Source organism: Pinus tabuliformis, chromosome 5_1 (assembly GCF_031772625.1).
Source record: "Pinus tabuliformis cultivar Carrire ecotype Pingquan chromosome 5_1, CPIR1, whole genome shotgun sequence".
In the NCBI taxonomy this organism is placed as follows: Eukaryota; Viridiplantae; Streptophyta; class Pinopsida; order Pinales; family Pinaceae; genus Pinus; species Pinus tabuliformis.
This window is the reverse complement of record NC_142305.1, coordinates 742963085-743035173: the sequence shown is the minus strand read 5'-3', so window position 1 is coordinate 743035173 and position 72089 is coordinate 742963085.

The following is a 72089-nucleotide window of genomic DNA, read 5'->3' as shown; positions in this document are numbered from 1 at the left end:
GGGCTTATTTATTAGTTCCCCAAGCCTTGGTTGGACAAACACTTTGGAAGCCTTGTAACGACTTGGGTTGAGTTATTAGTCCTCGAGCCTTGGTTGGAAAAACACTCTTAAAGCCCTGTAACAACTTGGGTTGAGTTACTAGTCCTCGAAGCCTTGGTTGGAAAAACACTTAGGAGCCCCTGATGGGTTGAGTTACTAGTCTTGGAGCCTTAGTTGGACAAACGCTCTGGAGCCCGACAATAGTTGTGGGTTGAGTTACTAGTCCTGGAGCCTTGGTTGGACAAACACTCTGGAGCACAACAACATTCGTGGTTTGAGTTACTAGTCCTGGAATCCGGGTTGGAACAAACACTCTCGAGCCCTGGATGGCTGGGATGGAGACCAATCTGATGATGGTTTTGTGATGTCCAACCGTGAGGTGGAATAACTGTTTGATGGGTTGAGGTGGATGGCCTCTGGAAGCCTTGGATGGTTTTGGATTGATCTGTTCTATGAGATCCCACATTCATGCTCAAAATATGGCACGGGGGTGAATGATTGAAGAGAGATTTGGCTCAGCCATTCTATGGTCGGGTGGAACGTGGAAGTCCCATCCAGGGTTTGGATTTTGCATCATCAATATGAGGTTATTTCTCCTTGTATTTCTATGAGTATTATACTGGATTATATGTGGTTTATATGGCCATAATTTCATTGATATTTTTGTCCCTATTATGATGGTTATGTATATGTTTTATGACAACAACTATGTATGGCTCTCATCATGTTTCTACATGTAAATGAATGAAAAATGTATCTATGACCTAATGGAAGGAGAGGTAGTTAATGTATTGCGGCATCAATGCTTCATGGAGAATCTCAAATAAGTATGAGACCCCTATGCTCAAATCTGTTATTTACACTTGTAGATTACATATTCATGATATGTTTGAAAAAATTGTCTGTCATGGCTAGTAGGGGTCCAATAAAGTTCTTATTTAAGTGATTGCATTAGTACTACTATTTCCATGTTATCTTATTGTTCTGAAGGTGTCATTCAGTTCTGGACAGTGACTTGGGATTTTGATCCAGGTGGATATTGGTAGCCCCCTTCCTATTCCACTTAGACCCCCAACATTGTCTCTTTCAATTTTTCAGTTTCCTTAATTGTAGCACAATTTACAATTTTTGGTAGTTTTTGGGTCCTAAACTTCCAGAGCCGTTTTGAGGCCCTAAAATACATTTTTAGGGAAAACAGAGACACTAAAATTTTCCCAGAATAAATCATTGATTTTTTTTATCTTGCTCTTCGAGATCTTCAAAATGAGGTATTATGATAGCCAAATGGAGATCGTATGCCAATGTTACGACCACGGGAAATTGATGTACCAATTTACCCAACCAGGGCCCACAGTTTTGGCGCTTCATCTCCTAGGGTTAGGTTTCTTGATGTTTAGGGTTTTCCACTATTTCTCAATAATAAATAGGCCTTGGAGCCTCATTGTAACACAGTTCAGAGGCATGTAGCCGCCACATCTCTTCTTAGAGATAAGCTACCATCGCTCGAGCTAGTCTTATTTCCATTCTATTTGTAAGCATATTCCAGTATTTGATATTAATGAAATGAAGTTTTATTTCTGCTGCATTTTTGTATTTATGGTTATATCTGTAATTTGTTGCATTCCTGCTTAAATTCATATCAGTGTTATGAGAGCAGTCTTCTCTTTCTCTGTTTTTCTTTGCATGTCCCCAACAAGGTCGGGATATAAGGAGTTAGGGCTTGAACTGGTCAGACCTTTACAAGACTAGCCTCACAAATCTTGACGGCCTCCCATGGGGGAAGAAAAGAAAGACGAGGGGGTAGGATATCCTTTCAAAATTTTTCTTGAAGAAGCCCTTGAGCGACAGAGAAACGCGATGATGGACAACTTTTCCCAGATCCTTCATCGGCTACCCAAGGGCGACGCATCTACTTCTAGCAACTATGCTGGAAGAGCCACACCCTTTAAGGTACAAGTTAACTTTGACATTCCCATATTTGAGGGCCAGATAGATGTGAACGCCATAGATAAATGTTTAAATCTTCTAGAAGGACATTTTTCTGTTCATGATTTTTCCAGCCGAGAAAAGATTACTTTTTCTCTTCTCAAAGCTGCCCCCCACGTCAAGGACTAGTGGGAAACCTACTGTGAGAAGAAGGATGAAAGTACGCCTCACTATTTTCGGCCGCATCCACTTGGGATTCGTTCCAGGACACCATCAAGGAGCAGTACTACCCTGTCGGGAGCTATGAGGATAAATACATAAAGTCAACCACACTATGACAGGGAAGAGACAAACATGTGTTGAAGTTTACCAATGTTTTTCATACCCTTTGCACAAAGTTGGGTATCAAGGATTTTGAAAAACATTTGGTACTCAAGTACCATGGCTTCCTACACAGGTACATCCAGGATGAGATGGATTTCGTGGACATATCCTCGCTCAGCTCAACGTACTGATACGCTGTCAAGATTGAGTAGAATCTTATACAGAAAAAGAGAGACTTTGGATCTACGAATCTAAGGCAAGGGAAAGGAGGCCCCAAACCGCAGAGTAAAGGGAAAGACTAAGGTGAGGCGATCCAAGAGAACCCGTCGAAGCCGCAAGCAAAGAAAAACACCACGAAGATAAAGAAGGACACGAGAAAGTGGTGTGACTTCCATAAGAGATCCACTCACAACATAAGTGAGTGTTTGGCTAAGTAGTAATTGGTGGCCGAGCTAAAGGCTTTTGAGTCTGACACATGTTTTGACTCTGTGTTAGAACCCGACAAGGGGAATGGAAAAGGGAAGAAGATCATTGACCCAGAGTCCAGTGCCATTGTGGCCACCAGCAAGATCCAAAATATTGAGCTTGAATATCTAGAAGAGGGGGAGCGCCTATTCCACTCACAGATGTGGATGAAGGGTTCTCCACTACAGTTCATTATCGACAACGGGAGCCAACATAACCTCATTTCAGTAGAGGTCGTGAAGTATTTGGGCATAATGACTACAACACATCTGCAATCGTATACCATCGGGTGGCTTCACCAAGGACGAGATCTCTGTGTTAGCCAACATTGTCGCCTTCCCTACAACATCATGCTCTTCACGGGTGAGGTACTATGTGATGTTGCTCCTCTTGAAGTTTGTGATGTATTATTAGGACAACCATACCTATGGAAGCGACATGTTGTATATGAGTCTATACCTCGCTCTGTTATTATTTCATTGGGTACTAATTTATATAGGATACCAGAGGTAGCTCCACCTATCTCCATCTCTTTGTTTCTACTATGCAATGCAGTAAGGTCATATCCTAGGTTGGGATTTTTTTTTTCTTTTTGATTCACTCTCAAATTAAGGGGAAGGTCGTAGCCACATCCATGGCCCCTGGGAAAGGTTCCTCCAAGTAGCAGAAGCAAGTGGATACAGTTGTGGAAGAATACATGTACATCTTCTCCTCACCCACAGGGGTACCCTTGCATTGTCAGGTTAAGCATTCAATCGATCTGACTCCCAGAGCACCTCTACCCAACGGGCCAATATATCGCCACTCCATTCTAGAAAATGAAGAGATCAAGCGGAAAATCCAAGAGTTGCTACAGAAAGGGAACATCCAACCAAGTTCCCCACCTTGTGGGAGCCCAATTGTACTTGTACAAAAGAAGGATGGGACTTGCAGGCTCTGCATTGATTATCGAGCATTAAAAAAAATCGTTGTCAGGAACATGTATCCAATACCATAAATTGATGACCTGTTGGACCAACTCAAGGGGGGCAATTATTTCAGCAAGATCGATATGAAGTCTGGTTATCACCAGGTCCAATAGAGCCCACAAGTGTATGGAAGACTGCCTTTAAATCCAAGGAATGCCTTTTTGAATGGTTGGTTATGCCCTTCGGGTTGAAAAATTCCCCTACTACTTTTATGAGGCTAATGGATGACATATTGTGGCCCTTCACCAACTCGTTCGTGGTGGTTTATGTAGAAGACATCTGCATCTTCAACAAGAGTTGGGAAGAGCATTTACAACACATTCGACACGTCCTTCAAACCATTCGGCAACACAAAATGTGTGCCAACTTGGAGAAATGCATATTTGGCATAATCCAAGTCCAATACTTGGGTTACATCATAGATGAGTGTGGAATGCATGTGGACCTAACCAAGATCCAAGTCATTTGGGATTGGCCAGCCCCGACCACTCTAACGGAGCTTCATAGCTTTTTGGGCCTTGCAAATTTCTATCGGAGGTTCGTGTTGGGATTTTCCATATCACTTGGCCTTTGAGTCAGATTACTAAGGATGGGTGAAAGAAAAGTTTTCATGGTCCAAGTCCTAACATAAGGCATTCATTGAGTTGAAGCACCACCTCTGCTCTACACCGATACTCACACTGCCAGACCTGCAACATCCATTTGAAATCAAGACAAACGCCTCAGACTATGTTATTGGTGTAGTCCTCACCCAACATGGGCATCTAGTGGCCTATCATAGTGAGACACTTTCTAATACAATTCGGAAGTACCCCACCTATGATAAAGAGATGTATTACATCGTGCAAGCTTGCTGACAATGAAAGCACCACATTCTAGGGAAGGAGACCGTCATCCACACCAATCAACAACCTCTTCAATTTATACAGACACAGGGAAATTTGCAGAACGATCTCCATCAGAAGTGGTCTACATATCTACAACAAATCCAATTTAACATTAAATACAAAAGGGTAGCATTAATCATGTTGTAGACTACCTCAGTCGGCCCCCAGTTGTAGCACTTGCTACTATTCTCAACTCCTATGGTCACCAGACCTCTGGATGGCCACAACTATACAAAAATGATCCAAAGTTCACCTTGACATACCCGATGCTAGTAGTTGGAAAGCAAGTTATTGATTTCCACCTCCAAGACACATTATTATGCTACCTAGGCCACCTTTGTGTTCCTTCAAGTGAGCGTGCCAAGCTAATTTGGGAGGCACACTACAGTTGGGTCGCAAGACACTTTGGTGTGGAGAAAACTGTGGTTGTACTACAAAAGTACTTTTATTGGCCCAAACTCCGACTAGATGTTGGGAAATATATCAGATCCTGCACTGTCTGTGCCATCACCAAGCTAACCATCAAGAAGCAAGGCCTATACACTCCTCTACCTACTCCCAGCCAGCCGTGGGAATCCATCTCCATGGACTATATGTTTGGCCTCCCTTCTACCAAGCATGGTAATGACTGTGTATTTGTGGTCATGGACAGATTTTCTAAGATGGATATATTGGCAGCCTACAAGAAGAGTATCACAGAAGAGGACACTGCCAAACTCTTCTTTGAACGAGTATGGGTACATTTTGGGATCCCACAAGCCATTATATTATATCAGGATAGTAGTTTCCTGAGCAAATTTTGGTTAAGCCTCTGGACACTATTAGACACCAAGCTCACCAAATCGATTGCCTTCCATCCCCAGATTGATGGCCAAACGAAGGTTGTCAATAGGATGACAGTGCACATACTCTGCATGTACAACTCTAAGCATCCTCGAACCTGGGTTGAGAGTCTTCCATATGTGAAACATAATTATAATAGAGCTCTCAATAGCTTGACTGGTCGCAATCCCTTTCAAATGGGTCTAGGATTTCAATCATTGCGTCTGATCAATGTTGCCATGCCTCATGCATCTACGTAGACAAAATTCACACATGTACTGTCCGAGGTTGATAAAGCGACCAGAATTATTGAACACATCCAACACATCTTTCAACAGGTTCACGACATCTTAGAGAAGTCAAATGCCAAGTACAAGTAGTGACATGATCAACATCGGGTGCCACACAAGTTTTAGGTGGGCGACAAAGTTTGGTTGCATTTGCAGAAAGAATGCCTTACCAGAGCTGACCGAAAGCTCATACCACTCCGATATGGTCCTTACATCATTACCAAGGCTATGGGGGATAATGCTTTTGAGTTCAACATTCCCCCATTCCTTGACCTGCACCCAGTGTTTAATGTGGATCGCCTTCGACAATACTTCCCACCATTGTTGGACACATCAAACATTGCAGAACAACTCACACCAACATAGTTAAACCTAGTCTGCATGGAACATGCCACAACTGATCGGATTATGGACACACAGGTCAATAACACTCGCCAACAAAAGATCCAATTATATTGGGTTGTCAAAGCTGACCAACTCCTGCACCAAGGCAAGTGGCTCACTAGGGACCAAGTTCAGCAGATGTTTCCCCATCTTATGGAGGCACTCAACGCAATGGAGACCATTGCTTCCTAAGGGGGGAGGACTGATCCAAGTGGATATAGGTGGCCATCCTCCTATTCCACTTATACTTCCAAGATCGCCTCTTTCAATTTTTCAGTTTCCTTAATTGTAGCACAATTTACTATTTTTGGCAGTTTTTCGGGTCCTAAACTTCGAGAGCCATTTTGAGGTCCTAAACGACATTTTAAGGGAAAACGGAGAGGCCGAAAAAGTACCAAATAAGCAACTTATTTCTTTTTATCCTACTCTTCGAGATCTTCAAAACTAGGTATTATGATAGCCAAACAGAGATTGTATGCCAAAGTTACAACCCCGGGAAATTGATGTACCAATTTACCCAAACAGTGCCCACAGTTTTGGCTCTTCATCTCCTAGGGTTACGTTTTTGGATGTTTAAGGTTTTCCATTGTTTCTCAATAATAAATAGGCCTTGGAGCCTCATTGTAACACAATTCAGAGGCATGTAGCAGCGACATCTCTTCTCAGAGATAAGCTACCATCGCCTGAGCTAGTCTTATTTCCATTCTGTTTGTAAGCATAGTTTAGAATTTGATATTAATGAAATGAAGTGTTATTTATGTTGCATATTTGTATTTATTGTTATATCTATAATTTGTTACGTTCCTATTTAAATTTAGATAAGATATGGCTCTGAAAATGTGGCTTAAATCTCGGGGACGCTGGCACATAACTAAGAAAAAGAGTCCCTAGATGCTGGTAGGAAGGCCTGTGAGTGCGTCCAGAGGTCCCTAGACACTGAGATTCCCATAGCATGAGAGCGTCTAGAGGTCAAGTTGTCCAAAAGTTAAGTGGGACCCAAGGGTTGGTTGGTAGAAAGGTGGGATTGGTTCCTGAGGGTCCTAATGCTAATGTTGAATGTCTGTATGGTGTGTTTTCGTCGATTCCACTTCCTTAACGTGACTTAAGAGGTTGAATCATATCATAGTGGCCTCTTGTCGCATGTTTACCTTGGCTAGCCGGTTGCTTGGGTAGATGTGGGAGGAGGGTGTTAAAGTGGTATCAGAGCGGGTTGCGCTCTCTTTAGGTCTGGTTTTGTTCTCTTTGTGTCATATATGATACCACAGTGGTATCAGAGTGTGGTTCACCCCTCGGATTGGATGGGTTGTGTGTTGTTCATGCATTCATATTGGGTACATGTGTTTCTTGTGTTGTAAGACCATGTGCTTATTGTAGTTGCATGGTGTTGATCATTGTTGTAGTAATGCCGCCATGTGAAGGTTGAAGGTGTTATCGTGGAGTATGTCTTCATGTGTGTATGGTTTATTATGATTGTTATGCACGTCAGTGTTCATATGTTGTCAAGTGCACATGATATGGTTGTTGTTGTCATGCATGAGGTCATGGTTTGTGTAGTTGATATGGTCATGCATTAATGATTGGACTCTAGCTAGAATGAAGTGTATATGGTTTTGTACTCATGTGTTATATGTCTATATGCAGTTGTTATGCATGTATGGCCTTGGTTATAGTTATGCATGAATAGTAGGTCAAACATGCCTTGTGAAGTCATTGTATGAAATTTAGGTCATCATGGTGCTATTGGTTGTTAGGTTGTTGATGTGTTGGCTGAGATAGAGCAGGAGATGCAGACCATCAAAGTGAAGTTGCAACAAGGGACTTCGGGGTAAGAGCAGATCATCATACATGTATTGTATGTTTGGCATGGAGGTATGTAAGTTAAGGATTGTTATATCTATTAGGTTTATGTACATGTATTTGATGTTATGATTACATACATGATAGATGCTAGTTGATTAGTATAGTCATATGCACATGTGTCAGATAGTCATGAATGATAGCAACGTGTTGTTATATGCATTGTTGTTGTTGTTTTATGTTAGATAACTTGATGATTATGTTATGTGTTGTTGATGAGTATGTTATAGGTTAACTTGTTGTTATATGATAGTTAGCTTGATGATTAGGTTATATGTTGTTGATGAGCATGATATATAACTTTTCGTTGTTATATGCTAGTAACTTGATGATTAGGGTTATTACATTAAGATATTGATTTTATATGTATCATACTAATTTGGATTTGTCTATGCAAATGGTTAGGGTTATGACATTTAGGTATGAGTCTAGACTGATTGTACATAAGCGATTGTTATGCATGAATGACAAATGATTATGAGCTTACGAGGTGAACATGTTAGTTAGTTACTTTTATGGATATCATGATCTTATTTATAAGTTGATACGCTATGAAGTTATATCATGCTAATATGGATTGATTTTGAAGACAAGATAGCCTCCCCTGAGATACATTAAGGTATGAGTTTGCTTATGCCGTTTATTTGGTGTTGGAGTGTTTGGTGTCTATTATGTCACCTATCCGTTGTATGAATGTTTGAGTAATTGAATGATATGAGTATGTGTATATAAGTTGCATCAAGAAATGATATTGTTTTAAGATGATTGTACTAATACATATGTGTTGAGACAATTGATATGTATTTGAGTGTAGTAGGTGATAGTTGTATCATTATGTCTAATGACTATGAGTTGACCATGGATTATGACATGATTTTTAGTCTTTGTAAAGGTCGATTTCAAATTGATGGATATGATTGTCTTGATATTTGGAACATGTGGTTGACATATGTAAACAGTTGCAGGAAACATGCTTAGTATTAGCATGACAATGTAACAATGGATGCATTTCATATAACTAACAGTTGGGTGATGTGACAGAGCATAGTAAGACTATATTGCAACAAAGTAAAATTGTAAAAGAAAGGAATTGGGCAAGAATTCCTTTGGCTATGTTTGGAAACCCTAATTCCAAATGAATGAGTGCTTTGCATACATGAAGTCTTCTTAACCATGGTTTTGTCCAAAATTATGTGGATATGTGCTAGAATCATGAATGTACTTGATAGGTATATTGTTGGCATTATGATGCATGTGTTGTACTTGATGGAAACCCACTTGTAGCAGAGCAACTCACTTGTATATGATAACTAGATGAATCTACAAGAGAGATATCAGATGTGATAGAATGCATGGCAGTTGTGTTTTTAGATGTGACAAAATGCAGGGCAGTTCAAAGGAATCATTTCATAAGTAATATGGAAAATCACATTATAACAAGTCTATTCAGAGGGAACAAAGTAATGGTACAAGAGAATAGGATGAAGGAACAAAGGAATACAGATCAAGAAATTGAAGAAATATAATGGTTTAAGAAGTATACGCTGGTTCACCTTGTCCAAGTAGCGTATAAATGCGGATTCACATAACAAAAATGGCGTATATGTATGCATGCACTTTCACAAGAGGAAAAGCGCATATAGGTTGGAAAATCAAGGAATTTCAAGAGTAGAGAATACCAGGGGTCAATACCATGGTATTAGCCCACAATATTGAGCGGAGTAACGACTATTTGATCTCGTCCAAGAATACCATAGATCCTAAGTGTGCTTTTAGTCTGAGGTATTGGTCCGAGGTTTTTGGTCCAAGGTATTGGTCTGAGGTTTTGGTCTAAGGTTTTGGTCCAAGGTTTTTGGTCCAAGGTATTGGTCTGAGGTTTTGGTCCGAGGATTTTGGTCCAAGGTATTGGTCTGAGGTATTGGTCCTAAGTGGTTTTGGTCTGAGGTATATGGGTTTCTGATGCTTTTCTTGATCTAGACTAAGTATGCACCTAAGTGTTTGATGATGGATGAGATCTAATGATGGATCAGGATCATAATGAATTATCATTATGTGATCTGATAATGGATGGGCTAGATCTGATTGCTAACACATGTTTTATCCTTTATATGTGACGGTCTGGGTATGTCTGAAGTCAAGAATTGCAGCGAAGTTATAAGTAAGTATTTGTAGATATATACGCTGGTTTGCTTTGGTGAAGGTGTGTATACAAGCTGGTTCGGCTCTTCCAAGTAGTGTATGCAAAAGAAAAGCTTGATGTTTAGGGATGACTGATCTATCAGATCAGTACTGCTATTTTGTTGTTGTTTTACTACTATTTGCCAATGTTGTCTTCTTAGATATGAAAGCAGAACTGAATGTATAAGGAAATTGAGTCTGATTGATTGATTGATTGAGAAAGAAGAGTGATCCTTGTTGCTATCTATTTAGAACTCTATAATATAACAATAGATCTTCAGAATGACTCTGATTGGTACAGTTTGTGGTTCAGAGGTTTTATGATTCAATATCTTTAGAGGTATATGCAGGTTGGGATAAAAGAAGTAGTGTATACACGCAGGTTGGCTTCATTGAAGGAGCGTATACATTCTGACACATGCATTTGAGGTTACAGTTAGTTCTGGTTGTTGATGTAGTGTTCTGGGTTCAGATCTGTGTATTGGTTACTGTAATCTGTCTGTTCCAGTTGGTTGGTTGAATTTGATTAATTTTGAATGAATGTTTGATTCTATTGTGTCAGAGGTTCAATGATTGTTTGATTCAGTTGTGGCAGAGGTTCAGAGGATTCAGTGATTGATTGCTTTAGTTATATCAGAGATTGATGATTAGGTTTTAGTTATATCAGAGATTGATGATTGGGTTTCAGTGATTGGTTGATGTAGATGTATTTGATGGTTGTATTATAGTGGTGATTGATTTTTAGCTTCAATGTTACTAATGGGTCCAATGTGAAAATTTGATGAAATGTGGCCTTCATATTGTAGTATTGTGTACTAGGCGTATCTAGTGTGGAATTTATGAAACGTGGTCCTTGGAGGATATTGAGGGTTGGAGACTTCAGTGAGGAAGTCGAAGCTTCCTTCCAGTAGTGGCTGGCGATTTGATCAAGGGGTTGGATATCCCTTCTAGTAGCAGCTGGAGAACGAGTGAAGGTTGTATCCTTCTGTAGGTCAGAGCCTACGTACTAGTAAACATATCGGCTAGTACAAGAACTAGGGGGTTGTAGCTCCCTTCTAGTAGAAGCTGGAGAATGAGAGAAGGTTGTAGCCTTTTGTAGATGGGTTCTTATGTACGGATATGAGTCTGCACCAATACAATATTGTAATTTTTTTTTCTTATTATTAAAAGAAGACAGAGACGACGGTAGCAGGTGGTTTTCACCCACATTGGGTTTCCACCTTAAATCTTGGTGTTCATGTGTGTTTCTTATGTGTGATGGTTTATTCTGTTATTACTGCACATGGTTACTATTTAATGTTTAATAAAGTATTGATGCACTGATTAAAGATCAACATATGATGAATTAACTGAATCATAAGTTCACTAGATATACACTGGTTACCTTAAGAACAATTGCGTGTACATGCGAGTTCCCTTCATTGAAGTAGCGTATATAAATCTGATTATGGAAATGAAAAAGTTATTGATTTGTAAATATTGATTCACCCCCCCTCCCCTCTCAGTATTATTTACAACAATTGGTATCAGAGCCACACCTTTGCAGAAGCTTGATTGCTTGAAAGAGATCCGTAGAAACAATGGGAAAGAAGCTAAAGAAGAAAGCACCTCAAAAGAAGAAGACATCTCAAGGGAGTTGTGACAATGGAAGAGACGATTGGAAATTATGCGGAAGAAACTCCTCAGATTCAGAATCACCTCAGAATGAAGATGAATAAGCGAAAGAATTATCAGGTACGGATTTGTTTTCCTCTGGTGATACATTTCTCTATTCATTTGAAGATAATGAATGTGATAGTGAAACAACTGAATTTTCTCTTATGGGTGAAAGAGAAAGAAATAAAATAGAGGCAAAATTTAAAAATATCACAGACACAATTAGAGATCAAAAGGATCTAATTGATAAAAGGGAATGTGCCTACAAAGAAGAAGTTACCAGATTAAAAGCCCAGTTGGAGGAAGGAAACAAAGTAAGGAAGCAGTACAAGGAAAAGGAAGACCAATGTCAAAGGCTGTAGGATGAAGTGACATCATTGAGAATTGAAGTGAATGAAAAGGACACAACAACCAAGGAACTTTTAGAAAGAACCAACTACTGTGAAGGTCTTGAAGGTGTGATCGTTTCTCTAAAAGAAGATCTCAAAAATTCAAATAAGCAGAATGAAGAACTACTCCAAGCATTTGAAGAACAAGAAAATGAAGTTCTCGAATTAAGGCAACAAGTGGAAGAAGGAAGAAAAGTTGAATAAATCATGAAGAAGAAGTATCTTGAAAAGGAAGAACAATATTAGGTTGAGGTAAATATCCTAAAAGGTAAATTAGAATAAAAGGATAAAATTTTACGATTTCAAGATAGTACTAAGATTTTGGATGATATTCTTAGTAGTCAAAGGTCTCCTGCCATCAAATCTAGTCTTGGTTTTCATGAAATTGTTAAAGGTGAATCTAGCTAACAAATTGAAGCAAGGAACTCTAGTGCAAAATAAAAAATGCTCAACAATGAGATAAGAGGTCAACCACATCAACAACCAAGGAAAGAAAGTCTTCAAAGAAAATTGTTTACTCCTAACTATGGAAGTGTTAATCGATTCTTTCCTCTGATGAATAATGTTGAATGTTTTATATGTCATAATTTTGGACATGTTGCAGCTAGATGCAAAAGTAGAATGGTTCAAGCTAATAACAGTCACACAGAAAGATCATCAACTTCCAGGTACTTTAAGGGATATTGTTTTTCTTGCAATATGTTTGGTCACAAAGCCATTAACTGCTATAGAGGGAATATGAAACATATAAGATGTTATGCTTGTAACAAGTTTGGGCATATAGCAAAAGAATGCAAGAGCAAATTTCGGCCAACATACCAAAAGGAGAAAACATCATCACACTCCAAGGTATGGAAGAAGAAGGAAGTACAACCAGAAATATGTGGCATAGCTCAGTATACAGATAGAACAGACTCAAGAGGAACTGAAAGTATGAAATTTCAGTGTTCTAATTCTCATATGCAATTATCATGAAGAAAAGTCGCGTATATATGCAAGTTAGAAGCTGCACAGTCGCGTATATGTTGGTTTGATGAAGAAGCAGTGGGACAGACTCAGAAAAATGATTTGATATGGTTCAGACAATTTTATATCTTGATGATTGATGACTATAGTCTGTGGATGTTATTTAGAAGTGTTATTGACCCCCATAAGTTGTTTATGAATTGATGTATAACTAGTTGATGATGATGCCTTGATGACCCTTACTGATATATGCAATGATCAGATCTGACAGTGAATAGGTGGCACAGGTTCAGGGGGAGAATATGCTATGCTTCTAATAATGCATTGTTGGCATTATGTTTAGAAGTCTTTGGTACATAACGATTCTTATCAATGGTGAGGATGCTTATGTTGTTGAAGTGTTTAAATGATACATCATGCTATGCTGCAGTCATAAGTTGCCTATGATGAAATCTCAGATGATACTTATATTGCTTGAGCCACATAGTTATTATTCAGATCAAATTTATGGATGATTGTGAATCTCTTTTTGATGATGCATATATGGTATATTGCTTACATGATGATCTTCATAAGGACAAGGAGAATAACAAAGATTGAGTACACAACCTCATTATTTGATAAGTGTCATTTATTTTATGATGTTGTCATCATACCTTCAAAGATGCATAAACTTCATATGGTGCAGTTATGGATGAGGATTCCTATAGTTCTTGGCTCTCACATGGTTGAGGATTGCTGCTGCTGATGGTATCAAGAAAGCTTGACAAATGACTATGAGCTCATGGTTTTCTAGATACATATTGCTGGATACACATTATGTTGGATACATGGATGATTACTTAAGTTGCATATTGATAAATATTGTTGGTTGGCCAAGAGAATGGTGTTGTTACAAGTTCCATGAAGACATATCTATTTGGAGACATGGCTTACTTAGTCACATAATGATGATGACTTCTTACTTTATGATGATAGGTTTGATACTCACATATGTTGATTATCATGGCTAATGCTTATCAAATATGGGATGTTTCCTAGTGATGATACATGGTTGATATATTGAGGGTTCTTATGGAAATATCATGTAGTTCTTGATGATGATGTTATGATCATAGATGATGACTATGGTGTTTTCACATGCATATGATATGATGTGAATGATTTCATGGATATGACATATGATTAGTTGAGTCAAGAAAGGTCATGATAAGGCTCTTTCTACTAAGGAAAAGGAGCAAGTTGATCTTGATGGGATCAAGAGGATGAGTTGATATCTATATGCAACATACTTTGATGATATTTACATTGTCATATCGTGGGAACTGATGATGGACATATACAGGTTGTTGGTCTGGATGTTGCTTACAAATGCTTATGGTGCATATCATATATGGTGTATGATAGTTGCTGATAACTATCATGGTCTTGTTTAGATCTTTGCTCTCTGTTATAAATGTCATGTATATCATTTGATGTAAAGGTCATATAAAGGCGCATAGTGTAATAATATGTCTCTATCTATCATAGTATTTTAATGAATCCTTTCTAGGCATATGATGTAATTTGTACCCCCACTATGCATGGGAAGGATGATGTAATAATTGCTATATTTCAGTTATGTATAAACAATTGGTATATCCCCACTTGGTTGGGTAGATGAGTCAAATTCGGTATATCCCCACTTGGTTGGGTAGATGAGTCAAATTCGGTATATCCCCACTTGGTTGGGATATTGATGTATGTATGAATCATTGGTGATAGGAATATCATACTCACATAGTTGAGTTATAGAGTCATGTTATTCTTTTGGATTTTTTTTTTTTTTTTGCAGACTCTGCATGTGCTCAAGGGGAGCATGGACGATATAGTGCATATCATCATGTACAAAGGGCGAGTTTAATCAGAGAATTCAACATGGACCTAGAGGAGCATGATCAATGTTCATATTCAGCTATTCAGATATGGAAGTCTTCATTTTGGTCAGTCCTTTGCCCTTGGTCCGCCCTTTGCCATTGATGTCAAAGGGGGAGAGTATTTTGGTGTTGCTTGTTATCTCTAACAGTTTCTACATCTTGCAGTAATCAACACCAACATGGTTGCCATCAAGTCCAGAGGTGGAGATCGTTGGCATTATGCTGCATGTGTTGTACTTGATGGCAACCCACTTGTAGCAGAACAACTCACTTGTATATGGTAACTAGATAAATCTACGTAACTAGATGAATCTACATGAGAGATATCAGATGTGATAAAATGCATGGTAGTTGTGTTTTCAGATGTGAAAAAATGCAGGGCAGTTCAAAGGAATCATTTCAGAAGTAATATGGAAAATCGCATTATAATAGGTCTATTCAGAGGGAACAAAGTAATGGTACAAAATAATAGGATGAAGGAACAAAGGACTACAAATCAAGAAATTAAAGAAAGAGAATGGTTTAAGAAGTATACGCTGGTTCACCTTGTCCAAGTAGCGTATACATGCGGTTTCACAGAACAAAAAGGGCGTATACGTATGCACACACTTTCACAAGAGGAAAAGTGCATATATGTTGGAAATTCAAGGAATTTCAAGAGTAGAGAATACCATGGTATTAGCCCACAATATTGAGCGGAGTAATGACTATTTGATCCCGTCCAAGAATACCATAGATCCTAAGTGTGATTTTGGTTCGAGGTTTTTGGTCCAAGGTATTGGTTTGAGGTTTCTAGTCCAAGGTATTGGTCTGAGGTTTTTGGTTCGAGGTATTGGTCCAAGGTTTTGGTCCGAGGTATTTGTTCTGAGGTATTGGTCCGAGGTATTGAGAAAGGCCAAAGCTATATAAGGAGGAGAAGATCAAAGTTCTAAGTGCAGAAGTAATGAATATCTTATGAAGTGCTATATCAAAAGCAAATATGCATGTTATGGGTTTCTGATGCTTTGCTTGATCTAGACTAAGTATGCACCTAAGTTTTTGATGATGGATGAGATCTAATGATGGATCAGGATCATAATGTCTTATCATTATGTGATCTGATAATGGATTGGCTAGATCTGATTGCTAACAAATGTTTTATCCTTTATATGTGACGATCTAGGTATGTCTGAAGTCAGGAATTGCAACGAAGTTATAAGTAAGTATTTTCAGATCTATACACTAGTTCGCTTTGGTGAAGGTGCGTATACACGCTGGTTCGGCTCTTCGAAGTAGCGTATGCAAAAAAAATCTTTATGTTCAGGGATGCCTGATCTATCAGATCAGTACTATTGTTTTGTTGTTATTTGTCAATGATGTCTTCTTAGATCTGAAAGTAGAATTGAATGTATAAGGAAATTGAGTCTGATTGATTGATTGATTGAGAAAGAAGGGTGATCCTTGTTGCTATATGTTTAGAACTCTATAATATAATAGTAGATCTTCAGAATTTCACTGATTGGTATAGTTTGTGGTTTAGAGGTTTGATGATTTAGTATCTTTAGAGGTATACATAGGTTGGGCTAAAGGAAGTAGTGTATACATGCAGGTTGGCTTCATTTAAGGAGCATATACATTCTAACACATGCCTTTTGAGGTTACAATTAGTTCTGGTTGTTGATGTAGTGTTTTGGGTTCAGATCTGTGTACTGGTTAGAGTGATCTATCCATTCCAGTTGATTGGCTGAATTTGATTAAGTTTGAATGAATGGTTGATTCAGTGGTGTCAGAGGTTCAGTGATTGTTTGATTCAGTTGTGGCAAAGGTTGAGAGGATTCTGTGATTGATTGCTTCAGTTATATCAGAGATTGATGATTGGGTTTCAGTGATTGGTTGATGAAGATGTATTTGATAGTTGTATTGTAGTGGTGATTGATTTTGAGCTTCAATGTTACTAATGGGTCCAGTGTGAAAATTTGATGAAACGCGACCTTCATATTGTAGTATTGTGTACCAGGAGTATCCAGTGTGAAAATTTATGAAACATGGTCCCTGGAGGATAGTGAGGGTTGGAGCCTTTAGCGAGGAAGTCGAAGCTTCCTTCCAGTAGTGGCTCGTGATTTGATCAGGGGGTTGGAGCTCCCTTCCAGTAGCATCTGGAGAATGAGTGAAGGTTGTAGCCTTCTGTAGGTCAGAGCATATTTATTAGTAAACATATTGGGTAGTACAAGAACTAAGGGGTTGTAGCTCCCTTCTAGTAGAAGCTGGAGAATGAGAGAAGGTTGTAGCCTTCTATAGGTGGGTTCCTGCATACTGGTATGAGTCTGCACCAATACAATATTGTAAACAAATTTTCTTATTATTAAAAGAAGAAAGAGATGACAGCAGCAGGTGGTTTTCACCCACATTGGGTTTCCACCTTAAATCTTGGTGTTCATGTGTGTTGCTTATGTGTGATGGTTTATTATGTTATTACTGCACATGGTTACTATTTAATGTTCAATAAAGTATTGATGCACTGATTAAAGATCAACATATGATGAATTAACTAAATCATAAGTTCACTGGATATACATTGGTTACCTTAAGAACAATTGCATGTACATGTGAGTTCCCTTCATTGAAGTAGCATATATAAATCTAATTATGGAAATGAAAAAGTTATTGATTTGTAAATACTAATTCACGCCACCCCCCCCCCCCCCCCCCCCCCTCTCATTATTATTTCCAACATATATTAGCTAGTGTCTAGTTACATGTGGATCTATTAAGGAAATTGGGGTCCCTTGAGAGATGGCACATATGTAATTAGCTACAAAGAAGTGTGCTTGGAACAACAAGCTAAGGTAACTAGTGCGTTGTTATGTTTATTTATGCACTGACAGTTATGTGTTTACGGTAGTATGATGCAGGGGATTGCATGACAAAGAGACTGCCATGAAATTATGAAGGCTCGGGTGGAGCTTTCTTTGGGAACCATGGGGATTGAGTCATGGTGTCTATTGAGAGTCTTGTGCTTTCGGTCTTTTGTGGTTTGTTGAGCTTGATTTGCGGTTTTGTTTATGTCTAGTGCAAGGCCTTGACACTTTGTTTGTGGTGTCATATTATTATTGATTTTCATGGTCTTCTTCTTGTTTGTTTCTTGTATTGCCTTTTAAGTTTTGAGTCTTGGGAATTGGTTGGGAAAGAGAAAGTTAGTGGAGCTCGGAGGGAGTTGAATGAAATCCATTAAGAAATGTAAGACTTAGATGAAGTTGATGCATGTGTAAAGGAAGTTGAAGGTAAGAGTATGACAACCAGTTGGACTGGTTGGGTCCATTGATGTAAATAGACGTTGATGGGGCAGTTGTGGGAAAGGTAATTGAGAAAGGTAAGGAGAATGGATTTGAAGCATCATATGCCTTGGCTATGTTGGGAATTGTTGTTCTCAATGTTGCGCATGTGTTGCATGCATAAAAGGGAGTTATCTTAACCTTGACCTTATGATATCTAGTAATTACATTGTCATAAGGATTATGTTGATGTCTATATGTGTATACATGTATGTATGTATGTATGTCATGTATGACAGGGTCATCATGGATCATGATTATTTTATGCTAATGTTTATATGTACATATGCATGTACATATGCATGTATGTATGTCATTGACTAACTAGATCATTATTATTTTATGTTGATGTTTACATGTATGTATGCATATCATTGTCTGACAAGATCATGATTGTTTATGCTAATGTTTATGTATATGTATGTATGTATCCATGTATCTATGTCACTATCTGACAGGGTCATCAGGGATCATTCTTGTGGAAGAATGATTTCTTATGTAGGTGAATGGCATGAAGAGGTTCTTGGTCTTACAAGGAATCAATTGGGAGGAGTAGCCCTGAAAAATATATGAGGTCAGTATCATGTGGTTATGAATTGATATTGTATGCTTGTATTATGCCTATGTTTATGTTATAACAGGTAACTCTCAGGGATACATCATCTGAATGAAAGTAGTGAGATCGACAACATGCTAGGATAAGCATGGATGGTGAAGAGACACTGGAATCAAGGTTGCTTGGTAGAGACAGTGTGGTTTTGGATGTGTGGTACTACTGTTGTGCATATGTTGTATATGTTGAACTTGTGATTTTGTGTGCATGTGGTGATGTGTATACATAGTGTGTGTACATGTGGTTTATGCAATGTTATGTACAGAGTGGCATCTCTGCATGATGTATATGCGGTGTTCTGTGCATGTTGGATATGAAGTGTTGTGTACATAGGGTGCTATGTACATGTTGTATATGCAGTGCTATGTACATATAGTGTTGTGTGCATGTTGTACATATGGTGCTATGTACATATGGTGTTGTGTGCATGATTGTACAAGTGGTTTTGTGAGCATGTGGGGTTGTGTACATGTTGTACATGTGGTGTTGTGTACATGCTGCACATGTGATGTTGTGTACATGTGGTGTCGTGTACATGTCGTGCATGTGGTACTTTGTACATGTGGTATTGTGTACACATTGTACATGTGGCATTGTGTACACGTTGTGCAGGTGGTGTCGTGTACACGTGATGTTGTGCACACATTGTGCAGGTGGTGCGATGTACTGGTGGTACCATGTACATGTTGTGCATTTGGTACTCGTGTACATGTGGTATTGTGTGCATGTCGTACATGTTGTGATGCGGGCATGTAGTACTATGTATGTGCATTGTGTAGTCATGGTATCATGACAAGTATATTTGTTATTTTGTACTCTGTGTACGTATATGTATTGTGTTGTGTTGAACAAAAAGTGTAGGTACATGTATTATGTGGCATTGTACCTTGGGTTTAGATGTATGTATTATGTTGTACATCAGGTGTAGGTGTATGTATTGTGTGGTGGTGTACACTAGATGTAGGTGTATGTATTGTGTTGTGTTGCACACCAGGTGTAGGTGTATGTGTCATGATGTATGTCAGGTGTAGGTGCATGTATTGCATGATGTTATATGTTGTGTGTTGTTGTATGTGTGTGATACACACTATGTGTATGTGCATGGTTCAGGAGAAGGCACTAAGTATTTGTCGAGTGTGGCAACCGATCTGGTGTGCATACAGAATAAGGAAAAAGGCATAAGCTAAGGATTGATTAAAGGATAAGTATCAGTATTTTATTTCAGTTTTATTATGCATGCGATTTATGATTATGGTCTATGATGATTAGATGTGATCTATGATTTTGGTTTATGAGGGTTACATGATGATTTGATCAAACAATTAGTTTGAATTATTGTGACATGAAGTAAATAGGATTGCGAGTGTACCTTATTGACGAGCTACCAATGAGGTATGATGTTAATTTATTTCTATTTATTTTAAATCTAATGGAAACTATGTGCTTGGTACAGGAATGCATGAACATGCCCAGTTGGGTGGTTGAAATTGACTGCAAGAATTAGAAACGTCAGCGAAAGGAATTAAAACATGCAGTGGTATGCTATTAAAGTATTCAGGAGCAGGGCCATTATGGGACACTGGTACCTAATAGTGTCCATTGATTTCCATGGGCATGCTATGACTGGTGTGATGGTTTTGAGGCAGGGATATGTCTTGGTTTTTGTATCTTCCGATGCAAGGAAGCCTTGCCAAGGTATGGATTGTCTGGTATGGGGGTGTCAGTGGAACTTGGAAGGTGTGTGACTGTACAAAAGGGGGTGAATGGGTTTCCTGAGGGATTGTGTAGTAGAGAAGAGAAGGTCAATGATGTATTTGTTTTGATCATTAGCATTGCTAGATGTAATCATATGCACATTAGAAGTGTGCCCTGGAACAATGTGCTGATAATTTTTCACTGCGGGGACATGTAGTGCAGGATTGTAGTGTTGGACATTAATGCAGACTTTGGATTTGGCAGTTGATTCTGGACTTCCTGGGAAGGAGGTGAATCCTGGTACTACTTTGAGGATGGAGGTGTGATCCTCTGGATTCCCTTATGGTTTGATATGGGCATTGTATCCTTTTATTTGTTGGTTTATAAAATGTGTATGTGTGTATTATTGTAAATACTGTATCGAGATGGATTTATAAAGCTCCATAGACAGTATGGTTATTTATGTGGTTGTTATTGTAAATACCGTAATGAGTTGTGTTATAAAGCTCCAGTAAACAATATGTTTTTCATGTTTTAGAAGATGGCCATTGTAAATACTGCAATGAGCTATGTTATAAAGCTCCATGGGTAGCATGTTATGTTTTCAATGGTCTTATTGGTTATAAGTGTCATTGAACACCAATGACGGTGTTCCCCAGGGGGGGGGGTTTCTGTAACATGAACCCTAGTTAAAAATCCATGTAAAAATATATAAGGCCACAGTGGTAGGACACGTATTCCAAGATGAATGTTGAGAAATACATCTTAGGGGGTGTTCATTTCGGCTATTATGGATAAAGGAAATTGGTAAAGGCAATGGAAAAGGCTTTAGAAAGGAATGAGGCATTAATTGGCATTTTATTTATGAAAATAACGGAAATTAGGAGAAAAGGGAGGTGAAAGGTCACAAGTTTCATGTGAGGAGGAAAATAATGGAAAATGGAGAAAAATAGAGGCCTCAATAATAAAAAGGCTTTTAAGGATCAGTGGGTAATCTTTTGACAGCTTTTGGTGGAGCTCTCTTCTATTCTCTCTCTCTCTCTCATACTCTTGGATAATTAGAGTTTTCTTGGAGCACTCTTGGAGAGTGTGGCATACTTGGATTCTTAGAGAAATAAGGCTAAAGGAAGAGTAGGGAAGCACAAGAGGGCATCAGGATTAGTAACTACAACATATTTTCTTGCAGGTACTGAGTTGCATGTATGTTTTATTCACTAGTTTTGGTGTGCATGGCACATGAATATGATTTATTGGTCAGGATTTGTCATTGGCATGGAGGATTACTTGGATTGACAGTGGATTGCCTAGCCTTGCCATTTTTTGGATAACCATGGAGCTTGTGGGTTTATTTCATTTTTTTTTTGTTGGTTCTCATGTTTCCTTAGCTTGGGTTGAGTTATTAGTTCCTAAAGCCTTGGTTGGAAACGCACTCTGGAAGCCCTATAATGACTTGGGTTGAGTTATTAGCCTTGGATCCTTGGTTGGAAAAATGCTCTGGAATACCTCTAACAACTTGGGTTGAGTTACTAGTTCTGGAAACCTTGGTTGGACAAACACTCTAGAGCCCTTGGTGGGTTGAGTTACTAGTCCTGGAGCCTTAGATGGACAAATGCTCTGGAGCTCGACAACAGTTGTGGGTTGAGTTACTAGTCCTGGAGCCTTGTTTGGACAAACTCTCTGGAGCCCAACAATAGTCGTGAGTTGAGTTACTAGTCCTGGAAGTCAGTTTGGAGCAAACAATTTGGAGCCCTAAATGGCTGGGATAGAGACAAATCTGATGATGGTTTTGTGATGTCCGACTATGAGGTGGAATCACTGTTTGATGGGTTGAGGTGGATGGCCTCTGGAAGCCTTGTATGGTTTTGGATTGATGTGTTCTATGAGATCCCACATTCATGCTTGGAATATGGCACAGGGGTGAATGGCTGAAGAGAGATTTGGCTCAACCATTCTACAATCGGGTGGAACGTGGAAGTCCCATATCGGGTTTGGATTTTGCATCATCAATACGAGGTTATTTATCCTTATATTTCTATGAGTATTATAATGGATTATATGTGGTTTATATGGCTGTGATTTCATTGATATTTCTGTCCCTATTATGCTGGTTATGTATATATTTTATGACAAAAGCTATGTATGCCTCTTATCTTATTTCTACTTGTAAATGAATGAATAATGTATCTATGACCTAATGGATGGAATGGAAGTTAATGTGTTGAGGCATCAATGCTTCATGGTGAATCTCGGATAAGTATGGGACCCCTATGCTCATATATGTTATTTACACCTGTAGATTACATATTCGTGATAAGTTTGACAAAATTCCTGTCATGGATAGTAGGGGTCCAGTAAAGGTCTTATTGAAGTGATTGCATTAGTACTGCTATTTCCATGTTATCTTATTGTTCTAAAGGTGTCATTCAATTGTGGGAAGTGACCTGGGCTCTAGGCCTGGAAATATGGCTTAAATCCTGTGGACACTGGCACAAAACTAAGCAAAAGAATCCCTGGACGCTAGCTGGAAGGCCTGTGAGAGCGTCCAAAGGTCCCTGGATGTTGGCATGCCCATAGCATGAGAGCATCCAAAGGTCAAGTTGTCCAAAAGTTTAGTGGGACCCAAGGGCTGGTTGGCAGAAAGGTTGAATTGGTTCCTGAGGGTCCTAATGCTAATGTTGAATGTCTATATGGTGTGTTTCTGTCAGTTCTACTTCCTTAATGTGACTTAGGAGGTCGAATCATATCACAGTGGCCTCTCGTCGCATGTTTACCCTGACTGGCCAGTTGCTTGGGTAGATGTGGGAAGAGGGTGTTACACTACGTACCCTACGATATGAACTATCAATCACATAGGCTAGTTCATAACGTTTATTGAATATTCTGTTTGGATTTGGCTAAGAAAATGGAGATAGCTCAATACAATGCTAACACGAGATTAATCTAAGTCTTTGAACAGTTAGGGAAATCTGATAGGATTACATGAGATCCATCAAGTCTATAATCAAGTCTATTCCAAAACAACAAATTAAGGCATATTTCTCTCGATTTCAAATAGGGAAAATAATACAGTCATTTGGGTGTGTGCTTGTCGTTGGGAAGAAAACCTTCAAGATCAAATCTTACAGTGAGAATGCAATGGACTATAATCAAGCAAATGATGATGCTACTGAAATAGAAATCAAGTAATGTGTACAGGTGAAAAGTAGGTAGGATGTTACCATGAGTGTAGGTATGTACGATTGGTGAAGAAGGAGAGGAACCAACTAGATTCCTACTTTACTTAGAACATATGGGCTAGGAAAATAGCTATGCGTGATGAAGTTTGAGAGGCGAACGTTAGAGTGTTGCAGGACATGTATGAGTAGTCAACATGTGCACAATCATTAGAGAAATTTTGAGGTATAAAATGGGCCTCCTAAGAAATATTATAAAATAATAGTGGAAATAATAAAACAAGGTTAGATTACATCATCAAATTTTAGAGGGAAAAGTAAAAAAATATATTTTTTTCAACTCATATTTTAAACTTATCTCCCTATGGTTTTACACAAATTTCGAGCGAGAGCACTCATTGGATATATAATTAATTCTATATCGAAGGAGTACCCATGTTGCACACTTTTGATGGACCTTATTACACAAAAAATGAGAAATACATGAAAAATATGATTTCAAGCATGCTTTTCATGTATTTCTCATTTTTCATGTAGCAGGGTCCATCGAAAGTATGCAACATGGCTACTCCTTGGATGAGGAATTAAATTTTGCATCCAACAAGTGATCTCGCTTGAAATTTGAGTAAAATCATAGGTATATAAGTTGAATGATCCCCCATGGTTGACATCATCATCTTGAATCCTATTGGTTCTTATAAAGTTGATTTTGGTTGTACATTCTTGTTTTGAGGCCCATTTTAGACTTAAAATCTCTCTAATATTTCATGAAATTGCGTAGATTTCTAGAGATGAAATTCAGAATCTGGGAAATAAAAATCACTTTACTAGTTGATAGGCTATAATGAGGTGCAAAGACAGATGACAAACCCTAGTATGATGGAGAATGCCTGTTTTTTCTATTTCAGGACTATGGGCAAAAACTTTAGCTCAAATTTATCTTAGCAGATATCAAAAATTTGTAGGATTAATGGCATAACTGACCATGGAACCGATGGCTCAATTTAATCAGGGCAGAAGCATGCCTGCTCTAATACCATGTTAAACACACTCACACATGCATAAAAAACCAAAATAGATAATTGCAAGTTAGATTTACTATTCACAATATATACATTTATATACATTCTTATGACCCTTGGTTTCATATACCAAGTTGTCTCTTGGACTCTAATGACCTTTCACATTCCACATCATAACTCTTAGCGGATTATGTTTCCAACACAAGATTAGTTTGAAACTTTTATAGGACCCTTGTATCTTGTAAAAAATAATAGTTGGTGTAAATATCTTATGTTTGAATAGATAAGAAATCCTCGCTAACCAAATGGACACATACAAATCCTAGTAAAGGATAGTATTATTTTCATGTGTCATTGTCATATAGTCACTTTTATAGAGTTTCATATTTTCACACTCCCCCTTTTTTCTTTCCCCAAGTGATTCTTCTCATTTCTATCCACACTTCCTTAACAAAGCGACATGACAAAAACAAGTGATAAGCACTCTCCACTTACTTTTTACATAAAAATGTGATACCTTGGGTCTTGCCAAGACCTTATTTGGTAGTTATCATAAGTAAGGAATTCATTGAATAGAATGAACCAAACAAGTATCCTTAGCCATTATAATATCCTTGAATTTCCCAATAATATTCCATTCTCATTCTTCCATAGCTTCCGCTTTTTTTAAGGAATCATATTAGGGGAAATTTGTGCTCAAGAAAAAACCTACTAAGAAAATAGTAATATAGCAAGAGTGATAGTTGCATACCAGCATAGTATGTGCCTCTTTTTATAGTTATCAATATGTTAGCACGATTAAGGAAGTGTATGGTTTGTGTTTTGTCGTTATTCGAGAATGCTCCATTTTTGCAATCATTTCTACAATATGTCATTATTCTCACCTCCACACACTTCTTACATACATCTCTACCCTGAAGATAACTTCTTTCGCACATGAACTACTCCACACAATTTCTTTCCCACATTTGTTCTTTCTCGCACACTTTCGTACTCAATGTTATCAACTGTTTCTACACCACTTGTTTTCATTACAAAGATTTTGTGGCATATATCAAATCAAATGTTCATGTCAATCTATGATTACCATATGACCTAGTGCCTTTATTGTACATGTAAACCAAACTTTTCATGCATAAGAGGTGCTGTGTAAGCTAAAGGCGTACGGAAGAAGAGTGTGGACTGGGGATTGTGTGCAGAGGTGTGGAAGTGGGGATGTGTGTGGAATGAGGAAGAATGAAAAAGAGACATCCGCACTTTCACACCTTCCACATGTGCAATAGATTTCTGCACGACTGCCAATGAACCAAAAATGGAATATAATATAAGTTTTAAAAAAAATATAATATACCTTTTCCCAGTCGATTTACAAAAAATGCAATATACATTTTTCCCAATTGATTTATGAACAATAGAATAGAAATTTTCCCAGTTGATTTATAGAAAATACAAAAAATAGAATATGCATTATCTATTCGATTTACATAAAATATAATATACATTTTCCCCAGTTGATTTAATAGAATACACGTTATACATTTTCCTAGGTGATTTATGAAAAATAGAATATACATTTTGCCCAATTGATTTAATAGAATATATATTTTCCTAGTTAATTATGTAAGCGGGGGGCGTTCATCATGGTGAGTTATCTAAATCAAATGTAGAAGTAGTTGTGCGGAACAACAAGTTCCACACCTTCCACACCTCTGCACTCCCACACCTTCACACTCCCATACCTTCACACTTCCACATTCCTCTGACAAATAACTTCAATTTAGATTCCTGCACACTTTTTGATTGTTCTACTCACACAATATGGCTCTTGAAGAACAATCGATTCACACAAATTTAAAAAATTGGGATCTCCTCTTTCTTCCTTTTGACTCCCACATCTCCACACCCAACACAATGAAATCTTCCTCCACTCTTCAAGGAAACCCGACAGCACAATGAAATTTTTGGTTTCAAATAATCTATGCTCGATTTTAGATTCATAAATTTGGTTAAAATTTTTTAACTTTATTTTTAAATTAAATAGTGATAAGTTACATTTAAAAATCATCTAAATCTTTCAACCAAAAGGTACTTTTGGACTTTTGCTTCACCAGAAGGATGTTTTTGCACTTCCCTTTGCATTGTAAGAAGGTAAATATTTGAAAGGTGATTGAAACATCCCAAACATGAGAAAATTCTTCTGAACGTGTGGAGGAAGCACAATGAAAGCTTCCTCTGCACCTTTATACTCCTCACAATGAAATATTCCTCCATACCTTTGCGCTCCAAGGAAAATTGACATGATGCGTGTTTTCTTGGGACTCTGAAGTAACATAAAGGGTGAATTCCAGTACCCGACACTGTTGTTATCTGTCCAATAAAGAAAATATTATTTACTCAAGTTTCATTTTTGGTTGGAGTGGCATCAAATTGCCTGGGACAAAATAAAAATATGATATCATTTACTCAAGTTGCCTAAGAAATATATGAGGAAATCCATGTACATTGATTGAATGGGCATTTGGTTGTCATGTGGTGATTGGACTATTGATGACTATATTAGCTTCGTACTACTAACGGTATGGTTCTTGAACAACAATATGGCTCCTGAAGAAAAAATGATTCACACAAGTTTAAAAATGGGCAAGTGTTTTTTTTTCAAAAAGCATGTTTCAATAGAAATAAATTGTATAATGTGCATACTTTTTCTCCTCCTACTTCCTTTGAACCTTGAACAATGAAATATTCCCTTGTACCTTCACACTCCGAGGAAAACTGATAACACAATGAAAGCTTCGGTCACAAATAATCTATGCTCATTTGTCATATTTGAAAAATTCCAAAATGGTTTTTACAAACTTTACACTTTGTAAAAATAAGTTTAATATGAATTTTATGCATTTCAAAATTCCAAAATGGATTTTAGGGTGTTGTAGAGCATCGCTCTTGATCTATTTTTTTGCAACAACTTGTGATAGAAGATCGGGGCCACATGAAAACTCCGTCAAATGCATAACCCTTTGGAGGGTAAGTATGGTAAGAAAATCTCATATTTTGAAATACATCTCCTAGTGTAGCTTGAATTATTGATATCATTTTGTCTTCAATGACATGCATGAAAGTCATTCCATGTGTTTCCTCTATGTGTCTTGCTCCCTATCACTTGTTGGACCAATGCTCTTTTAGCATATTGATTGCTTTGTCATGATTTCGATCTTGTTTTGTCATCATGATAGGGATAAGGTATATATAATAAAATTGAAACTCTTAATGAGTAAAATCTTGTTATTTTTCTATAAAGTGATGTAATTATGTTAACCACTTACAATTGTACTTGTGCCTCAATTCATTCTAATATTTTCTTTTTTCCCCTGTTTTTTTGTTTTAAATATACAATTTATGTAACGGATTCGATTTATCTGAGATACAACAGCCAAAATTTCTTATTAACTGATTTGAGTATCCATTTATCATGGTGGACAATAGTATATAGAAAATTCAAGAAAAGTGAATCCTAAGAAATTAAGTCAATCATAAGAAACAATATCGAAATTTGTCTATTCCACCAACCTTATGCAGAGGAAGCTTTCATTGTGAAGAGTGAGGGAGTGCAAAGGTGTGGAGGAAACACAATGAAAGCTTCCTTCACACCTTTTTAATGTATTGTTTCTTACATCTAACCATGCTCATGAAAATGCCTTCACTTTATTTCCCATGTTTGGTAGTGGTTGTGGCTCTTTGCTCTGGGAAGAGGTAAAGATAATTTTTACATAATAGAGGAATAACCTGTTTATAGAGTTTATTTAACCCAATGTTTCGGACTTCCAAGTGAGTCCATCCTTAGGGGATACACCAATAGATTAAGAGGAGATTAATGATGTATCATAGAGCTAATCTTGAGTGTATATATATATAGTTTATGAAGAGGATTAATATAAGTGATTTAGTCGGCCAGGGTTATTAGTTATCTTGAATTACATAATCTAAATAGTTTATTAATATATTAATAGAATTGAGGTTTAGAACATTAGGGATTTAATTAAAATTGGGATTTTATTATAAGTGATATTTAAATATTACTGCCCACTATAATATATTGGTTTACTATAAATTGTAGGGCTAATTAGTTATGTTTCAGTTTCCATTTATTTGAATTATGTATCTTATTACAATATTTAAGTAAATATTGTAATAAGATACATAATTCAAATAAATGGAAACTGAAACATAACTAATTAGCCCTACAATTTATAGTAAACAAATATATTATAGTGGGCAGTAATATTTAAATATCACTTACAATAAAATCCCAATTTTAATTAAATCTGTAATGTTCTAAACCTCAATTCTACTAATATATTAATAAACTATTTAGATTATGTAATTCAAGATAACTAATAAACATGGTTGACTAAATCACTTATATTAATCCTCTTCATAAACTATATATATATATATATATATATATATATATATATATATATATATACACACACTCAGGATTAGCTCTATGATACATCACTAATCTCTTAATCTATTGGCGTATCCTCTAAAGACGAACTCACTTGGAAGTCTGAAATGTTGGGTTAAATAAACTATATAAACAAGTTGTTCCTCTATTATCTAAAAATTCTCCTCACCTTTATGGATTCATTATTTAAAGGTAAAGATAATGTCCATTTACATATAAAAATATTATAAACATGAAGGCTCTTCAACTTCAACTCCAGAAATATTTCTTTGTCTCTGTAATCTATGATGATTTTTTATGTCATGTGTTTATTCTTCCACGTTCATGCAATTCTTCCTTATTCACTTAGTCCAAATCATAAGTCACCCATCCTTGCATCTTAGGAGAGATGCTCACATCATGGATATATTTTTTCTTGGCTTATGTTTCTTCCTTGGCATTGAAGAACATGATGTTGATGTGAGCTAAAAAAATTGTTCATTTCTCTTCTCCATAGGTTGATTGCTTTACTTGATACAACCTCGTCCCAAATCTAACTTCTTAGGACTATCAACACATTGAGTTTAAACTTTTATATTAGTCCCTTAATTTTATCTTAATTTGTTAATAATTATGTTGTATAGTGTAAATATTTGTTAATAATTATTATATAATATATATATACAATCCATTATATATACCCAAAATACATTATTGTTATCACTCAGTCTAAGATTGTAATGCCTTGCAAACTAAAACCATGAAGTAAATAACATGAGTGAAAAAAATCATTGATAATAATCTATGCAAATCCATACAACAATCTTATGACATGAGATATCCTCATTGGAGCCATAGAGAAATTTGTTTACAAAAATTGTTTTGCAGTGATGCCATGTATGATTCACCAGAAATCTCAAACAAAGTACTCTCCATGGCCAAGGAGATCATCCAATCTCAAGTCAAAAGAGACTTAGCAGAACAAAATGTGGGTGGGCAATTTCTCAAAATTCAAAACAAGACACATAATGTGGAGGTGTGGAGGAAGCCCAATGAAATCTTCCTACACAACTCCACACTCCACACAATGGATCAATGTTATGGAGATTAATAATAAAACTTAACATGTGGCTACTTATGCTATATGGATTTATTTTTCTCTCTTAAGTTCAAGTTGTATTTGCTTTTTCTCAATGTTGAGAAGATATTTGTTTGAAGATGACATTCCCACTTGTTAAGATGCTACACACTTTACGATTCAAGTCAAAGGCTCTTTTTATGAATTCCTCTCTATTTACATGGTTTTGTATGGTTTTATATATCAATAATTACATGTAATTAACAAGAGCACCAAGAACATAGAAGAGGATATACAATTCAACATATTTGATAAAGTAAGGGTTTGAGGTTGTCATTTTCTATTTTTTATGCCACATCAATCAAAATCATGAATAAAATCAGGCATGGTGAAAGGAAGTATCTTTAAACAAGAGACAAAGAATTGTTTATGGAGTTGAAATTTGAAATATTCCTCTGCACCTCAAGGTGTGAGAGGGGATGTTGGGTCCCTATAATACTAGTGATTACCCCATTACTATCGTAGTTATACCCCTTATTTATATTGTTGTGCCCCTATTACCCCCATATTGTTATTTCTGTGCCCCATAGAATCCCTCTATTGTTATTTTTGTGGCTTTATATTATTATTGTTAGGTCGGCTGGATTATATTGTGACTCCTTAGACTCCTATATATAGAAAGGAGGTTTTGTCATTTGTATCATCGAATTGTTCATTTATGTAATGTAAAGGAGGTTTCCCCTCGAAGAGGCTGAATTCTAAGGCGTTGATCTATCTTTTCTATCTTTTCTTGAGCTGGTTTCATAACATTTGGTATCAGAGCTTTGGATTCTAGGGTTTCGCTGCTCCAAACAGGTCATCGTGGCATTTTCGCTATAATTTTTTTCTGTGACGTTTCAGAAGTCGAAAAAAAAACCCATTTGAGAAGAATTCGCGCTGAACCTTGGGTCCAAATTTCAGAGCTTTTCGCGTGATATTTGCGGAGATATGATCTGAGGAAGTTGGTCTTTTTGCAGACTCCTGAATTACATTCAAAACAGGTGACCTGGGGAAAATCGTCATAACTTTCTCTCTGAGGATCGGATTGAAATTTCGTAAGAAGGTACAGAAAGAGGACAGACTGTAGTTTCGTTTATGTGTGTTTCAGATCCAAAGGTCAAAACAGTGACTCGTGGCACGTCGTACAAGTTCGCTCTACTGAACTAGTCTATAAGCAAGTCACTGTGGGAGATTTCGCATAACTCTTCCTTGGAGAATCCAATTTGGGTCAGACTTGTGGCATTGGAAAGAGGACACAGAGGGCTACTACAGGTCACAAATTCAGAACTAGATGATTGGAAAGTACAGAGATACATCAGAGGCAATATCGAGCTCCTACAAAGTGAAAAAAGGTGTGTAGATTTTTTTAAATTTTTGCTTAAGCTTGGTTTGAAAATTTATTTTGAAGGAATTCAAAGGGCATAGTAGAGCATTATTATCGGTAACTGATGCCCCGAGGAAAGAAAATGCAAACACCTAGTAAGGAACCTGAAAGCTCTAGCATGACTCATGAAGAAGAGGAAGAAATGCTACATGATATATCAAAATTACAAGAACAAGTGCAACAAATGTCCCTTGCACAAAAAGGAACAGAATCTAAGATGGATGGTTTAAAGAAAGATGTAGAAGCTAAGATGGATGGTTTAAAGAAAGGTGTAGAAGCTAAGATGGATGTTTAAAGAAAGGCGTAGAAGCTAAGATGATTGACGTGGAAGCTAAGATGGATGATTTGAAGATAGATTTGAAGACAGACATGGACGAATTGAAGATAAATATGAATAAGTTGCTACAAGAAATGGTCACTAATGGTGAAAGGTAGTAAAGGAAACTCATGATGAGAACAAAAGAAATGTTAATCATGATTCCATAGACTCTAATGTTGGATCGAAGACTCACCATATTCCAAAAATCGATATGAGGAAGTTTGATGGCAAGGATCCCGCCACATGGATATTACAGATGGAGCAATTCTTCGATCTCAATAATGTGCAAAACACACAAAAGGTACGTATGGCAACTTTATATTTGGAACCAAATCAGTTTGTATGGTATCAATGGCTTTGTTCTCGTAAACAATTTATCACTTGGGCAATTTTTACGGAAGAATTGATAGCACATTATGAGGATACAAAAAGCAACACTTTTTTTAGCCAATTGATAAGTCTCAAACAAAAGGGTTCAATAATGGAGCACATTGAGGAGTTCCAAAAATTGAACATAAGGGTAAAAGATATTCCAGAGGAGCATAGGATTGATGTGTTCATAGGGTCTTTAAAGGATAATATCCAACATGATGTGCGCCTTTGGGAACCTGATTCATTAGAGAAGGCATTCAGGTTAGCAAGAAAAATGGAAAGCAAAATTATGGCAACTAGGAAGCATACCATTCACAACTATAAAGACGGAAGTGTTGTTGCCCATAGTCTTCCACAACCTACAAGGTTGACACCACAACAATTGGAAGAAAAAAGAGCAAAAGGGCTTTGTTACAATTGTGATAGCAAATACACAAAAGGTCATAAGTGTGCTGAGAAGAAATTATTCTACATAGATTGTGAAGAGGAAGAAGAAAAGGAGCAAGAAAGGTCAAAAGAAGAGGATATATTCCAGGAACAAAGCCTAGATGAAGAACAAATAAATCCGACCATATCTTGTAATGCATTGGCGGGAATTACCACTCCTCAAACCATCAAGATAGAAGGACAAATCAAGAAGAAAAAGGTAATAGTGTTGATTGATTCAGGAAGCACCCACAATTTTATTCATTGTAGGGTAGCAAAAGAATTGAATTGCTTCCTATATCCAGCACCAGAGTGTCAAGTGATGATTGCAAATGGAGGAACAATAAATTGTTCTGGAAAGTGCCATAATATCAAGCTATCCATGGGAGAATATGTATTGACTAGCCCAATGCTTTCCATTCCAATGGGAGGTGCTGATGTTGTACTAGGAGTCCAATGGCTACAATCCTTGGGTACAATAGCTTTTAATTTTCAAGAACTTTTCATGAAATTTTCTGTGGAAGGAAAGGAAGTTGAATTAAGGGGTATTGCAGGGAAACCAGGAAAGATAATCAGCTCTAATGGCATGACAAAGCTTCTAAAAAAGGAGCAAAGAGGTGTAATTGCACAATTATGTTCGCTAGATGTTTCCACATTGGAATCATCTATTTCTCCAGATCTCCAAAAAGTCCTGGACAATCATTCCAAGGTATTTGAGACTCCCAAAGGTCTCCCACCTATGCGTGATCATGATCATGCTATTCATCTGATTCCAGGAAGTGTTCCTCCAAACATCAGGCCGTACAGATATCCCTATGTCCAAAAAAGTGAAATTGAACGTATGGTTGCAGAAATGCTAGAGGCTGGTATAATTCAACCGAGTCAAAGTTCTTTCTCAGCTCCAGTAGTATTGGTGCACAAGAAGGATGGATCATGGCGCATGTGTCCAGATTATAGGGAGCTCAACAAGCTCACTATTAAAGATAAGTTCCCCATTCCTGTCATTGATGAATTACTGGATGAATTGCATGGATCAATTTACTTCACCAAGTTGGATCTTCGTTCGGGATATCATCAAATCAGAATGAAGATTGAAGACATTCCGAAAACGGCATTTAGAACTCATGAGGGTCATTATGAATTTTTGGTCATGCCTTTTGGCCTTACCAATGCACCTTCAACATTTCAAGGTTTGATGAATTCAATTTTCAAACCATTCCTTAGAAAATTTGTGTTAGTATTTTTTGATGATATACTAATCTACAGCAAGTCTTGGAAGGATCATGTTGAACATGTTGACAGGGTGCTACAACTATTGGAGGAGAAACAATTATATGCAAAAAGATCCAAATGTTTCTTTGGAGTCCAGGAGGTGGAATATTTGGGTCATATTGTATCTCATGAAGGAGTTAAGGTAGACCCTAGCAAAATTAAAGCCATTAAGGAATGGAAAATCCCCACATCCATAAAGCATCTGCGAGGATTTCTTGGGTTGACAGGGTATTATCGCAAGTTTGTTAAGAATTATGGGAGAATAGCAGCACCTCTAACAACATTATTGAAGAAAGATTCATTTTCATGGACTCCGGAAGCAACAAAGGCCTTTGAACATCTTAAAGAGGCAATGTGCCAAGCACCGGTCTTAGCTACACCGGACTTCACAAAAACCTTTATTGTGGAATGTGATGCTTCAGGAAATGGAATTGGTGCTGTTCTAATGCAAGATGAAAGACCCATTGCTTTTGAAAGTCGTCCAATCAAGGGAAAGTTTTTAAGCAAAGCTATTTATGAGAAGGAAATGTTGGCAATACTCCATGCACTTAAGAAATGGCGACCCTACCTAATGGGAAGACACTTCAAGGTAAAAACGGATCATGATAGCCTTAAATACTTTTTAGAACAAAGATTATCCTCTGAAGAGCAACAAAAGTGGGTCACAAAGATGTTGGGTTATGACTTTGAAATCATCTACAAAAAAGGGAAGCAAAATGTGGTGGCAGATGCACTCTCAAGAAAGGATGAGGATGTGGAAGCATTGTTGTGTGCCATTTCTATTATCCAACCAGATTGGATAAACGAAGCAAGGGAGGAATGGAAGAATGACGAAGAAGTGTGGGCACTTATTCGAAAGCTACAACAAGATTCCAGTACTTCTGATACATTTAGCTGGCAAAATGATTCGTTATGGTACAAAGATCGCTTATACCTCTGTAAGAATTCCCAGCTAAAACAAAAGATTCTTATGGAATTGCACACTTCTCCCTTAGGAGGGCACTCAGGATTTTTAAAAACTTACCACAGGGTTAAGAAGGAATTTTTTTGGGATGGCCTTAAATCAGATATTCAAAAGTTTGTGGCGGAATGTTTGGTTTGCCAACAAAATAAAGTTGAAACAATTAAGACACCGGGTCTATTACAACCTTTATCCATTCCAAGCCAACGTTGGGAGGAGGTTTCAATGGATTTTATCACAGGTTTACCCAAGTCTGAGGGAAAGAGTGTCATCATGGTGGTAGTTGACAGACTTACCAAGTATGCACACTTTTGTGCATTATCACATCCATTTAAAGCCAGTACAGTTTCTACTGCATTTATGGAAACAGTTCAAAAGCTACATGGAAACCCAAAGATTATTGTAAGTGACAGAGATCCCATTTTCACTGGAAATTTTTGGACAGAATTATTTTCTTGTCTTGGTACTCAGTTAGCTCATAGCTCATCTTATCATCCTCAATCTGATGGGCAAACTGAGATAGTAAACAAATGTTTGGAAGGATATCTTCGTTGCTTTGTATCTGATAAACAGACACAATGGGTCAAATGGTTGCCTCTGGCTGAATGGTGGTATAACACTTCCTTCCATACAGCAACAAAAATGACCCCATTTATGGCACTTTATGGGTATCAACCACCATCCATCACATCATATTTAAGAGAAAATTCTAAGGTTCAGGCAGTGGAACATCACATCGAACATCAACAACAAGTCCTCCAACTCTTAAAGGATAACCTCGTGTTGGCACAAAATAGAATGAAACAACAGGCAGATCAACATCGCAGTGAAAGAAGTTTTGATGTAGGTGATTGGGTATTCCTACGGCTACAACCATATAAGCAAATGTCCCTAAAGCAAGCTAAGAAGGATAATAAATTATCACCAAAGTATTATGGTCCGTACAAGGTGTTGCAAAAGATTGGTACTATGGCATACAAATTGGAGCTTCCTGCAGCTTCTCGATTGCACCCAGTTTTCCATGTTTCATGTTTAAAGAAGGTTATAGGCGACAAGCTCCCAGTTCAAACAATATTGCCAGAACTTGACGAGGAAGGAAAAATTATATTGGAACCGGAAGCAGTCACAGAAACAAGAACTCGACAGCTACGAAATCGATCAATTTCAGAGTATCTTATCAAGTGGAAGAACTTATCCGCTGAAGATTCCACATGGGAGGATGAGAATTTTATGCAGAAGTATCCAGAACTACTCAAGCGTTGAGGACAACACTTTTTTGAAGGAGAGGGGCATGTTGGGTCCCTATAATACTAGTGATTACCCCATTACTATTGTAGTTATACCCCTTATTTATATTGTTGTGCCCCTATTACCCCCATATTGTTATTTCTGTGCCCCATAGAATCCCTCTATTGTTATTTTTGTGGCTTTATATTATTATTGTTAGGTCGGCTGGATTATATTGTGACTCCTTAGACTCCTATATATAGAAAGGAGGTTTTGTCATTTGTATCATCGAATTGTTCATTTATGTAATGTAAAGGAGGTTGCCCCCTCGAAGAGGCTGAATTCTAAGGCGTTGATCTTTCTTTTCTATCTTTTCTTGAGCTGGTTTCATAACAGGGGATTATTTGATCCGGTGTGGGAAAGGACCTGGGTGGATTTTGGATGCATATGAAGGTAGGCTTGCTCCCACATTAAGTATAAGGTATCGTTGGTTATGCATATCCTTCTGCAACGACCTTGACCATATGTTATCAGGCATGCCATCACCTAAGTAAGTCTATGAGTTTCTTATCGAATTAGCTGCCCTATTCCATAATGCCCTAGGTGAGTAAAATTAATAGTGGTAACTCCCTCATTTTTTGGTGTTGCTTCTCATAAATACAAGGTCTAGGGACAAAGAGAACAACCTTTGGAATCAGGGGCCACATCGCTTCTCTCAGTGCTTAAATCAATGAATGCCTAAGGCGACACCTCAATAATACATTGATAGAACTGAATAAACCTTGTAAGAAACTTATCATCGCCTAGGCATAATTCCTTGTAGCAACGTCCAAAGATAACACAACAGACAAGGAATTTTGAAGTATGTATTTCTCATCCATATAGTGATTGAATTTCCTTGGATAATACTCCCCGCTTTAGGGATGACGACCGATGGGTATCCTAATGTAGCATGTGTAATGGCATCATTAAAATCATTACAGTTATTCTAATGGCCCCTAGGTTCAACTGGGTGGTAGATTCGATGCTTATTCAGTCCTATATTAATAATGATTAGTTGTATATCGATTTAGAAGTATTAGTGTAGGATTATTTGAACAAGGAGGTAAGGGAGTAGGGCTACATCACACATATTGATGCCTCAGCTTTGGGATATATTTATTCTATACTTAAGCTAGTCAACATAATCCATGTGGCTTAATGACTACCTATACCTGGCCCCGCATTGAATGAATCGGCTAGAGGTTTAGGGAAACCAATTATATTGTACATGTCTATAAGGGAGTGACAACACACAAGAGGTAAAATTCTATTATGACCAATGCTCCGCTAATTGATCTTTGTCCTTGTGATCAATTTAGTGAGCATGGTCAACCATAAGAAACAATGCATTGCAGAGGTGTAAAGGAAGTTCTCATTGTGCTTCCTTTTCACTTCGCTGCACTAAAAGCATCTCACATCAATAATGACATATCAATTATTGTCCTGCAAGTATGGTGCATTGTTATCAGGAAAACTAGTGTCTATTCAGAGCTGTTAGTCCCACTAAGATGGGTAGCTATCTTAGAAACAAACAAACTAAAGTTACTTGTGTTTTCCTTTACGAGAGATAGATTAGAGAGAAGCAGAGAGTACCAACCTCAGTCTTTCGCTCGGCTCCTTGCTTGTTTCCTTTCCCCTTTGACAGAATCTCACCACTTCTCCTTACTTGTCCCGCTTTAGAGAGCACCTGTAGATTCAAAGTAGCATAATACCATCAAAGCATAGAGATCTATCACCATAAACAATATAGGATCAGATGTATATTAACCATACAAATGCATATATCAATACAAGATTCAGAGATATACAAGAATATGGAGGAAAACTCAAATAGATTTATTGATAGAATTAGTAGAAGAGAGGATTACAACCCATTGGTCTGACCCAGTGCCATCCTCCCAGCATGAAAGCCCTCTTCACATCATACAAAGCAAGATCACCCAACAATGTCTCCAAAGAGAAACCAACAACACTTCCTTGCAAATTACAAAATTCCAGCCTCTGGATCTCTGGGATGAGGGATCCATATATAGATGTTTGTAGGGGGTGAGTCAGCTTTTTGGATTTTGATTAGTGTCATCTCTCTGATAGTTCTTGGTTCCACTTGGAGATTTCATGATCTCTTACTCATCCTTGGGCGAATTCAGAGAGGCAAGTGTCAAATGAGCAGCTTCTAGAAGATTCTCAGGGTCTCCACCTAGCAAACTGCTTGTGCCATTTGTCTGCTCTCACTCATCGCACCCTACAGAAGGGCTTTCCAGTATGCATCGCACTTTTTGCATGTGGCAGGTGAGATGCATCACACCCTTAGCACTGGGCAGTCTGTATGGTCCTGCTTTGACCAGTTCTGAGTAGTTTTTCATGGAGAACTTCTGGGAGATGATGTAATCAGCTGACCTTGCTCCTTTAGGGTATGAAACAACACTTTTAGGGACTTAGAAGCCCTTGGTTTATGGACATATGTGATTGGGGTTGCAGTGCCAAAATATGTCTATAACAGTTGCCCCCTAAAGCATGAGGTCGTAAATCTTTTTGATGTCGGGTGAAATGCTTTATCATGAGGATCCGAGGTTTTTCGAACTAGAAGGTGACCTGTAATAAGATACAATACAATACATTATCTTCATAATATTTTCATGATCTAGCTAAGGCAATCATTCCCATGCTCAGCTTGATAAATTCATTTTCATGTACATAGGACAGACAACCATCTGTGTAGCAGACCGATGATTCTGGTAGAGCCATCATCCTTTGGTTTGGATGATTATCTGTGCAGCAATGATGTACATTTGATGTCTTTATTTTCCTGAATATATTGCAACCCGGATGGTTGAAACTAGATCCGGGGTCTTCAAAACTCATTCAATCTTTGCCCGAAGTACAAGTCAGTCCATGTGAAAAGATGTTCTGATGTCGAACATGGAAAGACATCGCCTGATTACCAGCCAATGATGTAAGATGTTAACAAGCACGAGGGGAATCATCGATGATGATGATGACCCTCAAGGTACTGCAGTACAATTCACGTGGTTCGAATGCATGAGTCGATGTCGAACACCACGCAAAATCTTTTGGTCGAAGGCCATTAATGTAAACCTGTCGCCGGAAGTGAGAAACTTGCCATTGAGGCATGCAAGCTTCAAAGTACTGAAAGGGTTGTTCCTAGGTCGACTTCTTGGATAATGAGCTGATGTCGACAAGAAGTGACCTGTTGTAGGAGGGCATTAATGAATCCCACATATATGACACGGAACGGAGCAAATGATTTTTTGGAGGTGAAAATGATCTGATGATACAAGGTTCAGGGTGGCAGTCATGAAAGAATGAAGCGTGAAGGTATTGCAGCGGATGAGACACAAGCTGGGTAGGTGAATTCTCTGAGCGACTTCTCTTGAACATATCGGCGACACTGAAATGGATTGGTAGTGTTAACCCCAAAAGTGGATGGTACGGTGGACCAATGGTGATATGATCAGTGAACGGAATAACCCAACCTGACTCAATCATGGTGATGGAGTGAAAGTGTCATGTTCAAGAGCGACCTGCTACCAATAAAGTTTCTTCAAGTTTTCTTTCCAATTTTCCCCAGTCATTTCTGACCGGTACCTCTTTATTTTTGTCAAGCTTGAGGAGGATAACATATGCTTGTTCTATAATTCTCCCTTCGGGCAAATCCATCGTTATGTTTTAACGAGTCTAGCGACAGTGAGACTCTCTCTTGTCTGAATGGACAAGTTTGTTGCTATTGTAACGAATTTAACAACAAGGATAACTCGGTTCTTTTCAATTTTAGAGAGTCTGAAAAGAGACGGAAAGGAAAATCCAATATTCCTTTTTTGTAATATAATCCCTTAAGTCTGAAAAAGTATAAAACAATGCAGAAGGGATGACTTTTCGATAGTTTTAACGAGCCGAACAAGACAAACGCTCGATATTTTTGTGTAATAATCCATCAGGTCCAAAAATATTAAAATCTAGAGGAGGGATGGAACTTCCAATCACTTTAATGAGCTGGAGAGGCCAATTGATCGACAATTTTTTCATATTTTATGAGTTAGATGAAAAGAGCTTAAAGGAGACTCGTTTTTTGAGGAACGAGTGATGTTTTCAGATAGCAGTTGGTTCCAGGTAATGTTTGGAACTTTTCAATCATGGCAGTGTAAAGAAGGTGGCTAATAGGATCACTCGTCGTAGTTGTTCCTCAAAAGGGGTAAACAATCAAATGGAGGCGTATGATCGGCTAAAAAAGAGTGGAGGTGATGGTAAGAACACGACCAAGGCTCAAAAGCTGATAATAATGCGATTGCAATGGTTATTTACCGGAGGTGGGTTCATTTTTTAATGAGATTAAACTCTGGTGGAACATATGCTCATTGCTAGGTTTATTTTTTAACGAGCTTGAACTTCTGTAAAACTGCTCGTGCCAGTCGTATAATCAGGATGTCTCATCAATAGGTTCATTTTTTAGGGAGCTTGCCCCATTCGAAATTTTGCTTCGAATCCTTTCATTATGTAAGCTAGGAACGACCAATCCTACGAGTTTAAAGGGTTAAGAACCTACAAACTAAGAAAATAAAAGGTCACTTTTCACTTTCATGCAAAAAGGTTTGCATGCCCCCAGGTATAGCGAAGTAGAGTTTCCAGGTTACCCTTCAATTTGCAGACAAAACATTTGTTCTGTCGGGAAAGGCATACCTTCTGACGGAGGTATCTTATTCCAGTCTAATCCCATTTTCCTAAATGGACGAGTGTGTCAGACTAGTCATATATCCTTCGTGGAAACCCACCCTATACTTGAAATTTTCCTACCGAAGCAGACCAGGGTGCATGCCCCCTGGGTTTCAGTCACAAGCACCGAATCACTCGTGCTCATCAAGTGGATGGACTGGAGATTTATGAGACATTCCTTACGCAAAAAGACCTGTCAGGGATGGCATTTGACTATTAGCTATGTGTGAACTAGGGAATGAAAGCTGGTCTACGAGCTGGACCACTCTGCCTTCATGCGGAAAACACATCACTCGAAAGAGTGAGGAAACAATAGCTCCCATGCTATAAATGTAGTCACGCCCAAGGAGTAGATTATAATCTAAAGGTCCCTGGACTACCATTATGTTCAGATAAACGGTTTTCCTTCTCAAAGTTATAGGCAAATTTGGAAGGATCCCTAACGGTCGACTGGTTCCTTTGTCGAAGCCTGTCAGATTTTGCATCTCAGGCAAAAGCGATGGCGAACCAAGCGCTTTCCAAGCAGTTGAGGAAAGGATACTCATAGAAGCCCCTTCATCTATGATGGTACCAACCATGACCATTCTGTAAGTTTTCACTATGATTCGGAATGGTACATTAGATGGTAGATGGGGTCTGCCTAGTAGATTCCAATTGAAGGAGACGACTAGGTTGCTTGGAGGTGGGACCGAATAAACGACCAGATACATCTCTGACGAACTTCCTTCCTGCGGTAAAGGAATGGGTAGATTGCCCCCATGTTCATCGGAGTCTGTGTTTACGAAAAGAATTTGAACGGTGTCGTTCTCATTCTCTTTGGTGACTATATCATTTGAAGGTAAATCCTATGAAGACAAGATGGGGTCGACTGCCGTCTCGACCTGTTGACTTTGGTCCGATGTGGACTCATATGGTTTATCTTCAATGATAGGTTCTTTGACTGACAACAAACGTGTGTTAGTTGGATTTTCAACTAGCGATGGACTCAGCAAGAGTTTCTTGTATCTAGGAGGAAGCCGTAGCGGTGAAGCAGGACGGTTATCCAAGACTCATTTAGCTTCGTCTAGGAAGGGACAACGGTGGATGGCATGATTGCCTTCACACAGTCTACAAGGAATTTTAGATCTTCCTTTTTGTTCGGTGACTTCGTTTTCACTAGTTGACGATGTACTCTCAACATGATCGTCAGAGGTTGACGACACTGGATTGTGCAAGCGGGGAGACCAGTCCCTTAAGATCCGTGGGATGCAAGGACAATCTCGATGATAGTGGTCCCCTTTGCAGATGACACATGGAGAATTGGGTTTGGATGGTGCAGTGTGTGGATTTTCGCTAGACTATGTACAGTTGCCCCTTTTTGTCGTTGGCTCCTTCTTCTTCTTCTCCTTCCCTTTCTCCTTCTTCTCAGTTACTTGGTTTTTAGTTTTACTAACTTCACCAAGCGAAGAGGAAGAAGGATAGGGAGAAACAAACGAAGTAGAAGGTTGGGGGGTAACTCTAGTATCATCTAGTTGCTAATTTGATTGCTCAGGAATCATAATGCTTTGAACGACAGAGGTCGAGAAAAGCCATACTGGCAGACCAATTGTCAGTCCTGGAAGGGACAATGTGGCCATATGAGGTGCACCAACATCTCCCCAAGAGGAGAAAGGACTAGGATTTCCCCCAAGGGGAAATCCTTGATTGGCAGACTCCATTTTCTCAACCTAAGATCAACGAGGGAATAGTGATGTTATTCCGATTAAAATAAATTTTAGACGCTTTGACACAACTTGCTTTTTCAATTTTTAAGAGTCGAGAAAAAGCTAAAGATGACTCTAGTCACCTTCGATTTTTAATGAGCTTGAAGTGACAAGTGCTCAAATGGACCTTTTCCTTTAAGGAGTCTGAAAAGGAACGAAAGAGACTACTCTAGAAATCTAGACAGAGGGATTACCAAATCAATCGCAAAACTGCAGAATACATTTTACGGTACGACAATCAATCTTCCCGAATGTTGTGTTCAGTGCATTGTGATCGATAGGGCGGCAGACATGGCTTCCTAAGGATAAAGGATATAGCCTATTGTGGTCTCCCAATATATACTCGACGATACGTGGGAGCACAAGTTCGTACTGGCACTTGTCGTCTCAAAGAGGAGGAATCACCCAACCTAGAATGAAAGCGACAGTTACCAGGCTTTACGACGCCAGAATACGTCTCTAGCCTAGACTTCTAGATGTTGTGCGTTAGGTTCCAAAGTGTTTTTATGTTCATTGAATTTATTTTATAGTTGATCTTTCTTAAGAAGTTTGCCTTTAAGGTTCATTGCGTGATGTAGATATACAACTCCTAAATATGAAATCTAAGATGATAAACAGTCGTTTACTCTTCTTTTTGCAATGAAAATCCTAGCTACTAAGGAAAGAGAAGCGAAATCCTTTCAACATAGAGCAGAGAGCACACACTAGATGCACTGTCCTAAATCAAAATCAACAAGCAGTCTAAATGCAAATGCACATGCATGTATTTGTTTTCCACTTTCTTAATGTGTGAATGACAAAAAGAATGCTAAATACAAATCTGAATTATCTCTTCTTTCAAAGCGACAGTACTAACGATTTTATTTCAAAAAACGAAAGGAAGACAAAACGACACTTTGCGATTTTGAATTGAAAACTGCTTTCGACACTTGAAATACTATTAATTCAGATCAAATACAAGAGTAACAGTGTAATCGACTATCAAAAAGAGGAGGATTCTTTTCTTTGACTGAAAACGACACTTGCGACACTTTCAAATCAAAAGACGACAGTTCGATTAAGCTACCATTTTGTAAAGGAGAATTGTAAATGGCGAAAAATACATAAAAACATTCACAATTATTTGTACAATGGAGGCTGAATAATGCAAAGGAAGGGGGTTTCAACAGTGGTCTACTGATCACAGACAACAAAACTCTTGAATAAAGCTGAAGATAGTGAAGAAAAAACCAAAATCTGGAGGCAGAAACAGTCTTACCTGATCATCGCACCTGTAACACAGGGAAACAAGGATGCATCCCACCTACTGCACACGGGAGGTGCGATGCATCCAGTCTGCCAAAAGGAGACAGTGCGATGGTCCAGGGATGAGACTTTAACTTGGTTTTTGGTCACAGTTTGCAGCTTAGTTCAGGGATTTAGGCCGAGCTAATGATAGTCAGTAAATACAAAGTATAGGGGCTGATATAATGAGGTTACTTGAGCTATCTCTAGGGCACATGGGAAGTTTGCAAGTCAGTTGTTCAGTTCATAAACAAACTCGGAGATTGACTGAAGCAGCGTTGATCTACTTTGCACTTGCATAGCAAATGCAGTTCGAAGGTTAGCTGGCTTAACTTCAGGCTCCGTTTGTAGTTTATGAGGGAAACAAATAGAGACAAGCAATCAAACTATTCGCTCCTCAGTATGGTCGCCATTTTGTTATCGGGAAAACTAGTGTCTATTCAAAGCTGCTAGTCCCACTAAGACGGGTAGCTATCTTAGAAACAAAAAAACTAAAGTTACTTGTGTTTTCCTTTACGAGAGATAGATGAGAAAGAAGCAGAGAGTACCAACCTCAGTCTTTTGCTTGGATCCTTTCTTGTTTTCTTTCCCCTTTGATAGAATCTCACCACTTCTTCCTTACTTGTCTCGATTCAAAGAGCACCTGTAGAGTCAAAGCAGCATAATACCATCAAAGCATAGATATCTATCACCATAAACAATATAGGATCAGATGTATATTAACCATACAAATGCATATATCAATACAAGATTCAGAGATATACAAGAATATGGAGGAAAACTCAAATAGCTTTATTGATAGAAGTAGTAGAAGAGAGGATTACAACCCATTGGTCTGCCCCAACGCCATCCTCCTAGCATGAAAGCCCTCTTCACCTCATACAAAGCAAGATCACCCAACAATGTCTTCAAAGAGAAACCAACATCACTTTCTTGCAAATTACAAAATTCAAGCCTTTGGATCTCTGGGATGAGGGATCCATATATAGATGTTTGCAGGGGGGTGAGTCCATTTCTGGGATTTTGATTAGTGTCATCTCTCTGATAGTTCTTGGTTCCACTTGGAGATTTCATGATCTCTTACTCATCCTTGGGCGAATTCAGAGAGGCAAGTGTCAAATAAGCAGCTTCTAGAAGATTCTCAGGGTCTCCACCTAGCAAACTACTTGTGCCATTTGTTTGCTCTCGCTCATCGCACCCTACAAAAGGGCTTTCCAGTATGCATCGCACTTTTTGCATGTGGTAGGTGAGATGCATCGCACCTTTAGCACTGGGCAGTCTGTATGGTCCTGCTTTGACCAGTTCTGAGTAGTTTTTCATGGAGACCTTCTGGGAGATGATGTAATCAACTGACCTTGCTCCTTTAGGGTATGAAACAACACTTTTAAGGACTTAGAAGCCCTTGGTTTATGGACATATGTGATTGGGGTTGCAATGCCCAAATATGTCTATAACATGCATTCATGACATATAAAATTGTCATAAATTACAGAGAGAGAATTGTTTCTGGAGTTCAAAGTTGAAGAGTCTCTGTGTTTATAATATCTTTATATGGAAATGGAAATTATATTTACCTATTCCCATAGAAAAGAGCCACAACTACTGCCAAACATTGGATATAAAGTGAAGGCAGTTTCGTGAGCATGGTCAACCATAAGAAACAATGCATTGTGGAGGTGTGGTGGACGCCTTCATTGTGCTTCCTTTGCACCTCTGCACTCCCACACTCTGCACAATGAAAGCTTCCTCCATATATTTTTTCAGCTCCCCAACCTTGCTTACATAAAAGACTCGGCACTTCGTCAGTTCTGACATCATTGGGCAAAGCAATAGTAGTGTCAGGCATAACAATGTGAGAGTCAGTGTTAGAGCACTCATCGACAAAATGACCACTTACAAAATCAGGCCTTTTTTCATTTTAAAATGATTTGTCAGACACTGACAAATAGGAAAATAAAAATGCACTCCACCAAGGCTATTATGTCCCATCAAAGTGCTCTAGGCCAATTAAAAAATGAGAAATACATTTTTCAAAAATTATAAAATTGTTTTAATAATTTAAGAAAAATTGTAAAAATAAATAAATAAATCTTGAAACTTTAATTAAAGTTACTAAAAAGTTATGAAAACTCGGAAAATTAATGGAGAGTAACGAGACTTTGACCACAAGATGAGTACTATAGTCCTCAAGAGAGGAAATGACTAATAAAAGTATATATCACAATACATTAAGCTAAATGTATTTTTCTATTTAAATTGCATTAATATAAAATTATGAAAAATTAATAATAAATCATTTTAATTATTATGCATAGATATTAAAAGAACTATTTAGTTTAATAATAAATATAAACAAAAAAAAATTGAATTCAACAATATTTATATAAATTTACTCAATTTCGCATTGAATAAAAGAGAGTAATGATATATAAATTTATTTTATTAAAATTTATATTCATAATACTAATTTATTAATATAGATATATATATATATATATATATATATATATATATATAATACAGTTTAAGTGGGCCTAATGGTTAAGAGCATGTGTTTTCCCTTAAGAGAGTTTTCCCTTAAGAGATCACAGGTTCAAAACTAGAGGGGGTAGAGTATGTATGCCTTTGTAGACTTTAGTAGTCAAATCACTATGTGGAAGTGGGTCCCTTGTTCCACAAACAAGGGGATCTCATACACCAATTTGGTCTCTGAATAAATTTTATAAAAATATTTATGAAAAATGTCCATAAAGGCAACGACGTGCTATTAAGTAATGTAAAGCATGTGGGATTTGGGTCAAGTCAATAAAGGCAGCAACGTGCTATTAAGTAATGTAAAGCATGTGGGATTTGGGCCAAGTCAACAAAAGAAAATATGTTTATGGAAAAATTTATCTATTTAACTAGTTTAATTAATAGTAAATGGAAAATAATATATATTAAATAAAAAATAAAACTATATAGTGTAATAAAATTAAAATTAGATAAAAGATGATCGTAATTTTTTTATTATAAAAATTTGTTTAATTGAACTTATTTTAATAAAAATCAATTTATTAAAATAAGTACATATGGTAAATTTATCTACATTTATTTTTAATTATTAAAAAAATATAAATTAAATAAATAAATATTTAAAATTAAAAAAATATAAATTAAATAAATAAATATTTATTTTAAAAATATAAAGTAAATAAATAAATATTCAATAGAAAATTTTGATGAGTTTATTGGTTTAGTTGATATATATGAAATACACATTTTTTATCGAACAAAAAAATTCAACGTTTTTGGGATTTTAGAACCGGAACGTATTGAAAGCCTAAGTTACTTTTGGTATTTTTTAAAACTTGTTTTCTTTGTGAAAAGTTTTTGAAATTTTAAGAATTGATTTTAAATTCAAATTTTATTTTTAGTATTAATAAATATTAATTTTTAAATGTATATTTTTTCATAAATGTATATGATTTTTTTTTATTATCTTTCAATATTATGCAGGTTAGATGGCTTTAACTTGCGCTGAGGGAAACTAGGTCTGTTGACCACCTAACAACATGATAAGCCATCCAAAAACAAAATAGAATAAGTCTATCCAGCCATGCTAGAAAGATTTGATTGTCTTTATATTGCCTAACATCTAGATATCTATAAACATACTGAAAGTACTGAAAAGACAAAAACTGTTGCATATACTAAAAGTCAAAACAAGGTAAAACACAAGATTACTCGTCATTAGCTGAGTCAACTGGGGTCGGGTCCTTTGCACTTGACCCAGGAAGTTCAGATTGAGGAATGCAAGGGATGTGTTGTTCTATGCGACTGAGACAACCATTTTGCTTCTGAAGCTGGAATTTGATTTGCTGAAAATCTTGGCTATAATCTGGGAAAGTCTGAGTTGTCATGGCCAAGCTTGAGGGAATGTGCTCCAGGGCTTTGCCCAAAAGGCTCTTCATCAACCAATATAAGTGAACTATCTGCTTGTACTAAGAGGTGCGACCCTGAGAGTGCCCAGGATCAGGCACCAAGGTCTGTCATTCCTCCGTATCAATATCCTAAAACTTGACTTTCTTATTTAATTCCTCTTCCCACTAGGCTATGAGTCAACGAGCTGATGCTGAGCTTGCATGATATGCAATGGTTGCTTCGTTTATGATCCTGGAGGTGGACTTGCACCCACGGGTTTTTCCAGTAGAAGTACTGGGAGAATTGTCTATTTTGGGTTGCTTCCTGAGACCATGAAAGCCCCTAGTGGTATTTCCTCTCCCGAAAGCAACGCAAGCCATAGTGATTGTGATATGGGGCCAACACAATAGACAAAAACCAACCGAAGTGAGAACAAAAAACCAACCCTGAGTGAGCCAAAACCTAGGAGCCGAGAGCTTCCAAGGTTCGCACCTAGCCGGGGAACCTGTCAAGGTGAACAAGTGTAAGAACCATGACCCATACAAAAACTGTTGGTATCTCTTAGTGCAACCTAGGTCCCTGAAATAGGAATAGTCCCAAGGCTCATGAACATAAGTCCACCATAACATAGACCAATGGAGGGTATCATAACAATTTTTAAATGTATATATTTTTATTTAATCATTATAATTATTTTTATTATATTTATTCAAAATATTATTATAAAATAAAGATTAAATTATAGATATGTTTTATTTCAAAAAGTATTGTGCTAAGAGGTATGTTCTACAATTTAGTATGAAGAAGATGTGTAATTCCTTCCATGTTTAATTTTGAGTTAAAATGTGTCTCTTTTAAATAAAAATAAAATATTCTCTAACTAAAAAAAATATTGTCAACTATCATAAAAAATAAAAATGAATATACATATTTGATTAATTTTAATTTAAGATATTATTATAAAATATTTCAATTTCAATAAGCCCATGGGTTAACTCAATTGGTTGAGTCCCCATCGTTAAAGCACCTTTGTTAGTGAGAGGTCATTGGTTCAATTCTCTTGACACCCTCAGGGTAAGGCTCTGTGGTTGAGTCAACAAGAAGTGGGCCTTTTCTTTCAAGCCCTGAGGGTTAGCTCAATTGGTCGAGTTCCCGTCCAAAAAAGAACCTCACTAATTGGAGGTCAGGAGGTTAATTCCTCAACACCCTCAAGGTTAGGCTCTATTGATAAGTCGATGGTGTGTGATCCCTTCGGGTGGATTTGTCTTGATATTCCTTGAAAAAAACTCAATTTCAATGTGAAATATCAATTTTATCTCAACTTTGAAAAAATAATGTAATTAGAAGAAAAAACAAAGAGAAATTGCACACCCCTTCTCTTTGCACACCTTCTCTCTACATTCTTTCCTTCTGCACATCATACTCTCACACATACTTTTCTTTCTCACGCCTAGATCATCCAAGCTATCAAACCATATTTGAGTCATACAAAACCATATTCGAGTCATCCAGGTTACCAAAAGACGCTAACAACCATTAATAAATGTTTTTATTGGATTGGAATGAAGAAAGAGGTTGATGCTTTTATTCCTAAATGTATTGATTGTCAGTAAGTAAAATTTGAATGCAAGTATCCAATAGGTTTATTACAGTCTATTCCCATTCTGACATGTAAATGAGAAGTAATTTCAATGGATTTTATTGCACGATTCCAGCATGTAAATGGAAGTCATTTCAATTGAATTTATTACACGGTTTCTACAAAGACCCAAACAACATGATGCCATCATGGTTGTGGTAGAAAAAACAATCTAGGAAACTCACTTTGTAACTGTAAAATCTGCCCATACAATGTGTGATGTGGCTCAAGTTTTCATAAAAGAAGTCATGAGATTGCGTGGAGTACCCAAGAAAATAATCTTAGACCGGGATGCAAAGTTTACTTCAATGTTTTGGAAGGTATTTTTTGTTCGTCTAGGTACAAAATTGGCATTTATCACGATATACCATCCACAAACAAATAGGCAGACCAAGAGGACAAGCAGAATTCTTGAGGACATGCTTAGAATGTATGTTATGCACCATCCAAGGAAGTGGGAAGAGTTCTTCCACTTATGGAGTTTGCTTACAATAATGGTTATTAATAATTCTTAAGGATGAATCCGTTCAAGATTATTTATGTGATGATGTGCAATACTCCTATCGACTTGAGTAATCCAATGAATGGGGTCTTCATTGGGCCTGATATGCTCAAAGAAATGAAGCAAGAAATGGTAACCATTAGGTAGAATTTAAAGGTTTCCCAGGATAGAAGAAGAGTTATGTAGACCAACATAGAGTGCATAAGGAATTTGAAGTAGGGGAGCATGTTTATCTACAAGTTAGACCCAAGAAGAGCTCTCTGAAAATTGGGTCTTGTGCCAAGATGGCACCACGGTTTTGTGGGTCATTTCAAGTGCTTGAAAGAATAGGGCCAGCGGCCTATTGGCTGGCATTTCCATCAACAGTAAATGTTCACAATGTTTTTCATATTTCTTTACTCAAAAAGCATGTAAAATATGCTAATCATGTGATTGATTGGTCGGTGTTATAGGTACAACCATAAGGATAGCTCCAACTAGAACCTCTATGCATACTAGATCAGAGGATGCTCACACTTCGAAATCGAGTAATAGAGCAAGTAAAGGTGCATTGGAGGCACTTTGGGCCCAAGGAAGCCACATGAGAGATGGTTAATCATATGCGGGCAACATATCCATTTTAATATGTTGGTTAAGAAAATCTAAATTTTTTTGTAAATGATTGTACAAAGTTGTGTATATAAAGCTCATAGTGATTTTGTGCTTGGTATAAATCATATTCCTTTTTGTGTTCATATAGAGAACACAAAGTTCAAATTTAATCACTTAATTCCAAATGCAGACGACTTGTGAATCATATTGTGAACTAGAAGAAAAATAATACACCGGGAAAAATGATAGGAAACTTATCACACTTGAATCTCTGTAAATTTGGACAAATAATATTGATCATAACAACCTTTATTAATGTTAAAAGTATACACACTATGAAAGATTTCTATAAAAAAATTCCAACCCTATACATTACAAAAATGATAGTCTTTATAGACTACTTACAAATTGTTCAGGATTAAAAAATAATGGATCTAAAACCTATTCAAATATCTATATATAATTAAATAAAATAATCAAGGAGATAAGATCTGACCCCAAGTCGAATTGATAAGGTGGCTCTCCAACTGATTGGGTGTTTTTTCTAAAAATAGAAAAAATCAATTCTAGCGAATTCTTGAAAAATAGGTTTCAAATATCCATTTGAAACTCTAAGAACATGATAGTTGTATAAAAACTGAAAGAGGTTTTTTTCTAATTGGTCTGTTAACTCCAAAACCATCTTTGGTTTTTCAAAAATTCATCCCCAGGTGTTTGAAAAATGATTTTTAAAACAGTTTCTAAAACAGGAAAAAACTGAATTGCAAAACATGGAAAAATATGCCTCAAATATTCCTTCTAATATCTCAAACCATTACATGTGTGTAAAAATTGAAAGAGGTTTTTTTAAATAAGCATGTTACGAAAAAAACCTCTTTTTGTTTTTAAAATTTCATTTCCATATGTTCGAAATATGCACCTAAGCTTACTATGTTTTATAGGAAAAAACATAGTAAAACAAAGTTTTGTCACTGATAGATTAATTGTTATTGCTCGCTTGATCAAGTGCCTTCTCCTTCGCTGACGTGGAATCTGTCAACGCTTTGATTTTGACATAAAAATTTAAATTTTACAATTGGCGTTGATACTCCAACTGTCAACACTTTTTATTCAACAAATTTAAAAGTTGGCACTGATAATCCATCTGTCAGCGCCTTTATTCAACATTTTACAATTGGTGCTAAAAACCCAATTTTCAGTGCCCTAAATTTTTTCGAATAATAAAAAATTACAATGTTGATTTTAAAACTATGAAGCAAAACTGAGATAACACAATATGACCCAAATATTCCACTTCCTGTACCCAAAAGAAACATTTGGAACGTTTGGCATACAATTGTTTCTCCTCCAATAGTTTGAGCACCATATTAACATGTTGAACATGATATTTCCAAGACTTGTTGTAGATTAGTATATCATCAAAAAATACTAACACACATTTTCTAAGGAGGGGTTTGAAATTCGAATTCATCGAACCTTGAAATGTGGCAGGTGCAATAGCAAGGCCAAAAGACATGACCAAAAATTCATAATGACCTTCATGAGTTCTGAATGTTATTTTCATAATGTTTTATGTCTTCATTCTAATTTGATGATATTTTAAGCGAAGATCCAACTTGGTGAAGTAAATTGCTCCATGTAGTTCATCCAAAAATTCATCAATGATAGGAATGAGAAATTTAACTTTAATAGTGAGCTTTTTGAGCTCTATATAATCTATACAGATATGCCACGATCCATCCTTCTTATGCACCAATACTACTAGAGAAGAGAAAGAACAATAGGGGATTTTTAAGATTTAAAATGGGCCTCCTAAGGAAATTATAAAATAATAGTGGAAATAATAAAATAAGATTAGATTACATCATCAAATTTTAGAGGGAAAAAAGAAAAAACTAACTTTTCAACTCGTATTTTCAACTTATCTCCCTATGGGTTTACTCAAATTTCAAGTGGGAACACTTGTTGGATGAAGAATTTGATTACTCATCCAAGGAGTATGCATGTTACATACTTTTGATGGACCCTGCTACACGAAAAATGAGAAATGCATGAAAAACATGATTGCAATGACATTTTTTCATGTATTACTCATTTTTCATGTAGTAGCGCCCATCAAATGAATGAAACCTGAGTACTCCTTGTATGAGGAATTCAATTTTGCATCCAACGAATACTCCCGCTTGAAATTTGAGTAAAACCTTAAGGAGATAAGTTGAAAATACAAGCTGAAAAAATAGTTTAATTATTTAATTATTTTTTAATCTTTTTACTTTTTTACCCCAAAAATGATGAATCATCCCCCATGGTTGACATCATCATTTTGAATATTATTGGTTCTTATAAAGTTTATTTTGGTTGTACAGTTTTCTTAAGAGACCCATTTTAGACCTCAAAAGTTCTCTAATGAACTTTGGCTATGTTGAATTTTACATGGCTCTAGCATTTGTGCAACCATACATTCAATTTCACTCTTCTGGGCATAGGGATATCTATAAGGTTTGATGTTTGGTGGAACACTTCCTGGAATCAAGTGAATAGCATGATCATGATCGCGAATAGGTGGGAGACCTTTGGAGATTTGGAGAAATGGATAACTTAGATGTTTGAACATACAATGAGCACAAATGTGCAATCTCCCCTCGTTTCTCCTTCTTAAAAAGATTTTCTATGCCATTAGAGTTGATTATGTTCCTAGGTTTCCTTGTGATACCCATTAATTCAAATTCCCTTCCTTTCCAGAAAAATTTCAATAAAAGTTCTTGAAAATTAAAAGATATCATCCCCAAATGTTGTAACCATTAGACTCCTAATACAACATCGACACCACCCATTGGAATGGAAAGAATTAGACTATTCAATACATATTCCCCCATCAATAGATTTATATTATGGCACTTCCCTTAGTAGTTTATAGTTCCTCCATTTGAAATAATCACTTGGCACTCTGGTGCTAGATATAGAAAGCAATTCAAATCCTTAGCTATTTTACAATGAATAAAATTATGGGTACTACCTGAATCAATTACCCCTATTACCTTTTTCTTCTTGATATATCGTTCTATATTGAGAATTTGAGGAGTGGTAATTCTCGCCAATGCATTAAAAGATATGGTGGGATACATTTCTTCTTTTTCAACCCCTAGGGTTGGTTCCCGATGCATATTTTCTTTTTTTGATATTTCTTCTTCCTTCTCTTCCTCCTCTTCACAATATATCTAAAATAATTTCTTCTCAGCACACTTATGACCTTTATTGTATTTTCTATCACAACTGTAATAAAACCCTTTTTCTCTTTTTTTACTCCAGTTGTTGTGGTGTCAACCTTGTATGTTGTGGGGGGCTTGGAGTGGAAACACTTCAATATTTATAGTTATGAGTGGTAGACCTCCTTGCTGCCATAATTTTTCTTTCAAATTCTCTTGCCACCCTAAATGCATTCTCCAATGACTTAGGTTCCCAAAGGAAAACCTCATGTTGGATGTTATCATTTAAATTCCCTAGGAAGACATTAATCATATTCTCCTCTAGAATATCAATTACCTTGATATTCACTCTTTGGAAGTCCTCAATGTGCTCTGCAATAGAACCCCTTTTTTTAGATTTATTTCTCTTTGTATCCTCATAATGTGCTATCAATTCATTCGTAAAAAATTTCGAAGTGACAAGTGAAAGAGAAAAAACCCATTGATACTACACAAAATGAATGGGTTCTAAATATAAAGATGCAACACATACCTTTTATGTGTGTTGCACATCATGTAGATCAAAGAATTGTTCTATCTGTAGTATCTGTGTTATCAGATCCTTGCCATCAAACTTCATCATATCGATCTTTGGAATATGGTTGGTATTCAACCCAAATTTAGTGTCTCTAAAATCATGATTCACATTCCTTTTGTTTTAATCGTGAGTTCCATGGACTAATGCGCCATCACAAGGAAACCTTTCTTGTAACAACTTTGTCAAACCTTCTTTCAAACCTTCCATGTCTTCTTTTAAACCTTCTATGTCCCCTTTTATGTCTGCTTTTGTACCTTTCATTTTTTCTTCTAAACCATCCATCTTAGTTTCCAATTCATTTTTGGTTGCTCTTTGTAATAGCGAAAATTGTTATACTTGTTCCCCTAATTTTGATATATCATGTTTCATTTCTTCCTCGCCTTCATGCATCTTAGTAGATATTTCTAAGGAATTAACGGGCGTAGAATTTTTTTGGTTTGGGAGGAATTTTGAAACCAATTATGATATCTATGCTTCATTATTCCTTTCAAATCACTTCAAAGTGATTTTTCAAACTAAAATTATGCAAATTTAAAAATACACACCTTTTAAGAGCTTGATTTAGAGCTTGTTAATAAGGCTGAAATTGAAACTATTGTATCTTTGTTATTTAGGACTTCCAAGGTATGAAATTTTGTCCTGAGGTATCCCTTTGTGTCTTCTTTCCAATGCCACAAGTCAGACAAAGATTGGATTCTTCAATATAAATTTATGCCAAATCTCCCACAATGGATTGATTATGGGTTGGTTCAATAGACAGAACTTGTACGGGATGCCATGTGTCACTATTTAAACCTTCGGCCCTAAAACTCATAGCTGAAATGATACAGTCCTTTCATGAATATTTATTCTCCATGTGGTAAAAATTTCATGGTCTAAAGATTCACAGAAAAAAGTTATTGTGAAAATTCCACAATGACTTGTTTTAAGTAGTGAAACCCTAGAACCACGAGCTATAATACTAAATGTTATGTAACCAAATTAAAATAGCATAGAAACATAAGAAAAAATAGATCAATGACTAGATAATAATCCACTTCGAGGGGAAAAACTCCCTTTGCATCACAAAAATGAACAATTCTTGGATGATTCAAATGACAAGACATCCTTGGTATACATAGTAGTCTAAAGGGTCAAAATATAATTAGGGCCTACACACTATAAGGAAAATACCCAAGGTTTTTAGTGCTATAAATTGGAAAAAATTGTCAAAAAAACATCCGCTAAAAAATTCCTTTATGGTAGCAGATGTTTTAGCAGTTATTATAATGGAACTTCATCACAACTGAAAAAATCTAGGCAGTCAAAAGTTTTAGCAGATGCTTTTTTAGCAGTGTGCTTCATGGAAAAATAGCACCGGTGTGCTACATATATAAAAACACGGTTGTTACATACATATATAAAATCACCGAGGCATTGAATGCAAAGAACATCGGTGGCTGAAATGTATATATCCCCAATGAGTATATATTAAAAAATTCCCCAAGGGATTTCTTTTCAGGAACGACACCAGGGCAGGCAAAAAAATATTGCAAACCCTGTTCTTTTATTTAAACTCGCAACGTCAATGCGTATGATTTGTATAAATGCACTAGTGTGCTACAAATATAAAATAAGTGTTGTTAATTTTAACAATGCCCTCGGGGCTGGAAATAATATTTTTTAGCACCAGGGCATTAGTTCTATGAAAGCACTGGTGCTTTATGAATTACAATGCACTGGGGTATTAATTACAAATAAAACCGATGCTTGAAGAATTAAGCACCTCGGTGTTGTTTCTTTTTGAAAAGGTATTAGCCATGCAAAAAATATGTCATAATGTTGCTTTTATATAACATAATGCACCGGTGTGTGTTTATGTTATGGATGCACCAATTTTTTGTATGAGATTTTCTCTTTTTTGGAAACATCGACCTGTGACAGTGCAATTATTGTGATTTTTTAAATCCATTGTTCATCGAAAAATCAACATATATCTTATAACAATATTCATATAAATTAAAATTTGATTAATACATTTGTATATGATGTTTGGATTAATTTGTTATATTATCAGATTTCACATCTCTTCATTATAATATTTTAATCATTGATATATTTAATCAGTGGTGTAACATTTCACAGCAACATTGGATAACACAATAGAATAAATTAAAATGTATTTTATTATATACCAATAAGAGTCTATTTGTTATACAAGATGAGATTGTTATTGGTAACCCCTTGTATTTCAATTGGGACACTATGTCCATTACATTAAATAAAATGTTTGATTTTCACAGACAATTATTTCAAAAAATATAATAGGTTTCATTGATATACAAATAGATCATCATTCGTCGTTGGAACTGTTGTCAGTGCTAGAGCTACTTCCATGACTTGGATTATTTGAACGAATGTTTTGTTGATTACATCGATTGTTTTTTTTTTTCTTGACCTTGTTCCATCTACGAGCATAAAAATAGAGTGTAATGAGTGTATCTACATTGGTGAGAATAATGAAAAATTCAAATAAATAATATACATCAATGTAAATCGAGTTGCAATATACCATAGCAAGAAGTGACTCATGAATTGTGCACATGGTTTCAAACCAAGTCTCATGCCTCGTTGCAAAAACTCTTCTGTTGGTGTAGTTCCATACTTTGTTTCATGTAAGTTTTATACCCCATTATAAATCATAGATTTAATATAAATAAATTTTTTGTTCTATTAATTATAAACTTAGAGAAGTAAAACAACATAGATCATACTTACAAATTCCACAATTAATTTTTGATATGCCAACATATACTCACAACCCATATTAAACCCAATGTCAATCAATTCTTCTGATGAATCTTCTTTGTATGTTAGAACCTATTTGAAGACATTCAATGATCGTTGTTGTAAAACAACTTAAAATATACAAAAATGAAATCTTGGGTTGTTATAAGAAAATATTAAAAATTACTCACAAACTTTAATATCAACCCTTTTTTTCCTTGTCGTCCTATTTTATGTGTTGAATGAGTTTCATTTTATTTTCTTTTTGCAAGAAAATACTTGAAAGTTAATATTTAATGCTAAATTATTTGTTTATATGTACAATGCTAATCATAATTACATACATTTGAATCATGTTGTTGTTGAAATGGATCTTCCTATGATGCAATTATGTCCATTTCTTTGACCATCTCCTTGTACATTTTTTTGGACATTCCCACTGACATTTTTCGCATATCAACCCATTGATCCTTTAGGATTTTCATAATCTTCCTAAAAAAGTAATACACTGTTTTTATATTGATATATGAAAACTAAATACAACAAAATTAATATTAATAAATGAATGGTTTGTAGTAATATATATACATATAATTCTATAAAATCATTTTAATTAGGAATATTACCTTTTGAATGTTGAAATGTGGCAACAAGAATATTCCAATTTTAATTTGTCCTTGAATTAAAATTCGAATTTAGTCTCACCAGCTGCTTGAAAAATAATTAATTAATTCATCTTGAGTTAATTAGTTGGAGAAATTCAAGTTAGAAGTATTTATGAATTCATGCAATAGTTATCCCTTAAATTAAGGAGATTATCCCTTAATTAAGGATATAAGGTTGAGTTGTATTTGAGTTGTAATTAATTAGCTCAGTTTACTGAGTTAAGTCTAGTTATATTAATTCCAAATTGTTTGAGGAACTAATTGTGAGTTTAGTCAGTTAATGCATGCATGCATCCAACTAGTGTATTCTAGATAACTGAAGATTCTCTCATCATTAACTCATGCATGTCCATTCTGAGAAAGACCCAGTTGAGATTAAAGACAGGGACATTGTACTATCAGTTGCATAAATTTTCCTATAAGGAAAACTCATGCATGTAGAAGGAATTCATTCCTTGAGGATTGCGTAGTTTTACAGGGTGTGAGATCAGTGTGAGTGATCAATGTTACACATGGTAACAATAGGATCACCCAGGAAAAACTGCGCTAGGAAATAGGAGCTTGGAGGGCAGTGTGGAGGACTAATGAGAAGTCTATTTTTCCTGTGAGTATCTATGAGGATTGTACTAAGATCTGGCTAGCTGTGAGAGCTAAAGTTTTGTGTAATTCTGAGATATTTCCAACTTGTATGATAATACAGATAGTGGGGTTTTTAGCTGAGGCTTTCCCCTGAGTATTTTTCTGTGTTTCATGTGCATTGATTCTTCTTTTGGTTATATGTGTTCAGCTTGATCTTGCTCAAATCTTTTAAGCTTCCGTAAAATTGATTGTAGAAGTAGATTAAAGTATTTTGCTTTAGTTATATTGCATTATTAGGTTAATCTACAGTGAGAATTTACACATTGAATGATTTTTTGTTATTGTTTTATGTTTTTGCTATTGCGAGTTTGACATGACTCATTGACCATTGCTCTAGAAACACTTCTTGTAGTTTAGATATAATTTGGTTCATGGACTCATTAGATAGTTTTGTAAAAAAAATTCCCCCTTTCATTAACCTCCAACATCACTCCAGATGAGCTAAGGACCAATTCATCTCCATTTACATGTTATATAATTTTTCTTTTCTTAGAATGACATTGATATTTTCCTTCGTTGTTGCTCCTTGTAGAACATTAAACATATATGAATTAATAGATTGTGTTAAAATAACAACAAGAAATTCCGATTTAATTTGTCCTTGAATTAAATTGTGATTTAAATCGAAATTATATTCTCATAGCAACTTGTAATATTTAATTAAGTTAAATTGACTTAATTGACTTAGGAAATTTGAGTTGAAAGTATATCTAGAGTCATGTAGAGTGATCCCTAAATTTTAGGGGCCCAGGTTGAGTTCTTTTGAGTTGTAATTAGATAACTCAATCTAACTGAGTTATAGTCAGTTAAACTAGTTCTAACTGTTGGAGGAACTAGTAGGAGGTCTAATAGTGGGGACAGGCACCAGTGCATCCTCAGTACCACACCAGTTAACTAAAGATTCACTCATAAATATCTCATCCATGTCAGTTCAGAGTAAGACCTAGTTGAGATTAGAGTTCAGGGATAGTGTAGTATTAGTTGTATAATTTTCCGAGTTGTACAGATGGTGCATGCAATCAATTGAGGGCCTATGCATGGATTGCGCAGTTATGGAGAGTGGATTTCCCAATTAAAACAGGATAATTCCCTCAAGAATTGTGTAAGGAAGTAGGGATTTGGAAGGCAACAAAACTGGCTAAGTGTTGGCTTGAGCTGGCTTGTGAGGCAGAGAGATAGATTGTACTAGTGCAAGAATTGTTCAGGTTGAACAAGCATTGCATTTTCTTCTCAGATCTTCTGATAATACAATATAGATACTGAGGGTTTTAGAAATTTCTTTCCCTAGAGAAATATTGTGTTATGTACGATTGAAATTCTTCCTTTTCTGCGTCTTGTTCTCATCAATCAATTTTGGTTTCTATTGAAGAGTAGAGTAGATTCTTGTCTTGTGTTTTAGCATATCACATAAGTTGTTGAATCTAAAAATAAAAATCTACATGGTATCGAAGCTGAAGATAATATAGAAGAGGAGAATTTGAGTTTTTCGTGCAGGTGAAATCAAATTTACAAGTTCATACTCCAAAGTCAACAATATGTATTTCTACGATTTAAGACTTGAGTATGCCCTGGAGGGCATCTTGAATTACATAGCTTGAAAGGACAAGATGGAGGCGGTGTTGGAAGACAATGGCCTCAAGGAATTCATAGATCATGACATTCCTAAGCCTCCAACATTTGATGCTAAAGATCTAGCTAAATGGAGAAAGTGTGTGGCAAAAGCGAGAAAGATTATCCTAGAAGGAGTTCAAGATCACATTGTCTCGAGTCTCCATGGTAAGGACACTCCATATGCAATGTGGAAGGAATTGACAGACCTATTTCAAAATAGTAGTGACCATAGGAAGTTGGAATTGAAGGACAAACTCAGAAAGATCAAGATGGAGAAGGGCGACTCAATTCCGAAGTACTTGACCAAGTTCACCCATTGTCAGGATGAGCTTGGAAGTGTTAGGATTACTGTTGTCGAAGATGATATGGTGAGCCTAGATCTTCTAGGACTTCCCAAGAGCTGGCACAATTACTAGGACTCAGTTAATGGGAGGGAGAAGCTACCAGATTGGGAGCAATTATGGTCTGACTTGGTACAGGAAGAGATTCGGTGGAACACTAGAGACGGATCCTCATCAAAGCATGATGATGAGGAGAATTGTGCCTTAGCGGGTAAGGAAAAGAAAGGGAAGGGGAAGTCATCCCATTCAAAATAAGATTCTTGTCAGGGCGGAAAGAATAAGGACATGTCGAAATTCAAGTGCTTTCACTATCACGAGTTGGGACATTTTGCCACAAAGTGTCATATCAAGAACGTTGGTAAGAAGCCCTTAGGAGGAACAGTAGGTAAGACTGTTGCCTCACAATTCGAACTTGACTTTACCCTCATCGCTTGTATGGTGTCATCTATGATGGTTAGTGTATGGTACCTGGATAATGGAGCTTCTTTCCACATGACCGGTAACAAAGAGCTCTTCAGTAACTTGGAGGAGAAGGATATCCAGATGCATATCGAGATGGGTGACGATGAGAGGTATAGTGCTAGCGGGATCGGTACAACTACCTTTCAGAGGGAGTCGGGTTCTCCCCTCACTTTGTGAGATGTTATGTATGTTCATGGTTTGAAGAAGAACTTGGTATTTGTTTCCATGTTGGAGGATAGAGGCTATGATGTGATATTTAGTAAGGGAAAGGCATTCCTTCATCACATAGCCACAGGACAGGTGAAGAGGATAGGGGTTTGAGTGAAGAATATCTACAAGTTGGAGGTAGAAGATTGTTTTGCCTTGAGAATGAAAGTAGAGAAGGTGTAAAGCCGAGACATCAGTGAGTTGTTGCATAGGAGATTGGGTCACTTGCACCATGGCGCTTTGAATATCATGCAACAAATTTCTACTGGTCTTCCCAAGGGTACACTAGAGAAGGTTGACACATGCAAAGGGTGTACATTGGGAAAATACACCAAAGATTCCTTTCATGACAAAGACAGTTGAGCATAGGCGATCCTCGATCAAGTTCACTCATATGTGTGTGGACCGTTCTCGACAACATCCACGACCAAGCACATGTATTATGTTATATTTGTTGATGATTTTTCTCGTAAGTGTTGGATCTTCTTCATGCAGAAGAAAGATCAAACTTTTGCAAAGTTTTGTGAATTTAAAGCACTGGTCGAGAAAGATACTAGCAGGAAAGTTAAAGCTCTCAAGAGTGATAACGGTGGAGAGTATGTGTCGAATGAGTTCAAAAAATTCTGTGCATCAGAAGGAATTTCACGAGAGTTAATAACACCTCATAATCCACAATAGAATGGGGTGACTGAAAGGAAGAACATAACCATAGTAGGAGAGACACGGGAGATGTTGCATGATCAAGGCCTACCACTACACTTGTGGGTTGAATCATGCAACACAACTGTTTATTTACAAAATAGAAGCCCTCATTGAATTCTTGGGATGAGTACACCAGAAGAGGCTTTTTCAGGGAAGAAACTAGATGTGGGACACTTTAGGATTTTTGGTTCATCAGTCTACTACCATGTAACCAAAGATGCATGGAAGAAGCTTGAGCCAAAAACAGAGTTGGGGATATTTTTGGGGTACACTAATACACCTCACAACTATCGGGTGTACCTTCCAACCAACAGGATGACAATGGTTCGCAGAGATGTAAAATTCGATGAAGAGAAGGCCATGAGATGTTCCCTTGAGAGGGAGATTTAGCTACATGCGGTTGAGGAGCTTCTAGCTCCAAAGGAGGAACCTCAGGATGATGTGGAGCAGCCACATGCAGAGGATCAGGGAGTGGAGACACCCACTCATGTAGAGTCTTCTAGAGATGGGATAAAGTGCACCAGAGAGGCTGACAGGTTATTGCATGATTCTAGAGAGAATTTGGGAGAACCCACATCACAACGTAGGAAGAGGAGGTCACCAGAGAGATACATTGACTACATGTCTCTGATGAGCGGATGTGTAGAGACTGAGCCATAGGAACAACCAAATTTGGGTTGATTCCATGGTTGAGGAGTATGACTCCATTGTCAGGAACTATGTTTGGGATGTGGTCCCAAGACTGGCAAACAAGGCAGTGGTGAGTTCTAGATGGCTTTACAAGGTAAAAGAAGCAACAGATGGTAGTGTGGATAAACGCAAGGCCAGGTTTGTGGCGAGAGGTTTTTATCATGTGGAGGGGATTGATTACGATGCTCCTGTTGCAAGGTGCTCATTAATTAGATCTACTCTATAACTGTTATCGCAGATGATACGGAAGATACATCATATGCATGTAAGGAAAACATTCCTCAATGGCATGATTGAGGAAGAGGTGTATATTGAACAACCTGAAGAATTTGAGCCCTTCAACAAAGATTCACATGTGTGGCGACTCAAGTGAGAGTTGTATGGGTTGAAGCAAGCACCCCATGTTTGGTACATCAGGATTGATAGCTACTTCACTGGGTTGTGCTTCACCAAAAGTGAAGAAGATGTGAACCTTTACCATTAATTGTGGTTGAAGGTAAATTGTTGATTATAGTTTTATATGTCGACGATTTGATTATGACAGATGATGATAAGATGATCAAGTATTGCATAGAGGATATTGCAAGATAGTTCGAAATGAAGGACTTGGGGCTCATGCACTAATTTCTGGGTCTGGAAGTATGGCAAGGTGATGAGGAATTTTTTGTCTCTCAGGGAAAGTATGCCAACGAGATACTGAAAAGGTTCCACATGGAGAGTAGTAAACCCATGGAGACTCTTCTAGTTGGTAATTGGAGGAAGGAGGATGTTACTTCCTGTGAAGTAGTGGAGGCTACTATTTACCTGTAGCTTGTGGGTTCACTCATGTATTTGGTGAACACATAACTAGACATATGTTATGCATTTAACCAACTTAGTCAAGCAATGGTTAAGCCAACCAAGTTGTATTGGAAGGCAGGAAACATGTGTTGAGATACCTCAGAGGCACCACTCAGTATGGTTTATGGCACAAATAGACAGAGGGAGTGAAGCTTCAAGGCTTCACCGATGCAGATTGGGTACGGATTCCATCCGAAAGGAAGAGGACATCAGGTGGGATATTCAGTATTGGGTCAGCAATTGTTTCTTGGTATAGAAAGAAAAAGAGATCAGTTGCACTTAGTTCAGCAGAAGAAGAGTACATGGATGCTAGTCAAGCAGCTTGTGAGGCTATCTGGATGAGGAAGATTTTGGTTGGATTGTTTGGTCAACAGATGGATCTAACTATGATTTATTGCGACAATCAAAGTTTTATCAGACTCTCTGAGAATCCAGTTTTTCATTATCGGTCCAATCATATTGATATCTGGTATCATCATCTTCGAGATTGTGTGCATAGGAGAATTATGTTGTTGGAGTACATTCCCACAGACAAGAAAATGCATATATTTTGACAAAGGCTTTATCAAGATGCAAATTCGAGTTTCACGAAGGTAGGATTGAGGTTGCAGATAATCCCTTTCTTGTTGAGAAGGAGTGTTAAAAATAACAACAAGAAATTCCAATTTAATTTGTCCTTGAGTTAAATTGTGAATTAAATCGAAATTCTATTCTCATAGCAACTTGTAATAGTTAATTAAGTTAAATTGACTTAATTGAATTAGGAAATTTGAGTTGAAATTCTATCTAGAGTCATGTAGAGTAATCCCTAAATTTTAGGGGCCCAGGTTGGGTTCTTTTGAGTTGTAATTAGATAACTCAGTCTAACTGAGTTATAGTTAGTTAAACTAGTTCTAACTGTTGGAGGAACTAGTAGGAGGTCTAATAGTGGGGGCGGGCACCAGTGCATCTTCAACACCACACATGTTAACTAAAGATTCACTCATAAATTACTCATGCATGTCAATTCAGAGGAAGACCCAGTAGAGATTAGAGTTCATGGATAGTGTACTTCCAGTTGTATAATTTTTTGAGTTGAACAGATGGTGCATGCAATCAGTTGAGGTCCTATAAATGGATTGTGCAGTTATGGAGAGTGGATTTCCTTATTAAATACAAGCTAATTCTCTTAGGAATTGTGTAAGGAAGTAGGGGCTTGGCAGGTAGCATAATTGGCTAAGTGTTGGCTTGAGCTAGCTTGTGAGGCAGAGAGATAGATTGTACTAGTGCAAGAATTGTTCGAGTTGAACAAGCATTGTATTTTCTTCTTAGATCTTCTAGTTAATGCAATATAGATAGTCGGGGTTTTTAGCAATTGCTTTCCCCAAAGAAATATTGTGTTATGTGTGATTGAAATTCTTCCTTTTCTGCTTTTTGTTTTCATCGATCAATTTTGGTTTCCGCTAAAGAGTAGAGTAGATTCTTGTCTTGTGTTTTAGCATATCACATAAGTTGTTGAATCTACAAGTAAAATCTACAAATTGTTTGAAACATGTAATCTAAAAAAAAAAAAAAATATCATATTGAATAGTATTTTTCATTCACATGAGTCATCCTCTATAAAAAATTTATCACGCTTTTACGCTCTTCTGCCCTTATATTAAAAATAATCTTATCGACCTTCTTCATTTGTGGCTCTACATGACACACATTGACCAATACATATTAGTTAAACTTACATATAGTTCAAACATATTAATTTTGTAAAGAATTTACAAAGAACTTGTCTTCTCTGTATTTTGGATGTGTTATCATTGTGTTGATTAATATTTTTGTTACTTGACAACTTCTCAGACATTTTTTTATCAATATATAACCTGTACCATTCAATACAGAAGCTATTAAATGTATTTTATACATAAATCAAATAATTTTTAGCCAAAAAGAGTTGTGGTAGCCAATGCATTTATTTGAACAAACACCCTGGTGCATTTAATTTACTAAACACATTGAGCATTTAATTATTTAGCACCAACAGTGAAAATTAATTTTTAACATAATTTTAAATTATGATGGTGTGATTTGTATTGATAAAAGCATTGCAATGACTTCACGGTTCTATTTGGAAAAGGCACGTCGAGGCGTTATATTACACCAGGAGCACCGATTAACATGTTGGACAAGGCCGACAGGGTTATAATAAAATGGGGTGTTGTATTACACAAGGTGCATAGGTGAGTTATATTACACAGGGCACACAATGAAACATATGTCATTTTAAAAAAAACAGACATGGTCGATAGGGTTTGGATCTAATTCAATAAGTGATCCTCCTAATTTACATGTCAAACACCCTATATATAGTCAGCACACAAACCCATTAAATCTAAAATGCCTAAAATGAAAAACCCCTAATTGTGAAGTGGTAGAGGGAGTTAAACTCTGAGGTGAAATTTTGCAGTCACATAAGCAAGAAGAAGCAAGGGTTTAAGTAAAACTTTTATTATATAGGATTTATTTATTTATTTATTTATTTTTATTTATTTATTTTTATTTTATTTATTTTATTTTTTATTTTTTTTCAGAATTTTGAATAAATATACCAGAAATTGTAGATATTTTTAACAGTAAAATGAACAGTAGAATTTAAAATTTTTTCTATGCATATTTTATAGTGAATCACTATACCTTTCAAATTCTCATATTTTTGCGATTCTAAAATATTTTGTCACTCCACAGTGCTCGCAATATGTCTCTCTTGCAAATGATTTCTCTTTTAATTAAACCCTAACAGAAATTGTAGAATTTTTTATTAGTAAAATCAACAACAAAATTTAAAATTTTTACTATGCACGATTTTGAGTGAATCACCATACCTTTCATCTTTTGATATTTTGAATAGTTTTGATGCTTCAAAGTATTTAGTTGTTTGACAATGCTCTGGGTATGTCTCCCGCAAATCAGTCGCTTGAAACTTTGGGGGAAATAATGAAATAATGAATAATATTTTACTATTTAAAAGACTTTATCAAAATTAGATTTAAAAAAATTAATTGCCACTTATTTTTCAATTTAAAAAAGAAAAGAAAAGAAAAAAATCGTATTTTTTTCACTTAATTCGAAAATCATTGCATTCGATAGTTAAAAGAACCGATGCGTTTACAAGTAAATCACATCAAAATTGTCGGGGTACCAAATTTTATCAACACACTGACATGATAGAATTCTTCTTTTTTTCCTTCAAAATCCCAAAACAATGTGGTTAATATTTTAACGCAATGGTGCAGTTTGTATTTAAATGCATTGGTGTTGTAATTGTTATAAGAGAACCAACATGGAATAATTCATTTTTATTTTCAAAATCCCGAATATAGGTGTCGACCAGTGTTGTTTTTCTTTAAATGCATCGATGTAGTTTTGTACAAGAGCACTGATATGATAAAACATTTTATATTTTCGAAATGTCGGAAAATGGTGCGGGTATTATTTGAATGCCCTGGTGTTGTTATCATTTAAACACATCAATGTGATTCATCCCGATAACAACGCTGATAGGGTTTTGTAAAAATTCCTTGTAAATTGAAACTACTAATTGTAATTTACTAAAACAATATACTTGAATCTACTATACTCATAAGAGGAAACAATTAAACGATCATGAAATCATGAATCATATAAGAGAAATAATTCAATCAACACACTACACAATGATTTCCTGGGGAAAGCCACAGCTAAAACCCCTTGCTATCTGTATATTGCACTAGTTAGAAAATATGAGAATATTACAATGCTTTGCTCAAGATTGAGCAACCTCTACACTATCTCTATCTATCTCATAGCTTCCTAGACAAGCCCGGGCCAATGCTTAACTAATTTTATTCTTGCCCAAGTCCCTATTTCCTTGTGTTGTTTCCTTCGGAATTAGCCCCCTATTAATTGGGGAAATTCCTCAATTGGAATTGTGCAATCCGCATAGGCCTTCCTCTAACTGCATGCAGTGATAAACCAATTAAGTGATGATTCACTCAAAATTAAATCATGCATGTTAGATCTAAGAGTTACCTAGTTGAGATTGGAGTTCAAGGACAATGTAATATCAATTGTATAATCATCTGAATTGTACAAGTGGTGCATGCAGTCCAAGGAAGGCCTATGAGGATTGTGCAATTCCAATTGAGGAATTTCCCTTAGGCTAATTAATAGAGGGTTAATTCCCAAGGAAACACTGCAAGGAAATAGGGACTTGGGAAAGCATAAAATTGGTTAAGTATTGGTCTGGGCTTGTTTAGGAAGATGTGAGATAGATAGAGATAATGCAAAGGTTGCTTGTGATTGAGCAAAGCATTGTAATCTTCTCATATTTTCTGACTAATGCAATATACAGATAACAAGGGTTTCTAGTTGTGCCTTTCCCTAGGAAATAATTGTGTAATGTGTTGACTGAATTATTTCTCTTATATGCTTTGTGATTTCACAATCGTTTAATTGTTTCCGCTAATGAGTAGAATAGATTCAAGTCTATTGTTTTAGTAAATTGCAATTAGCAGTTTGAATCTACAAGGAATTTCTATAGGTTTAAAAGCTATTTGAAATTTTTTTTTCACATAAAATGACATATTCATATCAAATTATCTTTTAGGATGTATCCACATGGATTACAATAGTTCATAGTATACATTTTCTGCTTAAAGTTGCCTTATTCTTGAAAAATTATTTGAAAACTATATTGAATTTCATATTGTGGTTATATGGTTCTCGAAATTAATTTTAGATATATACACAATTTTATTTATGATTTTTCTCAAATGCAAGGATAAAATATCAATAATATCAAATGGCCAATTTTCAAATTTAGCTCGTTTCACATTGTTGATCAAATTCCTTCACGGATTTTTCCCTTTCCATCTCCAGTAAGTTCAGATTTTATTTATATTTTGATTATCTAAATGAATTTTTTTAATCCATGTCAATTTGAATAAAAATGTATCCAAATTTGTAAGATCTTAATTCAGAATCGAGTTCAAATGCAAAAAATATTCCTCCATTTCAAAAACATCAGAAGCTCTTATTAGGAGCAACATATCACAAACAATTGGTAGATGAAAATGAACAACCACTTCACCCTGCCAATTGGAACATGACATCTTCCAACCATAATCTTGGATCAACAATGGTAACAAAATTCGGTATAATGTAATTTCAACAAAACAATTGCATTGACCTGCTTACTAATATCATAGATATTGTACTAATGATTTTCAATATTTTTTGAAATTAGGATTCAAGTGATGATGAGAGACCCACCTACCATCTTCTAGTGCACCCGAATACAACGTCAAATTGATAGAATGTTGCATTAATAGCAAGACTTGGAGAGGAAGCATACAAATAATGGTTGAATCAACCACCTATTCAATTCCCACTATGTCTAGATTTCCAAATAGGAATTATTACAACAATAGTAGTTCTTCATCACTAGTTGGCAATAGAGGCAATCAAATAGAGGTTGGTATGGATGATTACTTACAGGATACGATTGCCATGGAGGCAATGTTGTTAGACACATTCAAAAACAATGATATAGGGGGTGATGATCATATCACTGATACCTTATTCGAAACCCTGAAACCAACTTCCACCACCCCTCTCTTTGGACATGTAGGAAATTCAAAGTCTACTCATATGGGGACAACTATGTTTATGTACAAATTGAAATCAAATTTTGGTATGTTAAATGCATGTTTCTCGATAATATTGAGGTAATTCACGTGCATCATCGATCAAGTCCATTATATTTTGGGAAATCTTATCACACAATCAACGTTAAAAATGGTCAATTTTACGAATGTTAAATATTGGCATTGTACAATTATATTCCCCACCAACTACATGTTATTCAAAGATAAGGTTCTTCTGAGTGATAATGTCTTGCTAGGTAGCTGCAAAGAGGCAAAGAAGTTGTTAAAAATGTTGGGTGTTGAGTACATATCATATCATGCATGTCTGAATGATTATATTGCATATAGAGGAGAATATTAACAAAGAGATATGTCCAAAATGTGGTCATGAGAGGCATCATAAATAAAAAAGAACATGTAAATCACATGGTCCTCCTCATAATTTATTGAGGCACATGCTTATAATCCCAAGGATTCAAAGGCTCTTTCATTGCAAAGAATTAGTTGTGTTGCAAGTATGGCATGCCTCACATAGAAGTGAGTCAGGAGTTATGGGAATCCCAATAGATTCAATAGCCATGAAGCATATAGATGATACATGGCCTGAAAAATTCAAGGATGAAGTACGAAGTCTATGACTCGGCATAGCCATGGATGGTGTCAATCCATATTACTTTCAAAACACCAACTATTCTTTTTGGCCTATAGTAGTGATCAATAACGATACCCCCCCATGGTTGTCTATGAAGAATGAACATCTTAAGTTGGCTCTCATAGTCCCTGGTAGAAGATAAGTGAAGAATATGGATGTCTACTTACAACCATTAGTATATGAATTAAAAGATACATGTCTACGACGTATCAAGACCCATTGCAACAAAAGAGGATTTTTACGTTTTATGGCATATGTTCTTACACCATACATGATTATACAGACTTAGGAGTTTGCTTTGGTAAATTACATTTTTATTGATTTGTTTATATATGTAACTATATTATTTCGCATATTAATTTAATTCAATACAATTATTCTGATCTTCATGGTTGCTAATGTGTTAGCCTGAATATAATAATTTTGCAAGTCTTGTAACAAAAGGGTATCATGGACGTAAATGTCGTGGAACTTCTCTGAAGGCTAGGTGGTCCGACCACCTACAAAAGCCAATGTATGACTGCTCCATTGTATTCCTCCCAAAAGAACACCCTTACAAAAGAGAAACATCCACTTTCAATGGTAAACTATAGAGAACCCAAAGGCCTGCAATAATGATGCCAACTGAATAGGTTAGAGCATATGAGAGAGAGAAGGAGAAGGAGTTTGCATAAATTTTCGATTCAAATAGGGAGCCTATGTTCAATGATCCAAAATTCTTCGACACCTATGTTGAGAAATTTCCCATTGGAATGAAAAGGAAATTTATCTTTTATGAGCTCCCATATTGGGAGCATCTTAAGATTGCCCACTTACTAGATCCCATGCATGTATTTAAAAATGTTTCATATCCTTTATGGAGGCACATATCATCGAAATAAAATGACATATTAGCTATTAGGAGAGATCTTATTTCTTCAAAAACTAGAAAAAAACGTTGGCCAAGACAAGAAACTAGATGAGAGGTTGGTCCCTCTTAGTCTTTCAAATAAGGTGATGTCCCATGGATTTTAAATAAAGATGATCTTTCTTTGGCAAAGGAAGTTATAATGAGTGTGAGGGTGCCTTCTTTATATGGGTCTTCACTATGACACTTCTTCACTTTGGAAGACCGTTTGTCGAGGTTGAAATCACATGACCATTTAAACCATCTAAGAGTACATATGTCAAAAACAAGATATTATTTTTATTTTTGTGCAATGAGATATTTTATAATTAATTTTTGTATAATGTACTTTTTATTTTGCAATGTCATTATCCTCTGCTAGTGCATGGGTGTTTGAACCATGACTTCCCCCAAGACCTACTATGTGCCATATCTAAATTATCTGCATTTGCACGTTGGATCAAATCAAAGGAGAATCATATGGCTAGCATTCCATGGTGGTGTCAAGAGATAGTTGAGATTGTTTGTATGTTTGAGAAGGAACTGCTGACAAGTTTCATGGACTTGCAAGTTCATCATCTAATTCACCTAGTATATGAGGTTGAATTAGTTGGGGTGGTTTCATGTCGTTGGATTTTCTTATTAGAGAGGTACATGAAGAAATTTAAAGGTTTGTTTGAAAAAGGGTAAAACCCGAGGGGTCTGTGGCAGAGTGGTATATATCGTATGATTCTTTCTATTATGCTAGTGAGTACATAAAACATATCAACAACATGTTAGGTGCGGAAATTTGGGATGATGAAAGGGATGAAGACAAAAGATAATGGAAGCTTCTCCAAACTTAATGGAAAACAACGCATGATAAAGAGTAAGTGGCTTATCATTTGTCAAATTTCTACACATTAACTATTCACATGGAGCTTCATATTAATGCATATTTTGATCTCATATGTACTATATATATCAGTTTGATTTCATTAGCAAATTTTGAAATTGAAGCCATCAACAAATTCATTCTTTACAATATGGAAGCAACATAATAGTGGGTCACATTGTATGAGTAGAAGAGGAGGAAATGTGACAGTGATAGGAAAGAATTCAAATAGTTGGCTGGTAGAAGAGTGCCTTATCCTGATCATTTAAAAGAAAATATGCCAATGACATTCCCTAACAATTGGGTCACTGATCAAATTAGAGAGAAATATGGTGTATCTGGTCATTACCCGCACGTTGAAGAGGATGCACTAAACATAGGGATTGGTGGCAACAATTCGACAATAAACTCTTTTTGTACATTTTAAACTTCACACTGCACCTTTGAATTTTAACATCTATATTTTATTATTATTAT